Below are 72,089 nucleotides of genomic sequence, written 5' to 3' on the forward strand. Positions count from 1 at the left end.
AGGCCTCCAAGCTCACTTGTTAAGCTCCAAACCTCCAAGCTCCACCTCCACGCTATCATCGTAGAGTCGCTCACACCGTCACACAAGGCAATCACTCTCTCTCTCTCTCTCTCTCTCTCTCTCTCTCTCTTCCATACACAAGCATGAATCATGCAAGCATAGAAGAAGCACAAATGCTAGAACACTCTCTCTCAATCTCTCTCAAGACACAAGAAAGAGCTCTCAATAGCACAAAGGGGGATTGTGTCTTTTCATTATGAGAAAATTCCTTATACATTTGGCCCTTATTCACACTTGGGCACCCAAAACTTACTTAACTAGGCCTTGGGTGGTCAATATCTCATAATGTACAATTTTATAGTGCCTTTTCATGACACTTATTAATGTCCTCAATTGGAGGAGCATACTTGTTAATCCAAAATGGAATTAACATCCCCCCTACCTGATGCAGGTTCTATCCTTAGAACCTATTACCGAGGTCTAAAGACCTGGTCACCGAACTCTTGTAGGTAGAAGTTTTGGCGTGATTGAAGCTTTTTAAGGGTTTGTTTGAATGTGAGTGTGAGCGCCAGAACCCTGTGTCCACCATGTCTTCGAACGTGACGTGCATGTATGTCGGAAGACACCTAAAATGATGGTAATACAAAATCATACCCCTGTCAGATGAGCCTTGATTCATGTCTAATTGGAGTCGTTCAGCTTCATCCATCATAGGGCTCTTTGGGTTGATCAATCAGAACCACGAGCAATTTTAAAAATCAAACACTGGCCACGTGGGTCCGGGATGATACGGCGCTATGCCTGTATCCAAGTGAGCATTTGTTTCCTTTGCTCCCGTATGTCTATAAAGGTTGCTGGCATGAAGACTGGGAAATTGTAACAGACATGGGAGTCGCGCTGCTTGGCCTCCTGAAACTCCAGTGGAGTCCACTTCTCTTTATTGGAATGTATAATGGGTCAACTAGTTGAGTTGGTGGCATGCACATATAGACTTGGTTGTATTCTGAAATTGTTGATTATTCTTTCCTCCAGTCCGGCTGTATTCTAAAATCTTCTAATTTTGGATGTGCATCATCTATGATAATAGCTGCATAGCCACCTCTTGTGTGCACTGGGGGGTGAGCTTTTCTCTACCTGCGAAAGCAATAACTGATCATGAAAGCAATAACTGATCATGAAAGTGATGATTCTGATCTCTAGCAAGTCGACCAATTAGGGATTGGCTAATTTGGTGTGCCACGCTACATTAGCCCACAATGTACCCTTTCTAGCCAAGGGGAGTAGTTCTTCTAAATCTGGGCGAGGCGCTCGTAGAGGGTATGGTACATAAGGCTGCTTTGTTGGTGTGATCTCAAAGTAGGCTTCTGGTAGAATCCTTCAAGTTGGCTCAAATGGTGTTACTTGCATTAGTACCTTGAACATTAGCTTAGGCTTAGCTCGAATGAAGCCTTCATATTTTGCACCAGACAAATTCTCCAAAATTGTATCATCAGTAAAAGCTTCAATATTGTCTTGGGGAATAGTATAGCGTACCTCCTGAGGTTGCCGTTGTGGAGATGGGTGAGGTGCTAGTATCTCCTCGGGGACAAGAGGGTTAGTGGAAAAATCCATCTACTGAGGAGTGAGTAGAGAATATGCAGTCAGCTTGATATATGTTAGTAGGTGGGGCATTAGGATAGGGGTTAAGTAGTTTACTGGGTGGCGACATTAGAATATACGGGGTAAGTGGAGATGGAAGATGAAGATGATGCCTCTTCCTGACCATGACCTGTGCTAGGGGGTGGGTGGCTTGGTTTGTGAGATTTCATAAACTCTTGTGAAGGTTAGGGATATCCTCAGGATCTATGGTAGGATATTCAATATGGGTGGCATCAAAAGTGTAGAGTACATTAGTTAACATAAACTCTTGAAGGTCAGGGATATCCTCAGGATCTATGGTAGGATATTCAATATGGGTGGCATCAAAAGTGTAGAGTACATTAGTTAACATAGATTCTAAGTGTGTAGATATTAGAGTATAGTTTTAGAATTCCAAAAGGGTGATATAATGTAGACTCACATAAGTTTAGATGCTGGTGAGTATTGTAGACTTCGAGCCACCCATGGCTTATAATCCACTAATAGCTTTGTGCTACAACCTCATAGATGGCCGACATCTCGAGAATGTCATCCGAAATAAATAGGTCTAATTTTTTGACATTGTTGTCTAGAATTTTAGAGTTTTGTAGTACCCGACACGAACTACAAAGGTTTAACACAATAGGATGTAATGGATAAAAGAAGATATCTTGTGGATTAGTTAATACTATATCTCCCCCCGCGAAATTCCCATTATAATAGTGGGGTCAGCATCGTGGTCAGTATTTTGCTTAATGAGGGTTACTGGCAATTGACCTATCTCCGAGGCTCGCTCAAGGCATAGGCGCATTTTATCCTTGCCACTGACTTCGGTCCTGTATTGCCAATTGGCATTCCAACTCTTGTAGATGGGAGTCGTTGGTATTGAGGAGGTTTGATATTTCGCGGACCATCCTTGTAGCATCCAACTCCTCAAATCGCCGGGTTGATTCTTCTTGGGCATGAAAGATCCCGCACAATGAATTTAGGGGTGCTAGCAGTAGAAGTAGCACTTCTTGTGCGGGGCAGGGTCCCTCACTCGGGGCCTCTCCCATGGATATCCGAACAAGAGACTAATCCATCGGTTCTTCCAAAACCGAACTAGGAAAAACTTCCCTTGCCCTCAGAAAGCACGGGTGATTCCTCGAGGATAATCTTTCTTTAACGTAGTCAAAAGCCTTAACTAACTGAACTGATCTGACCGAACCCGTAAGTCCCATAGTCAGATCAGGGAAAAGATTGCACTTGGATCATAGAGACCAAGGCTTTTTTCCTTATTGAGAGGAGGCACAGTCGTTGATTATTTTCTATAGAATAATTTTTATCCGGGATTTACTTCATCTATCGTACCATAACACAATTGAGTCTCAATTTAGGGATCCATTAGTCCAGCCTAACCCCATCTAGTCCCATGGGTTAGCCAACCGCCCAACCACTATAGTGATGGGTTTACACGTTGTAGCGCCATGTTATTGCCACATGTATTTCTCATGGTCGAGGCAATACATGTGGCGTAATGATATTGATGCCACGTGTAATTCCCCAATGAGGTAATTACACGTCATTGGGGCATTACATGTGGTAAGCCACATGTTATGCCTGAACATGTGGCTTGTCACGTGTAATGCCTTGATGTGGAAATTCACATGGCAAGCCACGTGTAATGCTTGAACGCGGGCATTATATGTGGCACGCCGCCATGTCTACACATTGGACTATCCCCACATGACACATCCGAAACTAGCACACGTGGCTGGTAGACATATGTTAGCATTCTTTTAGAAATGATCGAGGTTGTTTTGCCGTGAAGGTCCTCATCTTGAAAACAATCCAAAGAAAGATTTATTGTCAAACAACTTTCCTTATTCATGCCATTGTCAAAAGGATAGTTAGAAAGCCAAAATTGTAACCTGACATAATGTAGTGTCAACACAACAAACAGAATATCCCAAGCTCAATTTTAGAGAGGTTGGAAAAGAGGTTGGAAAAGAGTTACCATCATCATGAGCATTCTGTTTGTAGTGTCAACACAACAAACAGAATATCCCAAGCTCAATTTTAGAGAGGTTGGAAAAGAGTTACCATCATCATGAGCATCCTGAAAATTAATGTCTATCTTTGCATCCAATAAGTCCACCCTTGGCTGCTCTTCCACAACTTTGTCTTTGTCTTACACATGCAAAATAAAGCAACGAGCAACTCAAGACAATGACCAATAGTTAGCATATGCCTACATTAACAAAGAACTCGACTTACCTCTCCTTTGTGTAGGTCTATTTTTCTCCATCTCCTCATCAACCACCTTCTCCACATCAAGAGGATGCCCAAGCTTGAAATGCTGGTGGAGATCTTTCTCCCACTCCAAAACATGACCTTTCTTAAGGTCAATCCACCAAGGGCACATCTCTAGCTGCCACTTAGACAACTTATGCATACTTTGGGGGTACATACACAATACCTCATTTTCTAGAGCCAACCATTTCTTTGCTCTTACAAGCATGACAACCAAATGACCCCTTTCTTTCAAACACACAAAATATCTGAAAACATTGAAAAGCAACACATGATTGAGAAAGCATCTTTGAGTTTAAAAGAATGTAGCATTTTCTTAAGAATATTTCCAACCCCACTTGCAAAAAAATCAACCTCTGGGTAGCCATCTGGACCATGTCAGACTTCTTTGTTGCCTTTTTAGCACTCTTTTTTTCCCTTCTGTCTTGGCCTGTCTCAAGAGGGAACAATTGCTTCCTCTTCTCAATCTTTATCTCCTCGTAATAATCATAGAGCAAGTAATCATTGGGCACTACCATGCCATTAGGCTCTTCCACAAAATCTTTAAGGATAGCATTTTCCCCTTTCAAAATCTTTTCAAGAGTGACCTCTTTTTGAAGCCAGCTACAAAGCAAAAAGAAATCACATCACAAAGGAAAGTATGCATATGATATAAGAGCATGCTTTGAAAATTGCAAACAACTAAACACAAATATCTATAGAAAACCATGACTTACTTTCTGTAGACATGATCTCCATGCACAAGGCCAAACATATTTTTGGTTGTCTTGCTTACCTCCAATAAACCCAACCAAAAGATTTTGGACTCTATTGGTACATCACACAACGCTAATAAATTCAGCTTCTCCAGTGTTGCAAAGCTATCCACATCCCACTTTAAGGACCTCACTTTAGGCCGCCATGCATCACCATGCTTTGGATCAATAATGTTAAGGATCTACAAAAATGTATATAATTCTCAATACACTATGTCCAAAATTAACATTGTCTTGAAACGCAAATAGAGTCGCTCTATATTAATCTCAATAGAAATGAAATTCACCGTTGCAAAACACATGACAAAATACCTTCCCTATGCGGTCACCATATCTTGTGGCCAATTCCTCTATCTCCTTGGCTTCAATTTTTTTCACCTCATCTTCTCCCATGGTTAAGAGCAATTGCTCAAGATTTTTATTCAAGGCTTGAGTAATTTGAACCTTCACATAACATTGAATCTCATCACATGACAATTTAAAGCAAAGAATGAGCATCAAACAAATCTTAAGCTATCAAATACTCACATTATAAAAACAAGCTTGCCAAAGTATCTACAAGTAAGAGGGTACCAAGGCTCTCGGCTCCCTTTGTATTCTTCTTTATAATCAAATTAATTAACTTCCTATCTCTCTCTGGCAAATCTTTCATGTAATCATCATGATTGGCAACACTAATGTTGGCAGAATTAACAATCTTGTCCTGCAAGGTTGTGGTCACCAAAGCATGAGTATTCAAGATTTAAAAAATGAAGACAAAAAAATTTACAATTTGCTCAAGAAAAGCACCACATGATCAAGATCTCAATCACAAATTTTTATGCAGCTTACTAACTCATCCTTTGAAGGCTTACCAAGAGAGCGATCTTGCTCACACGTGTAGGATCAATGATTATACACAACACACGGTGGTGCTTTGCTCTTGTTTGAGAAAATCTTTCTTTGATGGCTTGTGTCCAAGCCACTATACGATGGTTTCCCTCCCACACATAAAACATCCTACCCACAAGGATGTGCAACTCCGGTCTACTTCTTAACTTCTCCTCAAACTCCCTGTTGATGTCATGCCAAATAGCATCCCATCCCCACTAGTAATCTCCTCATTCACATAGGTAGTCTCTTTTTCACATGTTCAAATGGAAACTATAAATGCTCCCTTTTTTGGCACATATCCCTCTTTGCTAAATGCAATATTTGGACCAGAAACATCTTCCCTTAAACCCCTAACAAGAGCATAAGGAATAAGTCTGCACAAAGGTATCATAGGACATTGAAAACAACTAAACAATCTAGTTTTTTGCATGATATCCTCACCTTTGTCAATGTAAATCTTATTCTCATCTTTGTTATCCTCCAATGGAGGCACCTCCGATCTCATAACACAAGGCACAATCTGTAAAAAAGCTTCTTTGCCACTACCCTCATCCATAAGAGAGCCACCTGACATAGAGTCAGTCACTGTCTGACTGTCCACCTCCTCCCCAGCATCCTGAACACCCTCAATATTAGTCTCCACAACATGACTGATTTGATCCAAACTAACTGTTACCTGAGACTCCCCTTCTTTTTCAACTTCTTGTGCTTTTTCTCTCTTGGTACGCTTTCCCTTGCCAGTAATGTGCTTGTCATTTACTCAGGATCTCGAACGAGGGTTTCATTGACCCTCCAGGGTACACGGGGATACATCTCTCGCATGCACTCAGGATCTCTCTTGGACAGCTTAGAGTTTCATCCCATAGATTGGAGATTGAGGCAGGCAGGATGAGACAGACGAGGAGAGGCAGGAGAGTCAGCAGACAGGACCGGACATGCTCCATATGTGACATGGGCGAGGTTGAGATAGAGGAGCACTTATGCAAATGCCCAGCATACTATGAGATCCGGGGGAGGTTTCATTGTCTCTTTAGAGATGGCTTTGGCCCTATTTCCAGAGTCAGCAGACAGGACCGGACATGCTCCATATGTGACATGGGCGAGGTTGAGATAGAGGAGCACTTCTTATGCAAATGCCCAGCATACTATGAGATCCGGGGGAGGTTTCATTGTCTCTTTAGAGATGGCTTTGGCCCTATTTCCAGGGTCATTGACTATGAGGATCAGAGATGCCTAGCTCTATTCGTCAGAGAGGCTTTCACTTTCAGAGAGACAAGAGACTTAGACAGATGCAGGGCCACCAGACTCACGTTGCGCGAGAGACCCAGGAGCCAGACAGCCGACCAAACCACACTGAGACTCACAAGGAGGATCCACAGATTTCGGACCCGACATGGCTGCAGAGACCACTGTTGTACCCATGAGGATGCACATATGAGATGATTGAGCAGAGACGCATAGAGCACCTACATAGAGGCCACTACAGGAGACTGGTCTCACGACGCTAGAGGACATTACGGGCATTCAGACAAGGGGGGGACCCTCTATTGTCACCTATAGATCGCAGGCTCTCGAGGGACCAGATTATCCACTTGATCCAGGGAGGAGAGGTGGAGGGGCACAACTTCTACTATTATGGTGCACTTGACGAGGGGGCTCAGCCCTCATGAGTACCTATATGGCATGACATGCTTCTCATGATGATGTACACTTATAGCATGCTTCATAGCTTTTTGATTTTTCATTTCAGTTTCAGTTCTAGTTTCACACATTTCAATTTCATTATGCTTTCCGATGAGGCTCCCGAGCGCATTGACTTATATATTCATGTATGTTCGACATGTGTCTCATGGACCTGTTATGGTCCTTCGAAGACAATAATTTCATTTCATTTCATTTCTCTCTCTCTCTCTCTCTCTCTCTCTCTCTCTCTCTCTCTCTCTCTCTCTCTCTCTCTCTCTCTCTCTCTCTCTCTCTATTATCTAGTAACCTCTCCGAATTGCAAGAAAAAGGAGAAGAAAAATATAATCTCTTATTAACTCTAATCTAGCTACTACTAATAAGTAAAAAACTTTTCCTTGATCGTAGCCCTAGATGATTGTCATACCATGTTGGAAATTAAGAACTAGGGAGGATAAAAGGCAAGCATTAAGTCCATAATAGTATTGATCACAAAGATAGACTTTAATTAAGAACTAGGGAGGATAAAAGGCAAGCATTAAGTCCATAATAGTATTGATCACAAAGATAGACTTTAATTAATTAAGCCCATAATTAGTATTGATTACAAAGTTACTTACTGGACAAGATCAATCTTAAGTCATAATCGTAATTAAACTCCCTTTCATTATCCAAGTGATTAGTACATTTATATAGGAATAATTCTTGTTCAGAATGCTCAAGAAATACGAAAGGCTCAAAAAATTTTTATCAAGTCAACCATATAAAATCCATTCTCACCTCTTCGGAATGTTGCTTTGTGCCCACAGGTCATGGTTTGAAAGCATTATAATTTTGGGAGCACTTTCTTAAAAGATTTATAATAGACCTCAATGATTATTGAAAATCATTTTCTTAATGCTCCACCCTTGTGTTATTACTACGGGTGATGGATATGGTCAATGTTTTTGTGCGGCTACTATATAAGGAGTAGCTATTGTGGTGAGCACCTCACAGCTACTATATAAGGAGTAGTTATTGTGGTGGTGAGCACCCACACAACTTGCAAATCCTAGTTTAGATACTCCATGGTGGCCAAATGTGGCTAGATGGTTAGGAGATGGGCCATGAGTAGGATGCATGCTTATGGAGGCTATGTATGTAGTAACTTTTGTTAGCGTTGGACAACAAACTAAGGACATTTTTCTCACGTGTTCCAAGGGGGGTCCAAACAATATTAGATGGTCGTGGGAGTTGTACAACATACCTATGGGACTTCTTTGTGGTCTAATATAAATGATATGGTTGGTTGATCACTTGGACCAAGTCATGAGTTGGCCGACATAACCAGCCTACGTCAATGCCAACCCTAGGCACTATATATAGACTAGTTACGTAGCCTTTGTTTATTATTGATTATGTTCAAGCACTCTTGTAAGCAAGTTTGTAGAGAGTCTGTCTAGGTCACCATCAAAAGCCCTTTATCCAAAGCACATGGGTGGGTGGACATCCATCAATTTGTAATCAAAGTTTGTAAGTAGCAATATTATTTACTCTCTGCTTCTTTTGAAAATTCAATGCTTTGTATTGTGAAGATCTTTCTTTCAGCTACTTTGTTTTCTTACAATGATGTTGTTGACCCTACCTACACATAGCCTAACTCACTAGCATCCCATTCATCATCAATAACATATTTGAGTCCCTCACAAAATTTTGTTGTTGAAATGAGTCCATACTACCAAAATCCAGTGTGATGCATCACTTTTTAATCCTTTCAATGCAAAAATGTTGACCATAAGCCATGTCCATGCTACCTAAACAATTATTTAAGTTTTGGGTAAGGGCCAGTTGTATATAAGTCATTTTTCTCATAATTCAAAGGCAATCTCATTTTTTGCTAATTGAGCTCTTGTGTACTCCTTGATCTTTGCTCTTGTGATGTGTGAGAGATAGAGAGGGAGAGTCAAGAGGATTAACTTACTGTCCTTATTAGGACATGTGCCTCTATATACTTTGTGAGAAAGAATGCAGACAACAAGAGTCCTTGCAAGGTGATGCAGCCTTCTTGGTGGAGCTAGCAACAACGGAGTGCCTGAAGGCTATTGATATTGCAATCTCGGAAGCAAGGTAAGTATCCCGATGGTTTAGGGGGAAGAAATGAGTCATAACTTTTTTTAGTGCCTCTACAGGAGAGAACAATCTTGCTTCTTCCTTATTCTTTGAGAAGTTAGCTCTTTCCTTGCATGTTTACATTCATTGTTATCTATTTTTGGTGGTGGTGTGAAGAAAAGAGTGGATAAGGTTTCTCTTGTGAAAAGGAAAGTGGATAAGGTTTTTGTTGTGAGAAGGAAAGTGGGGTAAATGTGTTGTTTTTGGTAGTGTGATTAAGTTGTGAGTACTTGGGTAACTTGGAGGAACTAATCATTTTTCTTTTAATTTTTTTATTGCTAGCTTTTTCTGGTTTTCATAAAAACCATAAAAATTATATTTAAATAATAGTATAGTTCAACAAGGATCAAACTGCACATTTTGAGTTGAAAACCAAAATACAAGATTTGGAAGAGATGAAAAATAACCCTATCATTGATATTGATGTCAAAGTGCACCATGAAAAAATATTTATGGTTTCAATAGGGGGGACTATAGCTTAGTGTAGCTTAGATAAGATCTGGAGAACAATAATAATGGAGAATGCCAAATAAATTTATATTCTAGATTGAAAGGAAGTAGGTAAATCAACCCCACTACTAATTTATTGTTTTGGATTAAACATTTTGCTCATACATACATGCTGAAACATTTTGCTAATATACATGCATAAATGTGATGTGTTATTTCAAATAGGTATTAAAAAGATTAAAAAACATATACAATGCAAAACTTTACCAAAGTTCTATTAATTTTAAGGTATGTTAGATCTTTTATGTATTTTCTATTGAATGTAATCATGTATAAGACTTGCTCATCATTATGATAATATGTATATACAAATTACTACAAAAATGTATTTTTTATATTTTTATAGATGATGCAATAGCTCTGGTTTTGGCTTTGGCTACACATCTAATTATGGCTTAGGCTCTTGCTTTGGTTTTTGCTCTAGACTTGGATGTTGCTCCAACTTTGCTTGATGCTATGGCCCTATTTACTACTCTGGCTCAATTTGAGGCTTCGACGAGGCTTTGATTTAGGTTTTTATTGCTTGGGTAGTTGTTACACACTTTGACTTCTTATGCTTGGGTTCTCTTAGACACTCTCTTTGATTTCTTTTTGGCAACTACTTCCACCATATCTGATGGATCCCAAAAACCAAACTTGATGCATTTTCCAGTAATTCTGAGATAAGTTTAGAATGAAATAAATTTATTTGTTCAGCTGTAATCTCCTATAATGTAGAAATATGACTATTAATACAAATGGGGTACTTGTCATTTCCTTTTTTTCCTTATGGAAAAAAATTATAGAATTACATTGATGTGTGGTGCTAGAAGAGAAAAGTAGATGTTAAAAAGGTAGTTTGCATGAAAAATTATCCTCCATCCAAATGAAAACATATTTATTCGCTTTGCTAGCTGTTAAAATTGTTGTTATAGGTTAATTTTGTGCATGATATTCTAGGGCTAAAGGACTGTACCAAAAACTAGTCAACCTACCATTATTCTTGTAAATTATCATCTCTCATGCAAGTTTTCATTCTCCAAGTAAAGCTCTAGCATAGATATAATACTTTTACACTTGTATAAATTTTGTTGGACTAAATGTTATAAAGAATACATTTACTAAGATAATTGAACTAAAATCTATGCATAATTATCACAATATGATATCTAGATATGAATTTAATGCAAATTTGAGGTCCAAGACAGCGAAACTCCAATGGCTTATGTTAAGATAAAATCTTGGTTTAAAATATATATTTGTATACAAATAACAATACTAAAGTATTATTTAAGATAAAATATTGGTTAAAATATATATATTTGTATACAAATAACAATAAAGCATATACTAAATCAAGTTAAATGACACTTACGCTTAGTGGTAGGGAAAGAAAATAACTGAACTAACTTCAGAGTCAAAGTAAGTAAACCATGTCTTGAGCTCAGTATCTGTGTGTGTAGATAACCTAAGCAAAGGGAATATGAAAGGATTCAAAATATATTAACTTCTGAGTTGAAGTAAGTAAACCATGTCTTTAGCTCGCTATTTGTGTGTGCATATGACCTAAGCAAACTGAATATTAACTCTAGAGTCAAAGTAAGTAAACCATGTCTTCAGTTCAATATCTGTGTGTAGATGACCTAAGCAAAGACAATATTAAAGGATCCAAAATATATACACACATCTAGTCATCTTCCTTAAGCTTGGACTTCCACAAGCTACAAATATATCAAAAAAAAGGTCACATAATTTCCAAATCAAAGATAGTACACAACTAAAAGTGTCATTAGCAAGAGCTAGCTGGAGAACATACCTCAAAGATACCAAGATTATAGTGTCTGTAGCTTCTATGTGCACCATTTTTATTTCTTGAATTTCATCTCTTTTTATTCTAAAATTCAAAGTGCCTAAGACATCAACTACTTTGATATTGAAAGGAACACTAAGTCTCTGTAACTTGGTCCTTATATTGACCTGATTAGTAGCTACTTTTGGGCATTTTTCTTAATAGTAGTCTCCTTCTCTTGCTCCCTCTTTGCTTACCACCCCTTGTTCTTTTGTTATTCCCCACAACATGAGCATGAATCCTTGTATCTCTATCATGTGTGACCTCTATGACTTTGACTTCATCTCTAAGACTTCTTTTGCAGGAGGAATAGCTAGGATGTCCTTCATCTTCCTATCCATAATGTCAACATGGTGCATAAGCTTATCATATTTGTATCTAACTCTCTTGAGTGAGTTCATATCCTTGTCCATAATTGTAACCCTCTGACCATTTGTAGCAACAAAAGTTTCTTGGAACCACTCAACCATAAAGTCTTGTGTTGCCTCCTGTACACAGAAAATTGCACTTGTAAACCATTTGAAGTGTACTCTTTCGTCACACATCTCTCTAACCACCCTCTAAAATGGTGCCTTTGGGATGCCCAAACTAACAGCATTTTGTTGTTTCTTGATGTCCCTGAGTACACCCAAGTGATGCTTCACTCTTGTCTTCTTTCCTTTCTACACCTTATCCTTATCCTTCCCAACATTTTCCACTATAGTCATTTTTACTAGTAGCCTAGACCTTTTCCCTGGACACTAGTAGTTAACTTTGTCCTAGTCATGATAGCATGTGCCTATAAACAATGTCGGGGGTCAAATAAGGTAAACAAGACAGTAAGATGTACTACAATCGTAGAAGGAACCAAGTACCATCAAAAGTGATTTGGGCAATCCACTAGGAATTGATGGCCCAAATCTCTTTTGATGGTACTTGACTCCATTAATGGTTTTTCAACTTTTTGTAAAATTTAAGGGCTAAAGGATGCATCAATGTGGAGAATCATGTGGATAAATCCCAATTCCCATTTTGCAAGATTGTAAAAAGGGGACCATGGTGAACCTTTTTAAGATTTTGTCAAAACCTCCTCATGTTGCATATCATTAGAAAGAGATTAAAGAGTAGTCCTAAATACACATTCTCTAACAACTTTTGATTTTATATGCTTAAGGCACACAAAAAATAGATTTAGAAGAAAATTTCCAAAGTCTTGGGATTTTTCCAAATTGTGCAATATGGTCATTAAAATCTTACGCATACAATATGTGGCATCTTGAACATAAATGTGGAAAATTATGAAGGAAGGAACCAAGTACAATTGACTCCATTTTAGCTCTATTAAAATTTGAGGGCAAAGAGAAGGCAATAGGACATCACTTTAAAATTGTGGACATGTCTGAGTACTATTAAAAAAAGGTAGATAGAAATTTACAATTCTTATGAGGTCTGAGGGTAACAAAGGGAAAACCAAAGTGAGGGCCATACCTTGAAAATTCAATGACGTATGTGGTTGATATAAAGGGTATACCACATGATAGATGTGCTAATTTTATGTGCAAATAGATCTATGAATCTCTAAAATGCTGAGAAAAGGAGCCAAGTACCATCAAATGCGATTTGGTCATTCCACCAATAATGAAACTTTCGTATCGTGTTTGATGGTACTTAGCCTATTTTTAATTAATTTTCTTTTCTAGTGGTAAGAATCATAACTGGGAGTACACATGTAAATACAAGAACTGGGATAGTACACATTTAGACTAAACATATGCTATGGTGATGTAATGTGCAGAACAAATCAATTCAATAATACTGAGTATATGCTAGTGTGAGTATATAATATTTTAGGGTAGAACCATAAAGAGCACCATAAATGAACAAAACTTACCTAGTTTGTTCCACCAAGATGAGTTTGGGACTGTAGAAATGTCAATAAGTCAAGAGGAGAGCTTTGTGGTTTGTGGCCTGGCAGAGGTGGTAACTATTGTAATCCCATGTAATCCTTTCTTGTTTTTGGATTGCTATCCTTTTAGCTTCTTCAATATGTAACTTCTAGGGCCATAGTTCATTTACTTGTCAAAGTGGTTATATAGGAGTTTGTGTGTTTCAGTAGCAAGATACCATCAAAATTGATTTGGGCAATCCAACAATTAGTACTTGACCAGGTGTGTGTCAATAATGTCCTTTCTGACATTAGTCAACGTAGTTTAAAGCATTTAGGTATTTAGTATTTCAATGTTAAAAGGCTTATTCTGCATTTATGTACTTATTTTATAGAGTAAAGAGGCTTGAAGATAAGGTAGCATATCTCAAAATTGCTTGCTAAAGAACCTATCCCATCTCAAAGTATACTCATGTTTTATTGGTTCTAAATTAATTTGTGCATGCTTAATTCTTTCACTACTTAAGAAGGATTCATTTTTTCACAGAACAGCTTCTTCACTTGAATAAAAACTGTTTGATTTTCAGGTGGAAGCTGATGCCCATCACCATTTTCACAAGTTTCTGCCTATGTTCAACCCATGTTTCAAGTTTGAGGACATTTTAGAAAAGCATAAGGATTACTATGTAGAAGAGCTCAATGAGTTTGATAGGCTTGTTTTCACGGATAGCTTGATTCTAAGTGGAAAAACCTTTGTACATGTTTCAAATCTTTCAGGGAAATATAATAGCAAGAAAAGGATCAACAAGAAATATGCTAATTTTCCAAATGAAGTAAAAGCTGTGATGGAGATGTGGATCCCATACACCCAATACATGAGAATCTTTAAGTCTACTTGTGAAACTTGTAGACCCATTGACGATATTATAAAGATCCATTTATTTTTCCTAATGTTAGCACATCAATGTATAGGACTTTGAAATATGATGATCTGATTCAGTTGCTTTCACTCAGCTTAATAATGTTTCGTTTTATAAGAAGTGGTAATAGCGTAGTGGCATAACTTCACAACATCAAGTAGCAATAGCACGAATCAATGAGAGAATATATCTCTCAACTCAAGTATTTGAACTCTTGATGTAAACTTGGGGAGAGGTTGACTGATTAACTTGTTGATGTAAACTTGGGGAGGGATTGACTAATTAATTCATGATAAATCATTATTGTATTTTCGCAAGAGTACGAGATCTTTAAAATGTGTGATTATTTGCTTTTATCTAGGCTATATTTTCTGAGATCCGCAAGATGTTGTGCCAAAGTTATATGTTCTACTACTTATGCTTGTATTTTAGACCACAACCCAATGGAAGTCTAATGGAAGGGATGAGAGATGAATATAATAGTTCAAAGGCCCCCAATAAATGTTTCTATTGCCCAAGGACCTCATTAAATTGTGAAATGGTTGCTCAACATAACACGATAGGCTCAACAATAAGCAAAAAATAGCTCCATCACTCACATGTACTAAATGTAGGGTGGATTATTTAATCAAGGATTATATAAGTAAAGAAGTAACGAGTGTTATCAATCACATGATAAGCCTTTGCTTGATAAGTGTACAAGTGAGACACATTATTGCCCCATTAAATGTATTAACTTAAACCCAAACCCAATAACATCATAAATATAAGGTGATATTTGTAGCATTATATGGTAGTGATGTGTGTGAATACACTTAGGACCGCCAGGACTTTTTCCCTCACTAGGAGGTTTTTTTTCCCATACGTATGTACACCCTCTTATCTACTCATTTTAGGTTGTGTACTTATCTTTTGTATCTGGCACACATTTGTTAATTCTAATCTAGTAAGTTGGTGTGCTCTTAATCTATCTTGTGTGTGTGCATTGTTGTAACCCTAACCCTAATTCCAACAATTGGATCAGAGCTAGCTTCCTTGACACTTGATCTAGTAGTGTGCCTCCCTCCTCACAACCCTGTTTTTTCTATCTCCGATTGAGACCAGATATTGATATGTAGCACAAGAAAATTGGGCATGTGAATATTTAAAAGTTAAAAGCTATGAAAACTAAAGGCATTGTTATTGGTTTGCCAAGGTTCAAATATGATGGGATTTCACATGTATGTGATGCATGTCAGTTTGGAAAAAGCAAGCAAGTTTTTCATTTCCCAAGGAAGGTCAAATGAGTAGAAGACATTTGGAGATTATACATAGTGATATTTGAGGTCCTTCACAAACCCAATCCATTAACAGAAGCAGGTACTACATCACATTCATTGATGATGTTAGTAGCAAGATGATACAGATCTACTCCTTAAAGTGATAAAACAACTAGTTAATACCTCTAAATGGTTAGCATTATAAAGCTAAATGTAAAGATTAAACTAATGAATGTAAACAAGCCTAATGATCCAAATTAATGCTTAATTAAAAATAACGTTAACTTTTTACAGAGATTTAAAAACTTATTCGAAAGCTATAATCAAGCCTAATGCCTCCTAAATCTTTATCGAACCACAAGTCTAACCTTACTAACTCAAAAAACACACAAAAAAACCACTCCTAAATTTAAAAAATCAAAACAAAAAACAAAAAACCAACCATCAAAATCCATGGATGTATACACTCTTTTAAGACTTATCTCATTAGCCCATGTTACATAGTATTTTGCTATTGTAGGACACGGAGAAGGAGAAATGGAACTTGAAGCTTCAAAGAGCTATCAAGAGAGCTAGAAATGGAACTTGAAGCTTCAAAGAGCTATCAAGAGAGCTAAGGTGGACCATGCCTCCTCGACAACGATGCCACTATTAAGCTCAAATCTCAACCTTAAGGTCATAGTAGGATTATGTCCACTCACACAGTACCCAATCAATTGCTCAGCTAGCTCACTAAGACGACAAACATCAATTAAAAAGTGATGTGAAATAGATGATTCTTTACAATCACTCTTAATGGCTCTGACTTTGCAAGAACTTAAGTTTCACACATTTGGTCGACCATCTCTACATGCAAAATAGAATCTCAAGTCTAATCCAATTTGGACATCAATTTGGAAATATGAGATGGCTTGACCCTCTCAGGTGTTCTTGCTAGAGGGTTGCATCCCCCTCCCTATTTTCATCACTAACTAAGCACAACTCTTGTCATACATCTGACAGCAGCTTGTGCAAGGGCTGGTGTAGGAGGTTGAGGGTAAGGATACGGATACGGATACGGATACGGTCAACAGATGTCGGAACTAGTCTATGTCCCAACTTGTATATTGTAGTAGTGTGGGTATCCATGAATGGCAAGATCATAATGAGGATAGTAACCTCCCCTAGGGACAAATCCCACTCCGAAGCTCCGTGCTTCGAGCCCTAGTCCCAAGAGTGGAATCCTCTTGACCTTCCCACTCCAAAGATTGATGATCTGCAGCTTGATGGTCCATGCCTCCTTCCTTCTAAACTAAATCTCTAAAACTACCACCCCAAGACCTCCTAAACCAAAGCCAAATGATCCCAAGGGATGAAGCTTATTGACCCTTCCCCTAGGAAGCATGTTGACCCTCCCCCTAGACCATCGGTAAAACTATAAGAATCGAAAGCTCCTGAAGAATTGGTGGTCAAGGGATAAATTGATCCTGCCCCCAATGGATTTGCACTCATGCATCCTCATCTTGATGCATTGGGGTGCACTCCTCAGATAAGCGAAACTGTTGATGGTATACCCAACAAAGCCCAAATGTTAACTAACGTGGTTAACATTGAAATTAAAGGTTCCTTTAATTTCAATGTTAACCACGTTAGTTAACATTTGGGCTTTGTTGGGTATATATATATATATATATATACATATATATATATCTATATGTATGTATACATATAGATATATATATATATATATATACATATGGATATATATATATACATATGGATATATATATATACATATATATATATATATATATATATATATATATATATATATATGTCTGTATCTGTATCTATCTATATATATATACACAAATTGACTACTTTTGTCAAAAAGCACCCTAGTCAAAAAGTCACACTTAATTTACTCTTTTTGATTGCTTTCGTCAAAATGCAAAATCAAAAAGTCACACTCAATTTGAAAGAAGAAATAGTTAAATTGAGAAAGGTATGCAATATTTAAGGACCCAATTATGAATTTCTTCGATTAGAACGTTTTTTCCCGCACTAGATTATCTTATACTGCAATTGACAAATGTAAGAACAAGTTTGTGTACAAGTAGATTCAACCTTTTGTATACATAAGATTTTTACTCATGCAATACTTATGTAATAGCTGAGAAATTAGAATACACATGTAAATGTTTCCCCCATGCATATGTACTCTTAATTATGATGTATAGAAAAGTTGTATAATGCTAATGTACATATCTACTAATTATTTGTAAATAATTTTCCTCTGATGAATTGTGTTTTAAGTCATTAACAAATAAAAATTAAGCTCTTAGCAAATGCTAAGGTTTTTTAAAAAGAAAAGTGAATATTACCTTCTTTCCAAAGGCACTATTGCCTCTTTTGGGGGTTCATTTCCAACATTATAACACTTCTCAAAGCCAAGAGCAAGGAGTGCTTATGGAAAGAGGCATTCACACTCCATGTATACATCATTCCTAGATTGTTGAATCTTATTTAGAGCAATGCAAAACAATCATGGTTGGAATCTTTTTTTTTTTTTTGTCATTTAACTTTATGACTCTTGGGAGTGGCAAAACATGACAAGCCATATACCTGAGCTTTTTCAGCCATTCACTTGTCTACCTCTACATGGAAAGACTCGTCATTTTGGGACCCTCCCTTTGGGTGCTCATGCAGGTGAGCTTTTCTTGACTAAAATCAAGTCTATTTGAAAGCATCCTCTTAAGTTTTTGTTTCAAAAATCAAGCTCATGGAAGTGCCTATTGTTGACACTTCATTATCATTACCAGTTCAAACACTAGGATACAGGGGTCGTTCGATGAGTAGCTGCATTGCCCACCCCCAAAGCTGGAGGTCAATTCTAACAGATTAGCAAAGAGCAAAATGATGGTGCTTTAAACGCTTGAATGTGGAGAAATCCCATTAAACATTCATGCAAGGAACGTGGCGAGAGAGGGAGAGAGAGGGACAGAGGGAGGGAGGCAGGGGAGGGGGAGGGGGAGATGCCTTTGTATCCAATATAGTCCAAGTGGGGCCTTTTGTGGCTCAAGTGCTGTCTAGCTAGCGCTTTAGTGCTCCATATAGAACTGCCAATAGTCAAGAATGGCAGTTATGAAGGTGCCCAATGCTGTGGGAAGTGTGAGGGCCAGGAAGGCCCTGGCTGAACCCACCAGCCATGGAGGGGCTGTAAGACAGCCCCAGGGGCATGCTAGGGACAGTTGACATTACATGAAGCAATTATATGGCTGTAGGGCAGGTATGGGGCAACCCATATAGGCTGCCCAATCCCAAGGTACTTGCAAAATCAATGCCCAGCCTCTTGGAACTCAGGCGCATGATGCCCAGTCATCTAGGAAATGAGGCGCAGCTTTTTATGTGTTATTTTCAGCATTTAATGCTGATTTTACAATCGTGGGCAGAAAGTGAACTGGCCGCCTGGAATAATGCTGGCCGACTGCTCATCCTGGAGTAGTATAAATAGATGAGCCACAATCCAATTGTTTCATCTCATTTTTCACCAAGAGCCAAGGCAAACAAGGGCTAGACAAGCCAAGGAGTTGCTAAAGCAAAGGGGTGAAGGACTGTAGGTCAAGGGCAGAGTTTTCTCAGCCAAGAAAGGTCAAGATTTCTGTATTTTCTTTTCAGATTTACATCATTCTAATAAAGCAAATACACCATCCGTGGTGGGGGCCCTACAGAGGGTATTTGGGACCCAATATTGTGTCCTCTCCATTTCTCCCTCTCTCTATATTTTCTACACATCTTCATTCAGTTTTGTGTGTTAATTCCGTCGTGAAAAGTGTGCTGATTTTTGAGCATTGAAGTTACCGAAGCTTCCGCATGTTACAAGTAGCTGGCCCAATCAACCTATAGTTTGTGGTATATAAAGGTCAAGAGGACGGCGATGAGGGTTGCACAAGGCAGATTAGAAGGGGGGGAAGAGTTTGCAAGGTTGTAGGGGAGAGCAGGGCCATACCCTATGCTATACTAAGGTCAAATTGTATTGATTAATATGCACACTAAAAATGAAAATGGAAACTAAGTTTTTGCCATTATATCAAAGTATACATACCTATATCTCTACCACGACCCAAGAAAGAAAAAAAGTACTGTTTGAAGCGAGCAAGTGCAAAGCCAAGAACATTATTGTGGGTGGTTGTTTGACACAGTTAGCAAACCCCTCTCCTTGCAGACTGGTGTTAATTCATCGTTGGAGTTCGTCCTAGACACAATTCTTCCAACAAGGTGTGTGAAAACTTGCATGACGCCTCTAAGCAAGGATCTAACCCAACACAGGCCAAAGTCTTTGGCAGAGACTTGGCACAAACGTTGAAATGGAGCCGCAAGTTGAGGTGGTGGGTAATGCCGATTTTGAGGTTTTGTCCAATGCAAACGAGGATGTTCATGGTAATCCAAAGTAAATGCAGTCTCAAAGGGATTGGTGGAATCATGTAGGTGTTTTGGACAGATCTAAGCTCTAGGAGAAGATGCTTTGCCCTGATGAACACACGTGGATGAAAGCATTCCAAATGTCTCTACTGAGTAGAGAGCTGAAATCTGATGTAAATATAATCGAGAAGGCGTACTTGAACCAACATCAACTATTGGCTAGGTGTACAGAATGTGGTGCTGTATAGCAGAGTACACAAAGAATCTGCTTTCTTTTCCCGGGAATAAGTGTGTTCGGTTTTCTTCTTTGAACTACACCAAATCCTCACAAATAAAAGCAGACACCAAAAAGGGCAGTTAATTTGTGACCAAATTCCATCCAGGATTCAAACTTTCAAGATTATGGTCTCCAAATGATAAGTTTCCAAACAAAGTAGTCATCATTACCTGGCAATGTAACCAGTAAAGCCCTTGCAGAAAAGATTGGGCACATGTATAAATCATCTGGATTGCATCAATACCATTAATCTTGCCATGGTAAGTACAAATGATTTTCTGTACGTTTAAAAGTGATGCCAAAACACTTGGCTTATGATCGCTCTCAGAAAGAAACATAAGCACTAAAAAAAATGACAAGAATTCTACAAATACATGCAGCAAGAGGTACATCATCTTAAGATGTCAAACAAGCCTTGTTCGATCAGCCTTGCTTTCTAGCCTTGAGAACGAATTCCAAGTACAAATTCTTCACAGCTATCAAGAGAGTGATGATTAAAGGCCCCATGATTGCTCTCTGGACACACAGCACCCAAAATAGGGGTGTCATTAGCATGTATAAGAAATTATCATTTAGCAAACTATTAAGAAAGCCAGAGACATGCAGATTACCTGTAGTATGCATGAGGAAAAAATTTCATTGGAAATATCCCAGAAAGCAGAAAAAACAAAATCCATTTAGGAGAGACCTTTTTAGTTGCTTTACAAAGCAGCTTTAATGTTCAATCAAGTTTCCTTGTCTAGAAGACCGTTCTACCACATCAACTCACTCTAAACAATCTTTTATTCTTGAGTGAGGAGGTACCGTAAATACACAGTTGCATCTCATTCTGTGGACAGCCTTGCCTACTTGCAAATAGGTGTGACCTCCCAATGGTACCTTACAAACAAAGTCCCCCACCCATTAGATGGGTGGAGGCTTCGGCGTTGGAAATCTCCTGCATTGGGCACACAAACCCTACCATTCCTGAACAGCAATCATTTCAAATGGAATACTTAGTCAATATATTAACCTCTACATCACTCACCTGAGTATCCGGAACACAAATCTCATGAGGTGCTACCAACCGGAACCGATTGCCAAATTCTAGCGAAGTACAAATTGTCAAAACCCCATAGGATCTCCTCGTAGAACGCTCCTAGTACGAGACTCGAAATCTGCAAACAAACAAACAACAAGAAGGGGGTGCAGGCCTGACTCACCTCCCAACCATGACAAGCCCACAATCTTGGCTGTCCCCACCGAGCCACGAGCTGAGCTAACTAGGTTGACGTACCGACCAATCTCCTCCTCGGGACGTCCCATACCGCCACGAAACTACCCTCGCGGGCCTCGAGATTGCTGCCGGCCTCGGCTACGTAAAGCAGGTGCACGTCTGCACTAGATCCAGGATCCAGACCATAGAGCTCTCACAAATCTCGCAAGACTCTATATGACTAATGACTAACCTTGGCCACCCTTTTATAGGCTCTTGGCCGGTCATCGGACGTCCACACTTGGGCGCCCGCCGTCTATCCCTAACTCAGCTTGCCAATCAGCCTGCCTAGCTCCAAGCTTCCCAAACCTCAAAGCTAGTCTTGTGTGCATGTAGCACACGGTAGATAAACTGTGCACATGAATACTCCCCTTCCTCTAAGAGCTCACTCCTGAGCTCACTAAAAAGCCAAGGTGATCTCTCTGAAGAGTAGTCAATGTCTCCCATGTAGCGTCCTCCTCAACACGATCCTCTCACTTGATCTTGTATTCCGTGATAAGCGTATTACGCAATCTTCTGTCACGAAATCCAAGAATCTTTTCACGTTCGTGCGGAATAAATGTCATGTCCTCGACATCTATGATTTCTTGAGGAGTAACTAACTGGTCTGTTCCACCCACTACTTCCTTCAGTCTACTTACATGAAATACAGGATGAACTTTCACATGAGAAGGCAAATCCAATTCATATGCAACTGAACCAATCCTTCATGTAATACGAAATGTTCCACAGTATCTAGGGGACAATTTCGGAGATCGACCTGTCCGTAAAGTCTCGGAATCTTTCGGAACTCGCAAATACACCATCGTTCCTTCAGAGAACTCTCTGGGTGAACGATGTCTATTAGAATAAAATCTGTCTCGGTCTTGAGCACTTCTAATAGATTCCTTCGCAACTTGTAACATTTCTTGCATATCTTGCAAAAAATTACGTGCAGCATCATGCTGAAGTCCTGATAATCCTACTGTAACAAGTGATCTAGGTTGAAAACCATACATAAGCATGAAAGAACTAAAACCTGTACTCCTATGCTTAGTACTGTTATATGCAAATTCTAACATAGGAAGATAATCCTCCCATGATCTCTGTCTTTTGGATACATATGCTCGAAGCATATCTTCCAAAATCTGATTCACTCTTTCAGTCTGGCCATCAGATTGAGGATGATCTGAGGAACTCAAATTCAAAGTTGTTTCCAACTTCTCAAAAACAAGTTTCCAAAAATCACTCGTAAACTTAGAGTCCCTATCACTGACTATGTCCTAAGGTAACCCGTACAGTCTAAACAATTGCTCGATAAACTGTTGTGCTAATTGCGTAGCTGTAATAGTCTTCCAGGTCGGTAAAAATCTAGCCATTTTTGTCAAGCGATCTACCACAACCCAAATAGAATCATGGCCTTGATGTGTTCTTGGCAATCCGGTAATAAAATCCATGGAAATACTTTCCCATTTATTACCTGGGATTTGCAAAGGATGCAACAACCCAACCTGTCTAAAGCGTTCAGCTTTATTTGCTTGACAAATTTGACACTTGAGAACATAATCTTCTACATACCCTTTCATCTTTGGCCAATAAAAAGTGTGTTTCACTAATGATAGCGTCCTGTGTACCCCAGGGTGTCCAGCAGAAGGGACGTCGTGACACTCCTTAAGAATCTTGGACCTAATGTCCGGGATCTGTGGTACACAAATTTTGTCATTACGGAATAGTAAACCATTCCGAACCATCCACTAGCCTCCTGCAACCTGAATGGTAGGCTGTTCAGTCATCAAGTCTTGGTCAATCAATGAGCTCCCGTCCTGGATCTTCTACCAAAATGGACCAAAATAACTATCAGTCCTGCAAAGCCCTCTCAATGACTGAAATAGGTTAGTAGAAATCTCGATGAACGACAAAGTATTCACCTCTCTAATTCGACTAAGCGCATCTGCAACACTATTCATGGACCCTTTCCGATAACGGATCTCAAAATCAAAATCTTGCATTATATCAGCCCAACGAGCTTTCCTTCCTCTCAAATCATCCGCATCACACACATACTTGATTGACTGATGGTCAGTCAATACCACAAACTTGGAACCATATAAATAATGTCTCCAAACCTTGAGAGCATAAATCATAGCATAAAGCTCCTTCTCAAGGATTGGCCAACGAGATTGAGTGTCTTCTAACTTTTTACTTTCAAAAGCAACCGGTCTACCATCTTGAAATAGAGCAACCCCGATGGCATAGTCACTGGCATCAATTTCAAGAACATAAGGCCGACTAGGATCGGGTAATGCTAAGATAGGTGCTTCCTTGACTTTATCTTTCAAAAGTCTGAAGGCCATATCCAAATCGTTATTCCAAGTGATAGGCTGATTTGACTTACGTCCACGACCTTTCAATAAGTCGATCATTGGTAGTGTGAGCTGAGAGTACTCCCGCACAGATTTCCGAAGAAAAACAACAAAACCGAGAAAAGAACGAAGTTGTTTCACTGTTCGCGGTATAGGCCAATCCAGAACCTTCTGAACTCGATCATAGTCAATGCTCAATCCATCTCTAGTGATCTTGTGTCCCAAGTAAATGATGTCTGTCATAAAAAACTCACATTTACTTAACTTAGCATATAGTCGATTCTGTCTTAAAATAGATAAGACAATTGGGAGGTGTCTAACATGATCCTCAAGAGTATGACTATATATTAAAATATCATCCAGAAACACCACCACAAATTTTTCCAAATGTTCACGAGAAAAAGATCGTTCATCATTTGCTGGAAAGTGACTGGAGCATTGGTTAACCCAAAAGGTAATACGAGAAACTCGTAATGGCCATACCTAGTCCGAAAGGCGGTTCTTTCGATATGCCTTTCATAGCCAGTACGTAAATCTATCTTCGTGAAATATTTCGCTCCTGCTAACCGGTCAATCAGGTCATCTGATCTAGGGAGAGGATAACGGTTCTTAATTGTCAGCTTGTTCAATCTCTTGTAATCTATACACATTCTCCAGGTGTTGTCCTTCTTTCTCCTAAGCAAAACAGGTGCACCCCAAGGTGATTTACTTGGACGGATCTGGACCATCCTTAAATAATCTTCGAGTTGTTTAGCCAACTCATCTTCCTCAGCTTGGCTCATCCTGTAAGGTGGAATACTGACAGGATGAGCACCAGGGATCAAGTCAATACGATCTACTGCCCGTTCAAGTGATAAACCTGATGGCAGTTCCTTAAGAACTACATCTTAAAACGAATCAAGTATCTTCTATAATTCTTTGCTTTCAAACACACTTAATTCATTGACTTTCATGGAAGGGATGAGAAATGAAGAAAGTGGAATCAATACACAATGGAAAGCGGTATACAAAGAAGAATCCATTATATTTCCAAAATCAACTGTATTTACAAGAGGTCCCTGAGAGGGATGTATACAATCACCTAAAATACTATACTGGGTGTTCCTATGCTGAAAAGAAAAAATATGACCACGAGCTGAGCTAACTAGGTTGACATACCGACCAATCTCCTCCTCACGACATCCCATACCGCCACGAAGCTACCCTCGTGGGCCTCGAGATTGCTGCCGGCCTCGGCTGCGTAAAGCAGGTGCACGTCTGCACTAGATCCAGGCTCCTGACCACATAGAGCTCTCACAAATCTCGCGAGACTCTATATGACTAATGACTAACCTTGGCCACCCTTTTATAGGCTCTTGGCCGGTCATCGGACATCCACACTTGGGCGCCCGCCCGTTAGTCTATCCCTAACTCAGCTCGCCAATCAGCCTGCCTAGCTCCAAGCTTCCCCAAACCTCGAAGCTAGTCTTGCGTGCGTGTAGCACACGGTAGATACACACTATGCACATGACACAAATCATGTCGGCGACACCCCTTGAGAGAGAAAAGTTGGTCGATATCTCCATGAAAGAGAGAGCATTGACGGCAGGAATCCTATTAAAGGAATCTGCAACCGTAACTAGATTGGTTACCCCCTTTTGGTTATGGTTCTCAAAGTCCAACTCCTACATGAGTTCTACCAATCTGGCCTTTTAACCCCTCAGGTCGGCTTGATCACAAACATATTTCAGCAAGTGGTGATCCATCCACACTACGAATTTGGCACCATGTAGATAGTGTCTCCGGATCTTCACCGCATGGATATCTACCAGAAGTTTCTTTTCCTCGCTAGGATACCACATTTGTGTCTCCGAAACCTTCTTGTTTTGAAAGGCTATGGGTCTCCCATCCTAGAACATGGTTGCATCAACTGCAAAATTGTTGGCATCTATCTCAACCACATAATTTGCTTGGATCCACAATAAGCGACATAGGTGCTAAGGTGACTAGCTCTTTAAATGCTTTAAAACACTAATTTAATTCCTTGTTCCAAACCACCACAAAACACTTACCTTGCCTTTCTTGCTTCTCACCCCCTTTAGAAGCTGAGTCATCGGGGTGGCAAACTTGTCGTAAGCCTCGATGAACTTTTTGAAAAAGCTAGTGAAACCCAAGAAAGATTTCACTTGCCTAATATCCGTCGTATAGGCCACTCAAGAACCTTTTGTAGCGTATCGGGGTCTATACTTATTGTTACATGCACCTTATGTGGAAGCGTTTAATGATAGAGAATGATGTATAACACTTGCTGAATGCTGAGATAAGGATTGAGAGAAGTACATGAGAATGAAAAATTGGGTCCCAACTAACCCTCTGAAGAGCCCCCACCATTGTGGTCAGTGTATTTGCTTGATTGTATTGCCAAGATGATGAAGTACAAGAGACTTGCTGTCCACTGGACAAGACTGAGTGGACTCGACTTGGGGACTAATTTGGGCCGCCCTGTAGGTGTGTTTGCTGTCCCAGCACACTGCTCTATTGCAACAACTCTAGCTGCCCCCTCAGAGGTGTGTTTGGCTGTACAAAGGCTGCCTCTGCTGTGTGTTTACAGACAGCTGTATACCGGCTGCATTTATGCTCTTTTGGCCGCCTATGACCTGTGCGTTAACCTCTGGCTAACTTATTGGCATATATGATATGAGTAGTGCGGCGTGCCACATGTGAACATGGGCTAACCAAGGACACTTTTCTCCCTTTGGGTTTTTCCCCTTTGATATTAGGTGTGAGGACACCACATTTATTGTATTTTGGTATTGTGGAGTCAACCCCCGAGCTCCAGACATTCTATGCAATCATCTTTGTGTGAGCATCAATCACCATCTCTCTTGAAAGTTCTTGCTACTGTTCATTCTCTGTGTGCAGCCCTAACCCTAACAGTGGTATCAAAGCTAGATTCGCCTACCTTAATTCGACCATCCGTCTGCTGTTCCGTCACCTGTCGTGTGTTTGCATCTGACCAGCCCTGTTCCGTCACCGACTGTCGCCTGCAGAATTCCATTCCCAGCTGCTGCCCAGTCATGGCCGCCTGTACTCCGCCTCGCGTTTCACCACCCAATTCAGCCACCAGCTCGGTCGGCACTGGTGCCGAGTGCTCAGCCTTGTATTGGGGGCAAAACATTTGCGTAGGACCTTGTGGTCACTTGGCATTGCACTCCAATGCGTTTGGCATTTTGCCTGCAAGTGCTTTTTACAACATATTTGGTTGCACATGTTTGCATCTCTTAGTAAAGAGATTTCAACAAATGGATGGCAATACGAACGATACAGATAGTCGGGGTTTTGTCCCAAGAGGACAAATTGGATGGTAGTAATTACTTCCTCTGGAGTTTCATGGTCCAAAATCTTCTTGTTATGGGGTTATGTGTCAGGTGAAGATGTACGCCCTATTGACATAGCACCTAACACGCCTGGCTGTGGTGCTCAACAAGCTGCAGTACCCACTCCTCCCTCACAAGAGCAGAAGAGCTGGGATACTTGCGATGCCCAAGCGATGGCTTTGATTGCTACAATTCTTCTTATCCAGTTTAGGGTGTTGGTGAGGTGATCCTCACAACAGCAGATGGTACAGACTAATGTCTTCAAAATGTATTGTATGTGCCAAGGATTAAGAAGAACTTGTTGTCCGTCTCCTCTTTTGCTGAAAGAGGATATGCCGTGAACTTTGAGGACAGCACATGCACAGTGAAAGACCGTGAAGGTGGCTTTGCATTGGTCACTTCCAGCACATTGTACCATGGGTTATATCCGCTTGACAGATTTGACAGGAGAGAGAATGATGCTCATGTGGTTACCACTCTTACACCTGCCATGCACGAGGCAGAATTGTGGCATGCCAGGTTTGGGCATGTGAATTACGATAGTTCGATGCTACTGCAAAGACATAAAATGGTATACGATATGCCTTACGTAGAGATGCCACCAAAACATGTATGAAGGGTGCATATTGGGTAAGATGCACAAAAATGCATTCCCAAAAGATGGATCAACAAGGGCTGTCCGAAAATTACAGTTTGTGCACAGTGATGTGTGTGGTCCTATGCGGACACCATCTTTTGGAAAGCATCTATACTTTGTAACCTTTATTGATGACTACTCCAAATTTGCATGGGTGTATCCCTTGAAGGCCAAATCTAATGTATTTGCATGTTTTCAGCATTTTGTGGCACAAGTTGAAAAAACAAGTTGCAAAGTGCAGTATGGTCTCAAACAAGCTCCCCACGCTTGGTATGAGAAGATACATACTTATTTGACCACGCAAGGATTTCGCAGAGTCCAACGGAGAGCACCCTCTATGTGAAAGAGGATCATGGCACTTTGATTATGCTCATTCTTTATGTGGATGACATGTTGCTAACTGGGAATGATATAGATAAAATTTCAACATTCAAAGCTAAATTGCAAACGTCATTTGAGATAGCACTTTTGGGATTGTTGCATTATTATTTGGGCATACAATTTGTGCAAACAGATCTTGGAATTTATGTACACCAATCAAAGTACATTCAAAAGCTGTTGCACAAATTTGGGTTTCAAGATTGTAAGCCCATCTCTACTCTGATGGAGCCAGGGCTGAAATTGAGTATGTATGATGTTGGAGAGCCTTTTGATATGAGTGTTTACAGCCAAGCAGTGGACTGCCTCATATACTTATGCAACACACGCCCGGATATTCAGTTTGGGATTTCCCAGTGTAGAAAATTTATGCACAGTCCAGGTACAAAGCATTGGCAAGCAGTGAAGCGGATCTTTCGCTATCTTCAGAGCTCCTTGGATCTTGCATTGGTATATCCCAATGGGAGCAGTTACATACTTACAGTGATTCCAACTGGACTTGTGACTATGATACACGGCAATCCACCAGTGGGAATTGTTTCTTTTTGGGGCATTCATGCATATCATGGTAGACCACTGTTGCCACATCTACTTGTGAGGCTGAGTACAAGGCAACCTTTACAGCCACAGTAGATTGTGTATGGCTGAAGAGATTGATGACTAATCTTCATGAGTGTCAGCAGACACCCACCACCATACTCACTGACAGTCACCCGTGGCACAAAACCGAGTGTTTCATGCGGATACTAAGCACATATAGAGATTCATTATCATTGTGTCACGGAGAGGCTTCATGCAAAGGAGATCTCATTATCTTCCTGCTCTACACAGGACAATGTTGCAGATCTATTCATGAAGGTATTACCTCGAGAGAAGTTTGAAGCTTTCCACAAAGCTTTAGGCTTACTCTCCTACAAAGAGTGATCTGCTCTACAAACATTGCCACTATAGGGGGGATTTATCGGCATATATGCTATGAGTAGTGCCACATGTGAACATGGGCTAACCAAGGACACTTTTCTCCCTTTGGGTTTTTCCCCTTGGATATTAGGTGTGAAAAGACACCACATTTTTTGTATTTTGATATTGTGGAGTAAACCCCATTCTATGCAATCATCTTTGTGTGAGCATCAATCACCCTCTCTCTCTTGAGAGTTCTTGTTGCTGTTCATTCTCTGTGTCTCTGTCTATGTGCAACCCTAACCCTAACATAACTACCCTTTGATTGTTGGACCTGCTGGTCAACCTCGTATGCAATGTGTTAAGCTCTCCTCCTTGCCCTTTGGCTAAGAGTTTGGTGCTCCACACATACGCTATGACAAGATATCTCGTTGATCTTCATCAAGTACCTCCTCAAGAGTTCGTCATGAGTGAACGGAAAGGCCTCCCAAAAGCCGCCTCATAAAGTGTCTTGTCAATGAATGACGAATAGAACTACTTGAATCAATGGCAAAAAGATATCCCACTTCCTTGTTGATCGTTCACGTAGCAATTGAGAACGTCAAACGCCAATTAATTGTAAATCTCCATCTGACCATCCGTATGTGGGTGCACTAGCAAACTGTAGCTTAGTAACAAAATTGTCAAACAAAGCACACCAAAAATGCAAAGTAAATTAAGCATCTCTATCTGACACAATGGTCCTAGGCAAACCACAAATTGGGTGCCAATGCCTAACAAACAAACACGCAACATTTTCATTACACTGGCCCTACAAGAAATCAAAATAACAAACTTGCTAAAGCGGTCCACTATAGTCAAGCATGCCATGTTCCTATTGCCTGCACTAGGAGGAAGGTTCCCGACAAAATCCATAAATATGTTGGTGTCACGTGCATCCCGCACTTGGATGCCACGTAGACATTTCTGTACAGAAGGTGCAGGACCTGGGATGGTGAACTGGTCCCATGTGAGCCCAGTCCAGGACGAGTCAGCCAGGGATCCATCTCAGGTCGTCCGAGGTCAAATGTGCATTGCCCTGCACATGAGTCCAAGGTCAGGTGTGCACTGTCTTGCACATGAAACAGTGCCAGTCCGCGCTGTGGGTCTCCCTCTAGAATGATGTCAGTGGTTCTGTGTATCTGGTATGGTACTGAATGCCAGATCACTGAGTAGATAGTGGTTAGGACAAGGGGCCAGCCCATAGGGCTACCCCGGATCTGAGTATGGGCATGGGAATGGTGTAGAAGCACCCCCATGAGGGCCAGGAAGGCCCAAGCTGAAGCCACCAGCCATGGAGGGGCTGTAGGACAGCCCTAGGGCAAAGATAAGGCTATTTCCAGGAGCTTACAGCCTTTATATGGCTGTAGGGCAGCCCATACAGGCTGCCCAGCCCTGGGATTGTGGACAAAAGATGTGCCCAGACCTTCAGAAGCAGGCACCTGATGTTCAGCCAGCCAGGAAGAGATGCGCAGAATTTATGGAAAATTTTCTAGCATTTAATGCGATTTTTCAGCATTTAATGCTGAATTCTCAGTCGTGGGACAATTCTGGGCTGGCCGACTGCTTCTATGCTGGCCGACTGCTCCTGAGGAGAAGTATAAATAGTGGAGGCCATAATCCCAATGATGCATCGCATTATTCACCAAGTGCTCAAGCAAATCAAGGGCTAGACAAGCCAAGGGACTTGCTAAGCAAAGGGGTGGAGAACTGAAGGTCAAGGGCAGGATTTTCCAGCCAAGAAAAGGTCCAAGATTGTTGTATTTTCTTTCAGATTTCTCATCATTCTAATAAAGCAAATACACCATCCGTGGTGGGGGCCCTACAGAGGGTAATTGGGACCCAATACTGTGTCCTCTCCATCTCTCTCTCTCTCTCTCTATTTTCTGCACTTCTCCTTTCCAGTTTGTGCGTTAATTTCCATCGCGAAAAGAGTGCTGAATTCTGAGTTTTGAAGTTACCGATCTTTCTCCGAAGCCTTCCGCATATTACAGTGGTATCAGAGCCTACTTCAAGGACAAAGATTCAGCAAAGAAAACCAGAAAATTTTTCTCGCTCGTGTGGTTGGTTTTTAGACCCCGGTGGACTACCCCTTTCCGAGTGACTCCTGTCCCTCGAAGGACGGTTGGTTTTTAGCCTCCGGAAGTCTCCCACACAGATAATGGATGATCATATTGCGTTCAGAAAGAAATTGCATTTTCCTACCATGGCGAGCTTCAGCGACGAGAGAGACCCAGAACCATGGGACCAGAGTGCACCAGGCAGCCCACCTAGGGCACCCGGCTTGAGTGTCAGACATGTTCCAGCAGATGATGCGAGCACTCGTCGCAGAACGGACAGCCAAGTTGGATGAGCAGAAGGCGCGGATCTTGGCTCTGGAGGAGCGTACCCGCTCTCCAGCGTCGCGTTTTCCATCTCCTCCTCCCTTTCCTTCCGTATCCCAGATACTAGATCCTCATCACAGGAACCCTCTCGCAGGGTCACATCCGCAGCCAAGCTCCTTGCTTGAGTTGCAGATGCGTGCATTGGAGATCCGACAACGAGAAGACAATGCCATGCGACACGTGGAACACGAGCGTTACCTCAGAGCTTTGGATACCAGATTGACACTGGCGGCGCCCTCGAATCATTTTCCCGAGAAAATGAATTTCAGTAAGTATAATGGTAAACTCGATCCCACAACTCTTGATTCATGGTTACATCAATTTGAAGCTTACTTTGCCGCAGTGAGGAAAACAGATACTGACAGAGTGATCTTAGCCAGTTGTTGGTACTTGGAAGGTGAGGCCATTCCTTGGTGGACTCAGTGGGCTCATGCCCACACCAGAGCAGGTATGGCAGCTTATGTGTGGGACGAGTTCGTCCGCGACCTTAAGCAGCGATTTCTACCGCCCCACTAGCTTGAGCGACTCAAAGACGAGTTTAGGGGAGCGCATCAGAACGCGAAACCAATCCTTCATTTTGCCAATAAAATTTCGACCTTATGTCTGCAATTAGGCTTATTTGATACGGACAAGAAAGGGCAGTTTTTGTATGGCCTGGACACACAAATCCAATGGGAGGTGCGTATGTTTAGGCCAGCCACCTTTGAGGACGCACTCTTGCTTGCACAGAGTGCAGAAATGAAACACAATGGTGGCAAGCCCAAGACTTCCCAGCCGGCTTCTCCCAGGGCTAACACCTCGGGGGCAAAAGCCAGAACCAGACGGGGTCTTCCCCAGGACAGAGCCCGGGAGCCTCTGGCTCCAAGAACTCAAACAATGCGTCTAAGCTTACTCCAGACCAGAAAGCGGAGGCAGGCAAGACAGGTGGCAAGTTGAGTGCTGAGGAGCTTTCTCAGTACAAGGAGGGTAGATGTTTCTTTTGTCATATAAAAAGGACATACTTCTCGGGATTGTCCGAAGAAGCCTCCAAAGGCCGCCGCCACCTCCACAGCTTCCGTGGTGAGCTCGGCTCCCACATAGACCCCAGCGGCTAACCCTAGTTCTTCAAACCCCGGTGCTTCAGTTGGAGCAACTATTAGCCGGGAGCTCGAAGATAAGCAGAAAGGCGCCCATGACCAGGAGTATGAGCACAACGAATTGCTCAAGTCCTTTGGCTACATAGGTGGCCAGAGAGTCGTTGTCTTGTTTGATAGCGGCAGCACAGAGGATGTGGTCACGAAACAGGCCGCTAGGCGTGCCCGTTTCGAGCTGACTCCGGTGGACAAACAGGTTGAGGGTTTTAGCATAGGTATAACAACGAGCGTCAAGTACGAAGCTCTAGGTGCTAAGTTAGTGATTCAGGGCATAGAGTTTGTGCGTGACTTTATGGTTACCCCTCTTGTAGGAACAGACATAATTTTGGGTATCCAGTGGTTTCACAAGTTTCTTCCTAATGTCAAGTGGGACAAGCACACGTTCCAGAGCAATCGGAATGTGTCAAACACCCTGGTGACCATTAAGTGTGAGCCAGGTATTCCGAACTTTCCGCTCATAAGCCACTTGCAGGCTAAGTAGCTTACATGTCTCGTAAGTTACTGCCCGCCAAAAAGAACTACTCAGTCTATGATCGTGAACTCCTAGCAGTTATACAGGCCTTGAAACATTGGAAACATTTCCTATATGGCCGTGACTTCGAGGTTCGCACTGACCATCAGGCATTGCGCTGGATTCAGACGATGCCAAGTGCACAGTGGAGTGATCGACAACACCGCTGGAATCAGATATTCCAGCAGTTCGGTGGTATGATTGAGTACCTTCCAGGAAAGGCCAATCCAGTGGCCGATGCTTTGAGCACGAAGGGACAAGTGTCTACCATTCAGACCACTAGACTTGACCTTGTTGGTACACGACTAGAGGACATGAAGCACACGTACGGGGATTCCGAGAAATTCGGTACTCAGTGGGAACAGGCATTGGATGCCACAGGACCATGCCATTTTCTGATACGCGATGGTTGGCTTTTCTACAAAGGCCGACTATGTGTCATGAAGTCATTCCGGGCAGCTCTTCTCCATGATACCCATGACGCCATTACAGGTGGTCACAGGGGCATGAATTCGACTCTGGAGAAATTAGAATGGCAATACTATTGGCCAAAGATGAGGCATGATGTGTTTACATATGTACAACGTTGTGACATTTGTCACAAAAGGTGAAAGCTCCTCGTGGAAAGAAGATAGGGTTGTTACAGCCCTTGCCAATTCCTAAGGGTCCTTTCCAGGACATTTCGATGGACTTTGTCACAAACCTGCCTCCCAGTCCGAGTAAGCGTAATACGCAGTGCTTAACTATTGTTGATAGGTTTAGCAAATTTGTTATGCTTATTCCTTGCAGGGCCAATGTGACCGCCGAGGATATTGCCCAGTTATTCATTCGGCATTGGTACCCAACTGGCGAGATTCCTAGGACCATAGTGTCAGACCGAGATGCCAAGTTTACCAGTCATTTTTGGAGGACATTGTTTGATAATTTTGGTACTAAGTTGAATTTTTCCAGTGCATTCCACCCACAGACAGATGGCCAGACAGAGATATACAACCAGTTGGTCTTTGATGTGCTGAAATGTTATGTCCACGATCAACAAGGTAAGTGGGAATCGTTTTTGCCTTTAGTTCAAGCTGTTTTGAATGACTCTTTTTCTTCAGCTATTGGCAGGACTCCATATGAGACAGCGTTTGGAAGACCTTTCCAGTCGTTGTTAACCAGGACTTCGTCTTCACTACCGGAGGCGAACAGAGTGACGGAGTCTTACCGGGAGATTTTAGAGTCAGTAAAGGACAGATTGGCTAAAGCACAAGAGGCCTACACTTGACAGGCCAATAAAGACCGAAGAGATATGAAGTTTTCGGAAGGAGATTGGGTTTATCTTCGGATTATGAAGCAAAGACCGAAACATGTGGGCAAGCGATGCCCAAAGTTGTCTTTCAGGAGCTTCGGACCATTTCCCATCCGGAAAAAGATTAATGAGGTGTCTATGCAGTTAAAGCTACCTCCGAGTTGGACTATGCACGATGTATTTCATGTCAGTTGGTTAAAGCCATATGCAGGTCCACCCCTTCAGAGGTCAAAGACGAAGCGGAACCAGACATTGTGGATGAAGCAGAAGTAATGGTTCCAAAACAAATCCTTCTGCACCGTTTCAAGCATGGCTCAGGCCGAAGACTACGATAGTTCCTCACGAAGTTTCAGGACCGAGGAACTCATGAAGTCGTATGGCTCGACAAAGAGTTCTTTGAAGACTATCCGGCGTTATTGATGGATTATTTGAAGGCTATGCAGCTTCCGTCAAGTTAAGCAAAAGGGGATGTCACGTGCATCCCGTACTTGGATGCCACGTAGACATTTCTGTACAGAAGGTGCAGGACCTGGGATGGTGAACTGGTCCCATGTGAGCCCAGTCCGGGACGAGTCAGCCAGGGATCCATCTCAATCGTCCGAGGTCAGGTGTGCATTGTCCTGCACATGAGTCCAAGGTCAGGTGTGCACTGTCCTGCACATGAAACAGTGCCAGTCCACGCTGTGAGTCTCTCTCTAGAATGATGTCAGTGGTTCTGTGTATCTGGTATGGTACCGGATGCCAGATCACTGAGTAGATAGTGGTTAGGACAAGGGGCCAGCCCATAGGGCTACCCCGGATCTGAGTGTGGGCATGGGAATGGTGTAGAACCACCCCCATGAGGGCCAGGAAGGCCCAGGCTGAAGCCACCAGCCATGGAGGGGCTGTAGGACAGCCCTAGGGCAAAGATAAGGCTATTTCCAGGAGCTTACAGCCTTTATATGGCTGTAGGGCAAGTATGGGGCAGCCCATACAGGCTGCCCAGCCCTGGGATTGTGGACAAAAGATGTGCCCAGACCTTCAGAAGCAGGCGCCTGATGTTCAGCCAACCAGGAAGAGATGCGCAAAATTTATGGGAATTTTTCCAGCATTTAATGGGACTTTTCAGCATTTAATGCTGAATTCCCAGTCGTGGGACAATTCTGGGCTGGCCGACTGCTTCTATGCTGGCCGACTGCTCCTGAGGAGAAGTATAAATAGTGGAGGCCATAATCCCAATGATGCATCTCATTATTCACCAAGTGCTCAAGCAAATCAAGGGCTAGACAAAGTCAATTCAATCTTCGGCTCGCTGAAGCTCCCCGCCTCACCCTGCTCTGCGCACCCTCGCTCCCCCCCCCCCTCCTCGCGCCTGTTTTCCTTCCGCCCCCCGCTTGCTTCCCTCTGCTCGCCGCTGCGCCCCCCCTCTCCTTCCTCGCTGCTGCGCCGCCCCCCCCTCCTTCCTCGCCGCTGCGCCCCCCTCTTCGCCATTTCGCCGCCTGTTCGCCATCTCCCCCCCGCTGCCGCCTGTTCCCCCCCGCTGCCGCCTGTTCGCCATCCCCCCCCCGCTGCCGCCTGGTCGCCCCCCCGCCTCTTCGCCTGCTCTCGCCGCCTCCATTCAGCAGCGCCCCGCCTCCCTCCTTCTCGCGTTGTCGCCGCCCCCCCCCCCTCTGGGCCTCTCCTCTTTTCGCCGCCCCCCCCTTCCCTCCTTTGTCGTGCTGCTTTTCACCCCTTGGGGGTTTTTGTTTTTTTTCCCTCTTCGTCTTCCGTCCTTCCGCCTCTTGGTGTGCAGCCCGCTTCTTGCAGGTTTTCCACTTTCGCCTCGCCTTCGCTTGCGCTTCAGACTCTGATGGAGACTCCTCCCGCCTCGTCTCAGAGGGACTCTTCCGCAGCCCCCTCGCCCGCCACCGAGGTCCTCCCCATCAGGCTTTCTCTTTCGCCGGAAGAGGAAGCGAGCCTCACCGCAGAGGTGGAACGCCTTCAGGCTCACTCCACCATCTGCCGTATAGTCGGCACTCGCCCCAGCAGAGGGGAGATCAGGGATCTACTTCAGGCTCGCCTTCTTGCAGATGTGGGCAAGATCCTTGATGTACAGCTCTTGGGCCGGGGACATTATCAGATCGAGTTCGAGGCCGCCCAGAGCGTTGCCAAGGTCCTTGCCATGAGTCCTCTGGATATCAGGGGTGCTCGGGCTTTCTTCAGGCCTTGGCAGCATGGATTTGACCCAGCTGCGGCGGAGCTGGGAGAGCGCCTCTTCCATATTACAGTTTGTTTCCCTGGTCTCCGCCGGGAGTATCTTCCGCTCCTCTCCAGGCTCGGAGCACTGGTGGGCTCGGTTCTTGAGACGGGCCCCTCAGCAGCTTCAGTGGTGGCCAGAGCAGCTGGGCTACCTTCGGTCAGAGTGTTAGTATCTGACATCTCCTCCCTTCCTAAGGTCATTCAGCTACCTAGGATAGGGGGGGGGGGGGAATGATCAGAGAGTGGAGTTCTCGGGGCTCCCGAACCAGTGCTTCATTTGCAGGCAGGTCGGTCATTTGGCCAAGGCCTGCCCTCGCAGGAGACCTCGGCCCTCACCACAGCAGCAGGCCACGGATGGCCCGCCCACAGATTCGGCTCGGCAGGCTGCCTCAGGGACACCTGCTCAGGCCACAGAGACCTCGGAGTGGCAGCCTGGACAGGGGCGCCGTCGAGGGAGACAGCCACAGCAGCACGCCCAGGTACCGCTGCAGCAGCAGCCACAGTCTCAGCCTCACTGGGTTCCCGTGAGGAACAGATTTGCTCCCCTTCAGGAGGAGACCCCTGCAGCGACCGAGGACCAGGAGATGCCAGCTCCCCCTCCTTCACCTCCCCCACACCCATCCCCTCCCACCGCCTCGCTTCCACCATCGCCTCCTTCCGCCCCCGCTCCGGTCTCGGCAGCGGCTCCCTCTCCTCCTCCCTCGCCTCCCCCTCCTCCCCCTCCGCCCGCCTCGCCTTCCCGGGAGGTCCTGGCAGCTCCCTGGCGCTCACCTGCAATCCGGAGGGCGCTGAGCACTGACCTCGCTCGAGCATCTCAGAGGAGACCTATGCCGATTAGGGCCTCACGGATTTCATCTATTCGTAGTCGGCTGAGTCGCCTCGGCATTCGACAACGCTCGGCGGCGTTTGATTATACCTTCACACGGCTTTTTGGAGCAGAGGGCCCCCATGAGCCAGCACCCATCCGAGTGCATGTAGTGATACCTCCGGCCCGCGGGGAGGAGGCACTAGACTCAGCAGTGGCCTTCTCGTTCCCTCTATGTGGACCTTGTGACCGGGAGTGGACTCTAGAGCTCGCTCTCAGCACGTTGAAGACTCAGGCAGTTGAGTTTTCTCATCACATGAGCGATTTGGAGGTTACAGATGTGCTAGGCCGACTTTGGGAGTTGGCTCATTTTGTCTTGGATCCCGGGGGTGTGGATACATCCGGGATTCGGCATTTGGTCGTGCGCATAGTTGCAGATTTGGCGCGTGACCCAGGATATGTGAGCATTCACGAGGTTACTATGTCAGAGCAGGAGGCAGTCGCCATGGGTCACAGCCACTGGCGCCTGATCCGGGATTCTTGCAGTACACCGGGTGGGCAGACTCGCAGCCGTTCGGATGGGGACTATTCTCCATCCAAGCCGCTTGCGAAGGCCCGCCGTACGGCTGAGACAGCATCCACCTCAGTAGGACATCCATGAGGATCATCTCATGGAATGTACAGGGCCTTGGCGGAGCACACTTTATACGCTATCGAGGCTGCTTGAGGCAGGAGCTACAGAGATGTCTGGTTGGTGGCAGCATTGACATTCTGATGATGCAGGAGCACCACTTGGGTGAGAGCAGGATCCGGAGATATGGTTCGGTGATGCCTGGTAGATGGGACACTTTCTGGTCTGCAGGGTTTGGTCCGTTGGGTGGACAGGGAGGAGTATGCATGGTTATTGCAGATGCATGGCGGCAGGCCATTGTGGACCGAGGGATCATTGTGCCTGGTAGAGCACAGTATGTCATTCTGAGGATGCATGATGAGCTATTGGGTGTGCTCAACATCTATGCGCCCAATCATGCTAGTGCCAGAGCAGAGTTCTGGACTCAGGTTACAGATGCATTGCCAGAGGCCGCACATTGGTGTGTTGGGGGAGACTTCAACATGCTTGAGGACCCGGCAGATAGGGTGGGAGGCAGTCATGTTACAGTGCACGGCACGGAGCTTGCAGCTTGGGACCGGTTTTGTATGACACTGAGGATCACTGATGCATGGCAGCATGGGGCTTTCTCCCGGTCTCAGGACAGTCTTAGTTTCTCTCGGTCGGATCGCCGGCAGGGAGGGACTAATCTATCTCGGATTGATCGCTTTTATGTGGGCGATTGGTTGGGGGAGCGAGGGGGCTCCGTCGGCATTCTTGCTGGCACCTCATTTTCAGATCATGCGCCAGTTATACTGACTTTGGAGGAGGGGACACGGGAGCCCAGCTTGCAGTTGAGGATCCCAGAGAGGGTACTTGCAGACCCCAGTCTCGCTGAGGACATTGAGAGGATCTGGCATGATAGTCAGTGCTCTGACCAGGATGCAGCGGGCCAGTGTGCCCAGGGACTCATTGATCTTAGCTCTTTTCTACACGCTGCAGCTTTGACACGACTGGGAGAGATTCGCGAGCGGGAGCAACGGCTGAGACGCAGCCTTGCTTCGCTACAGCGCCTTCAGGAGCAGCAGCCTGCATGTGAGTGGGTGGCGTCCCAGCTGAGCCAGGCACGCCAGGAGGTTAGAGAGGCAGAGGAGCAGAGACATGAGTTTTACTATCGTCGTCAGGCCTCTCAGTGGACGCAGCTTGGTGATAGAGTGACTGGGGAGTTTTTTGAGATCACTGGACCCCGTCATGCGCGAGCAGGGGTTCGCCAGCTTGCTAGACCGGATGGATCGATAGCTACTGAGCTCGGGGAGATCAGAGCCATTGCCACTGCCTTTTATCGTGACTTGCTTTCAGCGGAGCCAGCCACTGAGGATCGAGATGTATGCAGACAGACTGTTTGGGCCCATGTGCAGAGGAGGGTCACAGACCATATGCGCACAGTTCTAGGTGCGCCTCTGTCAGAGATTGAGCTTGCCGAGGCCTTGAGGGTCCTGCCGCGACATAGTTGCCCAGGGGAGGACGGATTGACGCCGGCCTTTTTTATGCGCTATTGGGACCTTTTGGGGCCAGGCCTCCGCAGGGGCTTTCAGCATGTTTTGGACACTGGGGTGATGCCGCAGAGCTTTTCAGAGGGTTTGATCTATCTTATCCCCAAGGGGGAGGGAGTATCGGATGACATTCGGCATTGGAGGCCTATTACGATCCTCAATACTGTATACAAGGTCTTGGCAAAGGCCTTGAGTTTGAGGATCCAGCCCTTCCTGGGGGAGTTGATTCATGCTACTCAGACAGGATTTGTCAAGGAGCGCAGTATCCTTGACAACATCTTTACTTTCTGGGAGGCGACGGCCCGAGCTAGGTTTCTTGGCGAGGACTTGGTCGTGATGCTTCTCGATTTTGAGAAGGCATACGATAGAGTTGATTGGGGATTCTTAGAGGGCACTATGCTACGCCTGGGCTTTGAGCCAGGATGGATCAGAGGGGTGGCAGCTTTGTATTCCACAGCTTGCAGCCAGGTGCTGATTGCAGGAGTATTTTTTGGAGCACTACTGATCCAAAAGGCCACTGTCTTGCGCCAATTGATCCAAAATCCAGCAAGACAGTGGCCTTTTGGATCAGTAGTGCTCCCACTCCGACATGGAGTCCGGACCCCGGTTTTAGATGGATTCCTCCCGGCACAGCAGTGCGGTATTTGGGATGCCAGATTGGCCTCGATTTGTCACCTGAGCAGCAGATTGCCCCGCTTCTTCTGAGCATTCGGAAGAAGCTATTGTATTGGAGTACAGCTCGACTATCCTTGGCTGGGAGGGTGGTGGTGGCAAATCAGGGGCTGTTAGCGACTATGTGGTACATTACGTCTTGCTGGATTTTTTCGAGCTCTTGCATCAGCCAGGTACAGAGGCTGATCAGGAACTTTCTGTGGTCTGGGCGGGACGGTCAGCCAGCTCGGGCAAAGGTTGCATGGGCAGTTATTACACTCCGCTGGCTCAGGGCGGTTTGGGCATTATAGATCCAGTCGATCAGAGTAGAGCCTTATTGGGGAAGCTTATTGTTCGGGGGTTGCTTCCAGGCGCTGAGCCTTGGAAAGAGCTCCTCTTGCAGCGATTGCAGGCCCGGGCGCCTCCTGCAGGGGGTACTTGGGCACCAGAGATTCGCTGGATATTCATAGAGATGAGGAGGACAGGCCTCAGTAGAGGATGGGAGGACAGATTTGCTTTGAGTATCCTGAGAGCTTGGGAGCTGCTGAGACCGGGGCTCTCTCAGCGGCCTCCGTCTTGTGTTGAGGAGCGGGCCAGGCAGCCGCTCATCTGGAGCCCAGCGGTTCGTACAGAGCAGGGTCATATGCTGGGTTCTTGGCCTCGTCTAGCCTGGGGACCTTTAGCGGCAGGCCCAGCTCGTAGTTTTGGAGACTGGCAGGCTTTCTGCAGTCTACCAGAGGAGACCCAGGTGGAGAGGCTGAGTCACTTCAGAGGGGGGTTGATTATGAGGGATGATATTCAGGAGGCACTTTCAGAGGAGTGGTTCACACCTCTCGAGCCAGTGGCCCCACGGTGGATGGGTGCCTTCACACAGTTGGAGATCCTGATTGCTGTCAGAGCTAGCACTGAGGATGGCAGATGCCTCTATTATGAGATTCAGGATGAGGGCCGACTCCAGAGAGTGGAGGTGGAGTCGCCTTTGGTTGCAGAGTGCACCTTTCAGAGGATTCGGGTAGTGGCTGCCGCTTCTCGGAAGTGGCATATTGACCCCGACCCTGCTGACGTGCTCCCGGATTGGCGTATATGGGCATATGCAGCGCGCCCCTTGGCCCGGCTACAGTGGGACCCCGGAGAGTACGAGTGGCATGATCCTTATGCATCCCTTGAGGCCACAGAGATCACATTTTTCCAGTATACTGTTCGGCTGGGACGGCATATTTTGACGGCGAGGAGGACGGTTTCTCCAGCGGCAGCGGGGCATTGGCGATTGCAGGGACTATCACAGGAGTTCCTGGAGGATTTCTGGGCTCGACTCTGGGCTAGTCGACAGGCCCGCAGGATCTCGGCTTTTCAGTGGCTGGTCGCCCACAGGGGCTCAGCAGTTGGCACTTGGCTTGTTTATAGCGGTCTTCCGGCGGCCTGCGTCCGATGCGGCCACCCTATGGAGACACAGAGACATTGCCTTTGGGACTGCCCTCAGGCACAGCAGATTTGGCTGCGGATGCTGCGTATTCTAGCCCCCCTCTCTCCAGAGGGTATGTTTACGTGGGGTGCCGCTGCTTGGTCGACTTCGTCAGGGCCTGCTATGGGCTATGAGATGGAGCAGGGCAGTCAGGCCATCAGATTTATTAGGGGCCAGCCTCGCCTGGTTCCGGCACCGGATTTCTCGTCCGACAGCTGGACACAGGAGAGGGATTTACGATGGGAGCTCCTCAGCAGCCTCACCATCTGGTTCACCTGGAGGGCCCGGTGCTTCACGGCCTTTGAGGGGAAATTAGAGCCACCAGCAGAGACTGTTCGGGGGATTTGGCAGGAGTTGATCCACACCCTGCGAGGACAGTACGACCGCATCCGGGGAGACTCGGATGAGGCGATTTTACGGCGCCAGGCCTTTCATACCACTTGGCGCTGCGGCCCGTTCTACACCCTACACACGGGATCCCCCCGTTGGCACTACAGGCCACCTGTTTGGCTCTTCCCCCCCCCCATTGTATGATTTAGCCGCTCAGTCCTTTAGACTGATGCTTGTATTTTGCAGCACCTAGGGAGAGTCTCCCGGGCTGCCATGATGTATTCACTGCTCTTCTCTCTGTTAGGAGCAGGAGAGATCTCTTTTGTAGCCCTACGGGCGTTTTTTTTACATAACTAATGAAAGGATCTTTTCTCGGAAAAAAAAAAAAATCAAGGGCTAGACAAGCCAAGGGACTTGCTAAGCAAAGGGGTGGAGAACTGAAGGTCAAGGGCAGGATTTTCCAGCCAAGAAACGGTCCAAGATTGCTGTATTTTCTTTCAGATTTCTCATCATTCTAATAAAGCAAATACACCATCCGTGGTGGGGGCCCTACAGAGGGTAATTGGGACCCAATACTATGTCCTCTCCATCTCTCTCTCTCTCTTTTTTTTCCGAGAAAAGATCCTTTCATTAGTTATATAAAAACGCCCGTAGGGCTACAAAAGATCTCTCTTGCTCATAAGAGAAACAGAGCAGTGAACACAGCAAGGCAGCCCGGGAGACTCTCCCTAGGTGCTGCTGCAAAATACAAGCATCAGTACAAAGGACTGAGGGGCTAAATCATACAATAGGGGGGGGGGGGGAGCCAAACAAGTGGCCTGTAATGCCAACGGCGGGATCCCGTGTGTAAGGTATAGAAGGGGCCGCTGCGCCAGGTGGTGTGAAAGGCCTGGCGCCGCAAGATCGCCTCATCCGAGTCACCCCAGATGCGGTCGTACTGTCCTCGCAAGGTGTGGATCAACTCCTGCCAAATCCCCCGTACAGTCTCTGCTAGTGGCTCCAGTCTCCCCTCAAAGGCCGTGAAACACCGGGCCCTCCAGGTGAACCAGATGGTGAGGCTGCTGAGGAGCTCCCATCGTAAATCCCTCTCCTGTGTCCAGCTGGCGGACGAGAAATCCGGTGCCGGAACCAGACGAGGCTGGCCCCTAATGAATCTGATGGCCTGACTGTCCTGCTCCATCTCATAGCCCATAGCAGGCCCTGACGAAGTCTACCAAGCAGCAGCACCCCACGTAAACATACCCTCTGGAGAGAGGGGGGCCAGAATACGCAGCATCCGCAGCCAAATCTGCTGCGCCTGAGGGCAATCCCAAAGGCAATGTCTCTGTGTCTCCATAGGGTGGCCGCATCGGACGCAGGCCGCCGAAAGACCGCTATAAACAAGCCAGGTGCCAACTGCTGAGCCCCTGTGGGCGACCAGCCACCCACTGGAAAGTCCAGATCCTACGGGCCTGTCGACTAGCCCAGAGCCGAGCCCAAAAATCCTCTGGGAACTCCTGTGAGAGTCCCTGTAGCCGCCAATGCCCCGCTGCAGCTGGAGAGACCATCCTCCTCGCCATCAAAATATGCTGCCCCAGCCGAACTGTATACTGGAAAAAGGTGATCTATGTGGCCTCAAGGGATGCATAAGGATCATGCCACTTGTACTCCCCACGGTCCCACTGTAGCCGGGCCAAGGGGCGCACTGCATATGCCCATATGCGCCAATCCGGGAGCACATCTGGAAGGTCGGGGTCAATATGCCGCTTCTCGGGTCAATATGCCACTTCCGAGAAGCGGCGGCCACTACCCGTATCCTCTGAAAGGTGCACTCTGCAACCAAAGGCGACTCCACCTCCACTCTCTAAAGTCTGCCCTCATCCTGAATCTCAAAGGTAGAGGCATCTGCCATCCTCAGTGCAAGCTCTGACAGCAATCAGGATCTCCAACTGTGTAAAGGCTCCCATCCACCGTGGGGCCACTGGCTCGAAAGGCGTGAACCACTCCTCTGTGAGTGCCTCCTGAATATCATCCCTCATAATCAACCCCTCTCTGAAGTGACTCAGCCTCTCCACCTGGATCTTCTCTGGGAGACTGCAGAAGGCCTGCCAGTCTCCAAAGCTATGTGCTGGGCCTGCCGCTAAAGGTCCCCAAGCTAGACGAGGCCGAGAACCTAGCATATGACCCTGCTCTGTGCGAACCACTGGGCGCTTGATGAGCGGCTGTCTGGCCCGCTCCTCAACACAAGAAGGAGGTCGCTGAGAGAGCCCCGTTCTCAGCAGCTCCCAAGCTCTCAGGATGCTCAAAGCAAATCTGTCCTCCCATCCTCTACTGAGGCCTGTCCTCCTCATCTCTATGAAGATCCAGCGAATCTCTGGTGCCCAAGTGCCCCCTGCTAGGGGAGCCCGAGCCTGCAGCCGCTGCAAAAGAAGCTCTTTCCAAGGCTCAGCGCCTGGAAGCAGCCCCCGAACAATAAGCTTCCCCAATAGGGCTCTACTCTGGTCGACTGGATCTATAATGCCCAAGCCTCCCTGAGCCAGTGGAAGTGTAATAACTGCCCATGCAACCTTTGCCCGGGCTGGCTGACCGTCCCGCCCAGACCAAAGAAAGTTCCTGATCAACCTCTGTACCTGGCTGATGCAAGAGCTCGAGAATATCCAGCAAGACGTAATGTACCACATGGTTGCTAACAGCACCTGATTTGCCACCACCACCCTCCCAGCCAAGGATAGTCGAGCTGTACTCCAATAAAAAGCTTCTTCCGAATGCTCAGAAGAAGCGGGGCAATCTGCTGCTCAGGTGACAAATCTAGTCCAATCTGGCATCCCAAATACCGCACTGCTGTGCCAGGAGGAATCCATCGAAAACCGGGGTCCAGGCTCCATGCCGGAGTGGGAGCACTACTGATCCAAAAGGCCACTGTCTTGCGTCAATTGATCAATGCTCCCAAAGCTGCACTAAAAACCTGGAGCGACTGCTCTGCCCGAAGAAGATTGGCCTCTCGGCCATGCAAAAATAAGCCCGTGTCGTCTACAAACTCAGCATCGAGCAGGTCCTCCCCCCGGACTGGGAGCTGCAGTCCTCTCAAACCAACCTCCTCTGCCGTCAAATACATGCTCATAGCCTCCGCAAAGAAGAGAAAAAGAAAAGGAGCGAGGGGACACCCCTGACGGACTGATCTGGTCAGCTCAAAACTCAGCCCTCGTCCTCCTGCAATCAACACCTGGCTACGAGCTGTGGAATACAGAGCCGCCACCCCTCCGATCCATCCTGGCTCAAAGCCCAGGCGAAGCATAGTGCCCTCTAAGAAACCCCAATCAACTCTATCGTATGCCTTCTCAAAATCGAGCAGCATCACGACCAAGTCCTCGCCGTGAAATCTAGCTCGGGCCGTCGCCTCCCAGAAAGTAAAGATGTTGTCAAGGATACTGCGCTCCTTGACGAATCCTGTCTGGGTAGCATGAATCAACTCCCCCAGGAAGGGCTGGATCCTCAAACTCAAGGCCTTTGCTAAGACCTTGTAGACAGTATTTAGGATCGTAATAGGCCTCCAATGCCGAATATCATCTGATACTCCCTCCCCCTTGGGGATAAGAAAGATCAAGCCCTCTGAAAAGCTTTGTGCAATCACCCCAGTGTCCAAAACATACTGAAAGCCCCTGCGGAGGCCTAGCCCCAAAAGATCCCAATAGCGCATAAAAAAGGCCGGCGTCAGTCCGTCCTCCCCTGGGCAACTACGTCGCGGCAGGACCCTCAAGGCCTTGGCAAGCTCAATCTCTGAAAGAGGCACACCAAGAACTGTACGCATACGATCTGTGACCCTCCTCTGCACATGGGCCCACACAGTCTGTCTGCAAGCATCTCGATCCTCAGTGGCTGGCTCCGCTGAAAGCAGGTCTCTATAGAATGCAGTGGCAATGGCTCTAATCTCCCCGGGCTCAGTAGCTACCGATCCATCCGGTCTACCAAGCTGACGGACTCCTGCTCGAGCATGGCGGAGTCCAGTGATCTCAAAAAACTCCCCAGTCACTCTATCACCAAGCTGCGTCCACTGAGAGGCCTGACGACGATAGTAAAACTCATGTCTCTGCTCCTCTGCCTGCCTGGCTCAGCTGTGACGCCACCCACTCACATGCAGGCTGCTGCTCCTGAAGGCGCTGTAGCGAAGCAAGGCTGCGTCTCAGCCGATGCTCCCGCTCGCGAATCTCTCCCAGCCGTGTCAAAGCTGCAGCGTGCAAAAAAGAGCTAAGCTCGATGAGTCCCTGGGCACACTGGCCTGCTGCATCCTGGTCAGAGCACTGACTATCATGCCAGATCCTCTCAATGTCCTCAGCGAGACTAGGATCTATAAGTACCCTCTCTGGGATCCTCAACTGCAAGCTGGGCTCCCGTGTCCTCTCGTCCAATGTCAAGATAACTGGCGAATGATCTGAAAATGAGGTGCCAGCGAGAATGCCGACGGAGCCCCCTCGCTCCCCTAACCAGTCGCCCACATAAAAGCGATCAGTCCGTGATAGATTAGTCCTTCCCTGCCAGCGATCTGACCGAGAGAAACTAAGACTGTCCTGAGAGCGGGAGAAGGCCCCATGCTGCCATGCATCAGTGATCCTCAGTGACATGCAAAACCGGTCCCAAGTTGCAAGCTCCGTGCCGTGCGCTGTAACATGACTGCCTCCCACCCTATCAGCCGGGTCCTCAAGCATATTGAAGTCTCCCCCGACACACCAATGTGCGGCCTCTGGCAATGCATCCGAAACCTGGGTCCAGAACTCTGCTCTGGCACTAGCATGGTTGGGCGCATAGACGTTGAGCACGCCCAATAGCTCATCATGCATCCTCAGAATGACATACTGTGCTCTACCAGGCACAATGATCCCTCGATCCACAATGGCCTGTCGCCATACATCTGCAATGACCATGCATACTCCTCCCTGTCCACCCAAAGGACCAAACCCTGCAGACCAAAAGGTGTCCCATCTACCACGCATCACCGAACCGTATCTCCGGATCCTGCTCTCACCCAAGTGGTGCTCCTGCATCATCAAAATATCAACGCTGCCACCAACCAGGCATCTCTGAAGCTCCTGTCTCAAGCAACCACGATAGCGTATAAAATGTGCTCCGCCAAGGCCCTGTACATTCCATGAGATGATCCTCATGGATGACCTGTTGAGGTGGATGCTGTCTCAGCCGTACGACGGGCCTTCGCAAGCGGCTTGGATGGAGAGTAGTCCCCATCCGAGCGACTGCGAATCTGCCCACCCGGTGTACTGCAAGAATCACGGATCAGGCGCCAGTGGTTGGCTGTGGCCCATGGCGACTGCCTCCCGCTCTGACAGAGCAACCTCGTGTATACATACATATCCAGGGTCGCGTGCTAAGTCTGCCACTATGCGAACGACCAAATGACGAATCCCTGAGGCATCCACACTCCCGAGATCCAAGAAAAAATGAGCCAACTCCCATAGTCGGCCTATCACATCTGTCACCTCCAGATCGCTCACATGATGAGAAAACTCAACTGCCTGAGTCTTCAAAGTGCTAAGAGCGAGCTCTAGAGTCCACTCCCGGTCGCAAGGGCCACATAGAGGGAACGAGAAGGCCACCGCTGAATCAAGTGCCTCCTCCCCGCGGGCCGGAGGTATCACTACATGAACTCGGATGGGTGCTGGCTCATGGGGGCCCTCTGCTCCAAAAAGCCGTGTGAAGGCGTAATCAAAAGCCTCCGAGCGCTGTCTAATGCCGAGGCGACTCAGCCGACTGCGGATAGATGATATCCGTTAAGCCCGAATCGGCATGGTAGGTCTCCTCTGTGGTGCTCGAGCGAGGTCGGTGCTCAGCGCCCTCCGGACTGCAGGTGAACGCCAGGGGACTGCCTGGGCCTCCCGGGAAGGTGAGGCGGGCGGGGGGGGAGGAGGGGGGGGGCGAGGGGGGTGGAGAGGGAGCCGCTGCTGAAACCGGAGCGGGGACGGGAGGAGGCGAAGGTGGAAGTGAGGCGGTGGGAGGGGACGGGGGTGGGGGGGGTGAAGGAGGGGGTGCTGGCATCTCCTGGTCCTCAGTCGTCGCCGTAGGGGTCTCTCCTCATGGAGGGGAGCAAAGCTGTTCCTCACGGGAACCCAGTGAAGCTGAGACTGTGGCTGCTACTGCAGCGGTCTCTGAGCGTGCTGCTGCGGCTGTCTCCCTCGGCGGCGCCCCTGTCCACGCTGCCACTCCGAGGTCTCTGTGGCCTGAGCAGGTGTCCCGGAGGTAGCCTGCCGAGCCGCATCTGTGGGCGGGCCATCAGGGGCTTGCTGCTGTGGTGAGGGTCGGGGTCTCCTGCGAGGGCAGGCCTTGGCCAGATGACCGAGCTGCCTGCAAATGAAGCACTGGTTCGGGAGCCCCGATAACTCCACTCTCTGATCAATCCATCCCCCCCCTATCCTAGGTAGGTGAATGACCTTAGGAAGGGAGGAGATGTCAGACACCAAAACTCTGACCGAAGGTAGGCCAGCTGCTCTGGCCACCACTGAAGCTGCTATGGGGCCAGTCTCTAGTACCGAGCCCACCAATGCTCCTAGCCTAGAGAGGAGCGGAAGATACTCCCGGCGGAGTCCAGGGAAGCAAACTGTAACATGAAAAAGGCGCTTTCCCTGCTCAGCCGCTGCTGGGTCAAAGCCATGCTGCCAAGGTCTGAAGAAAGCCCGAGCACCCCTGATGTCAAGGGGACTCATGGCAAGGACCTTGGCCACACTCTGGGCGGTCTCGAACTCGACCTGGTAATGTCCACGGCCCAGTAGCTGTACGTCCAGGATCTTGCCCACATCTGCAAGAAGGCGGGCCTGGAGATCCCGGATCTCCCCTCTGCTGGGGCGAGTGCCGACTATACGGCAGATGGTGGAATGAGCCTGGAGCCGTTCCACCTCTGCGGTGAGGCTCGCTTCCTCTTCTGGCGAAAGAGAAAGCCTGATGGGGGTGTCCTCAGGGGCGGGCGAAGGGGCTGCGGATGAGTCCCTCTGAGGCAGGGCGGGAGGAGCCTCCATCAGAGTCTGAAGCTATGGCGAAGGCGAGGCGAAAGCGGAGATCCTGCAAGAACCGAGCTGCACACAGAGAGGCGGAAGACAAAGGCCGGAGAAAAAGGAAAAAACCCCCCTAGGGGCGGAAGTCAGCAAGAAAAAGGAAGGGGGGAGTGAAGCGGCGAAGGAGAAAACCTAGGGGGGGGGGGCGGGAGCTGCGCGCAAGAGGGGAGGGGTGGAGAAAGAGCTGGCGGAGGAGGGGGGGCATGGGGCGCTGCAGAGTGGAGGTGGGCGCGAAAGAGGGGGGGGGGCGCGAAGGCGAGGAGGGGCGGCGGGCAATGCAGCGAGGGAGGGGGGCGTAGAAGCGAAGGCAGGCGGGGGGGGGGGGCAATAGGAGGGGCGGCGGGCAGTGCAGCGAGGGAGGGGGGCGCAATAGCGAAGGCAAGCGGGGGGGACAAGGGGAGGCGCGAGGAATGAGGGGGGCACGAGGAAAGAGCAGGCAGGAAGGCGGGGGGCACAGGTGTGCAGGTAGCGCGAGAAAGGAGGGGGGCGGGAGCTTCAGCGAGCACGATTGGAGATTCTTTTCCCGTCTAGGTTCTCTCTCTCTCTCTCTCTATTTTCTGCACTTCTCCTTTCAAGTTTGTGCGTTAATTTCCGTCGCGAAAAGAGTGCTGAATTCTGAGTTTTGAAGTTACCGATCTTTCTCTGAAGCCTTCCGCATATTACAGTTGTGGAACGGTCCGTTCGAAATAGGCAGAAGTAGTAACAAACCTGCATGTTTGCCAAGAGATGCCTTGACTTTTTGGCAAACTGGATAGTGTGCCACATAAGTGAACACATCCTTGAACATCCTCCGCCAATAGAAATGCCGCTCAAACTTCACTAGCATGGTATTCATGCCCCGATGAGCTTAAAGTTGCATAGTCTCGTGGCTTCTAAAGCCTACATTCATTGAGTACCATTGAAATTGTGTGGTGAGCCAAACAAAAAACTTAATGCACCTTGCTTTCCTTGTGTGTGTGTGTGTGTGTGTGTGTGTGTGTGTGTGTGTGCGTGCGTGCATGCACGCGCATGCTTTAAGGAAAACATGTGCCTTATCATTTAAAAATGTGTTAAAGAAAGCATCAGTACAGGAAAAGGAGAAAGGAAGGGGGGGGGGGGGGGTGCGGGGGAATGGCGCTTTTTTTGTTCATGCATATATAACAGCCCAATTCCACTTCCCCATCAATGATTGGTCTTCTCCAATCTAACAAGTCTTCGTCATCTGTTGAACATGCTTTTCCCTTCCGCAAACTCGTGGGGTCTTGCAAGGATAGAACTTTCGCCCATTGGAGAGAACTACTTCTGCTCGTGCTGATTGTTTGAGACATTTGTTAACCCCCAAGAAAAAATCAGCACTTTTAAGCCATAGGGAGGAGTGAAATCTCGACAATGATACAGAGACCAGAAGCGGGTATGACGATACAAAGAATTGTCTTCCTTTTTCATCCCAAAGTCGACAAGCTATTTTCATGAAATCAAGGGCCAATATCAATTTGGAATTTGTGAAGCCACCTGGATGAGAGTCCACCCTACCCTCCACCTACTATTTTGCAGGACACTGATTGGGAAAGCCTGGTCCAAAACCCCATGGGGTTGGACATGGTAGATTCCGAAGCTAAGGAACCGGTACAAGTAGATGACTTTGAAAAAGTATCAGGTCCTCACTATTTCGAGTTCAATGAAGGATCCACATATTATTGCTCAAGTCGAATAGCTTGACAAGGTCGATTTCCTGTAAAGGTGACCTCAGTTCCGATTTCATGTAAAGGTGACCTCAGTTGTCACATTCCACATTATCTGGCAACTCTCATTGAGAACTAGTTTTGATACTTAAGATTCTTTGTGTATTTCCCCCCTATGTAATACAATTATTTCGTGAGGTCTTAAAAACTGCCAATTGTGGATGTGAATTTTCATTTTGCTACCTTGTTTGCTTTCTAGATGCCTCTCCTTCATGTCTTGGAGTCTCTCCATCGAGGTGAGGTTCTTGTCAAGGGAGTATCGGAAAGAATACATTTCCTACCTAGATTAGAGAAAGAATCCATTTCCTACCTAGATTAGACCTAGGCTAAGACTTTTGCAAGTCATAATTTACATGCAAAAACGGCCTGAAACCCTAAGAATTGCAAACCCTAATTCAGTTTTTCAACTTTGCACATTGACTATAGGGCTAAAAACACTACTGCAAGGGCTGAAGTAATGCAAAACAAGAAAACCTTAATTATGGCTTGCAAACCCTAATTCAACATGCAAAAACCTATAGCTAAGGATTTCCCTAGCTCTGATACCATTGTGACATGCATTGCAGAAGCATGAACTTGATTGACACTAAGAAAGTGGATTAATGATGTTTAGCAAACACACTGAGGTGAGGACAGGAGGTGTAACCCTAATGTAGTGTATATACCAATCCAGTTCATGCATGCTAACCTAATGTGCATACAAAAGAGTCTTACTGATTCCACATGCTTGTGTTTGTGCCTAGAGCTGCCTCGGGCTGCCTCTGTGTGGGCGGTTCTTGCCAACACCTGAGAGATGCTTGAGATATATGTCCTACAATAACTGCCAACACCTGAGAGATGCTTGAGATATATGTCCTACAATAACCTTTTTACCTCCTTTATGTAGGGATAGAATGGCAAGTCGTTTTCAGGTCAGCTATCCATTTTCATGTCCCAAAACATCATCAAAAATCCCCCCAAAAAATTTGTTCGTATTGTGCCCAACTTGTGTTCCAAGTTCCAACCAATTGGGCCATGACTTGGGCACCTTTCGGCGCCTATTGGGCTGCCAAAACTACCCAAATTGGACCATATTCTGCCCCTTACCTTGCCTAAGAGATGGCTGATGCTGAGATCCATGTCCATGTGGAACTCGCAGATGTGATGCACACACATGACAGTACACATCCTCATATAGTTAAGAGGACAGTAAGCTAGACACCTAGCAATCTTGGTGCTATGCAGAGCACTTCGCACCAGGTTTGGACTGATTGCTAAGCTAAATTGATACTTAGCCAATGAATTTGTTTTGAACTTTAAGATCTGCCTTAGCAAATCCTTGGTGAATGAGAAGGGTCTTACGCAATCTCAAGTATGGATAAAAAGGGTTTCAATCAGATGTTGCATCCTTTGGGACTGTGAACCGGTTGATAGAATCTCTCTAATACTAGGGCTTGAGTTCTAATAACTTGTTTTGTCTTGGGTATCTCCATGTGATGTTGGAATACCAATAACCCGTGACACAAGGAAGCTTATTTTGATCTTTGTCTCAGGGTGAAAAGCTTACCTCGAGGAAAAACCCAATTTGGTGGTGTGGAAGTAGCTTAAACCAGTTTGAGCATTGGGATAGGGCATCTTCAGGGGAGGTCTACATGTGACAAGAGGCAATAGGCTAATTATAGCTCTTGGTTAGGCTATATAAGTTAGTTAATAGGGCCAGTTCAGGGGATTGATCATTCCAATCCTAGACTAGTGGCCTAGCAAGGACGACTCCATGCAACGACACCTGAGGGATGTGCCTTAGTGGTTTAGGACGCCAAGGATTACTGTGCATGTGAGCTATGTCTCTACATGCCTCTAGCATCCAGCTTGGGGGTGAGCCTCAGGGGCTCTAAACTTGGGCAATGATTCTAATCCTGGATTCCTTGTGTTCCTCTATTCCAAGCCTGGCAGTCTTATAGGACATGGTTCTTACAGGCTTACACTCTACTTTGGACAGCCTCATCTGCAGACTTTATGCTCTCTATTAAAAAGCAACTGTAAGACAATGAGATGCAAAATATCAAAGTGTACAGATATAAACATAGCACTGAGTATCTGAGAACTTACCTCTGGTGAATGCCAGAAGATCACCACCCCCACAGCAAGGCTGAGCCCTGTGAAGTGGTGAGGACTGCCCCTGTGGATTTTTGATACTGCATAATGAACCACCCCCATGTGCACAACCATGAGAAGAACTGACTGTACATATCTTCCTTCTACTACCAGTTGAACCCCCCCAAGAAGGGAAGATACTTGGAACCAGCATGGTAGTGACAATAGGGCACTGAGAAGGGCTAGAAGGGTTGACATGTACAAGAAGTGGATGTTGAAGAACCGAAATAAAAGCCAAGTGAAAGAAGCCTGAAAAAGTGCTGCCTTGGCTGTAGACAGAAGGACATTACTTACAGTATCCTCAAGAACAGTGGCACATCGACTCCTTGTCGATTCAGAAAGTGGCACAATGCACAGCACCTGATTCATAACCCCACCTGTCTCTGATATAATGAGGTAATAAAGAACAGAGAAGAAAACTAAAGCCTGCATCAAGAAATGAACAACTCCAGCTGCTCCAGATGCAATTGAAAATCCAATAGAAACCAACAAGTATATGCTACCCACTAGCACGGTTGAACTGCTTGCCGCCACCTGCTTTCCAATGTCCAGCCACCTTTTTCCCAACTGCTTACTTTTATCTATGAGATCCTCTTTTGAGATGTGCAAGTGCTCCAATAGGACCAGTCCTGCTTGCTCAAGCTCATAATAAACACCCTTGAAATCATAATCACTAAACTTGGACCTTACATTCTGCAATTTCTCCAGGAGCAAAGGGGGAGGCCCTACTTGAAAAGAGAGCTCGGAGACATTCTCGCCAGTCTCTTGCCGCCTTGCGAGCCTATGTATATACTTCTTCCCTGCCTTGACCAAGTCAGTCAAGTTGTACTGTGCAGCAAAGCCATCTATCTGATCTGATACGGTGTCGTAAGCTCTGCCTGCATATGTTTCTATGACATCTGGAACCTTATTTTCCTCAATCCACTGCTTCAAACCAACACGCTCTGCATAGTTACTTCTTTGAATATGAGCTTTGAGGGCAACCACTGCATCCTTTCCTTCCACTCCAACCTTGTAGGAGAAAAGAATCAGGCCAGCTACAGACCCAACGATCATCATCGAGATAAGCAACACAGCTATGACAAAGTGCAAGCTTCCAAGAAAACTACTGGTGAGTCGGGTGTTGACAAGCTCAAAGAATCGTGCAATGGGGCGGAAGGTCCTCATTCTAGATCCTTCTCCCAGCTTACTGTGTTTGGCAGATAGCATAGCCCATGTCACTTGCACATCAAGGTGCTCAGAATGGGGTGCAATAACACCAAGGCTGGTGCCTGCTGCATATACAAGCATGCCCACAAAGGCTGTAGTAACAAGGAAAGCAGGCCCCAAGAACTCATAACCTAGAGTGAAGAAGGCAAAGGAGACAAGCCATTGCATGAGAGTTGAAAATCCTACTTTTCTTCTCTGCTTGACAGGGCTGCGCCCTTGTAGATAATTGAGGCTGATCCTTGCATCCATCATGGTCCCGATCAAAGCTTTGAACAGCGCAGTAGGTATCGCCCACATGGTCTGCAGTATCCCTTGCTTGAGGGGCTTCTCCCAAAACTCCAGCAAAACCCTCTGAATCTCTCTCAATGGCATGGAACATAGAATTGCCCATTGGATCGGCTTCCGGTAGTCATCTAAAAGCATCCACACACCATACAGGAGTAAAATGAGGGCACAGAGGATACCATGAGCCATAGCCACGTACATAGCTAGCTGAAAGTTCCCCGGATCCAATGTCCAGGTGCCCTTATCCTCATCAGGATCCTCCACTGTAGAAGATTGGGCATCACTATACTTGTTGGCCTTGTTTGGCCGAGGATAAGATTTTTCTTCTGATTTGGATTTACCTTTATGGCTTTTTGGAAGAGAGACAGTAGTGGCAGCTACTGCATTTTTATCTGATCTGGATGGAGGGTCTCTGAGATAGGAGAAAGAGCGGGATTTGGGTGCTTCTTCTTCACTGTGGTAGGTGACATGCTGCAATCTGTGCAGAGAAAACGAGTGGTCGGGCGGGAAGAAATGGTCCTGGCTGAGAGATCTTGTCCTGCGGTGAGGGGGGTGTTGAGGTATAGAAGCTGCACTCCTGTACATCTCCCGCCATGGTATGTGATTGGAATCCCTACTGCCCATATTTGATCGCCCAACAAAGCCTTGCACTGGGGTTATTGCAGAAAACTCATCACCTTTGATCACCACCCAACAAACTGCGCTTACTGCTGCTAATAAAGAGAACCCATCATTTTCTAGATCAAAATAAGGTACCTATCACATCAAAACTGAGATCTGGTGATAGGACTGATCGCCCACCAAGCTTAGCAAGATGGGTTAAGAAAAACCCCATATCCAGGAATGACTTCGATCGTCCAACAAAGGAGTTATTGCAGCTTATGAAGAAAACCCATCACCTTAGCTCATCAGAACGGGATCTGGTGATGGAATCTCTTGCAAGCTTACTTCTGAAGAAAACCCATCAATTTTAACAGAACTGTTGCCATCAGATTACGGCTCGTGATAGCTTGTTGAGGTAAAAAAGACTCGAATAACCCATCATGCTAACAAACAGTACAATATACAGAACTGGGCTGCGCAATTAGCACGAAGAAGAAATTTCTACAAGGTAGGGTTTTTATGGGATGTTGCAGCTTGCAAAGAAAGCTCTTGACCCATCATCCTAGCAAAGCAAAGCCAAGCTCATCCGAATTGAGCTCTATGGAGTTGTGATATACTAAAAACAGCTAATAACAGCGCTAGCTCATGCAGCAGGAGGTTGATAGGCTATAGCTCAATCACAAACAAGCTTTGCACTTGTGAAGCTGTGATGAAGCATAAGGACAACTGTGCCACAGCATGACAATCTGGTATCCTGTTGTTTTCGAAATTTGGGATTTCAGAAGCAAGAGGGGGTGTGACATGCGCAAAAAGACAAGATGTGTATTAAACACCCCATGCAGTCAATCACGTGCACGCATGAAACGAAGCACAATTTGCAGCAGAATTTGGGCGCCCAATAAACTTGGATAAGGACTCAGGAGTGGGCGCCCGCCGGATTCATATTGACTGTTCTTTTCACTTTTTTCTATATAATGGAATTATGGAAGGTGTTGCACTCTCTTAAAAACCCGATGAGCGTGTACTCGAGTTGGTAGAATGGTCAAGTCTCATTATGGGGGCTCGGGTTCGATGCTACACGCCTAGGGCAGCTTGTGTGAGCCGATGGATTATTCCACCTTCTAAAGGGGTATTAAATTATTCTTAAACCAATCCAGACTATCCAATGCTATATATATATATATATATATATAACTCCCGAGAAATATATATATATATATATGTCTCCATTGTACAAACCTATCATCTTCACTAGTTAGTAGTGACTACACTATCTAGGTAGGCCCTTCCTACCTAGGCTATCATGGCCCATAGGGATTCCAATATCCTACATTACGGCCCTTCCACAAATGGCTCACAAGGCAAAGCAGAACAAGAGACTTTATTGGTTGAAATAGCTTGTTCGTAGATGCTTGTCTTCACACGATCCATGGATGCTCGACTTTTAGACTCACCACCGATGGAAAATTTGGAGAAATCTCGTTCATCATGGAAGGGTTGGTCACTAGGCGAACACATCACAAAAAGAAAAGGCCATGGGGCCACTAGGATTCAAACCCAAGACTTCCCTCCAAAAGCTCTGACCACTACTCCAATAGCAATTCTGAAATGATACGCCCACTTCAAAATTATAACCAAAAAGTGTTTGGATCTTGTGAAAGGTCCCTCGACAACAAGGAGTTCATGAGACCGCCGCAGCACGTAAGTGAGAATTTAGGAGGGCTTGTCCGCGTACATGTCTAAACTCCCCTTACATAGTTGGATGAATTGGGCTAAATGGACACACCATAAAAATACACTATTGGTGGGTGATGAAGAATTTTATAATTTAATAATCAATGAAAATCTTAATTTTTAGTGTTTATGGTCCTTTACTTCCTCATACTAAGAAATATTTGTCCTGGTCACATGAAGAAGCTTTACATACACAATTCAAAATTCAAGTAAGTATTATGAACACTATTGTTGGAATGAAAAAAGCTTTGCCAACATCATGAAGTACAAACGATCAAGATTCAAGGGAAAGCGTTTGAAATTTTTAAAAAAGAAGATTTGAAAAGACACAATTCAAGATTCAAGTATGTACTATGAGAGTGATGTTGAAAAAAAAAACTTTACCGACATCCTAAAGTACAAAGAGAGTGTTGTTGGAAATTCCATGAAAATAACTTTGCCAACATCCTAAAGTACAAATGATGCCATCACCCTTCAATATTTCATTTGAGATTAGAGAAAGATATTTGAAAGGACTAAATGTTCCCCAAGTGGAAATTCCATGAAAAAACATTTGCCAACATCCTAAAGTACAAATGACTACATCAAGGGTGCATTTAAAAATAAAGAAAAAGATTTTCTAGTGAGAGTAGCCAAAAGAACTTGATCAAAGATAATACACAAGCTTTCACCACTTTTGTTCATAACAATAGTACATTTCCTCACACACACACACACACACATGGACATGAATAAGTGTCACCAAGTATACTTATAATCCATAATCTATATCTATGTCAAACAGAGCCATGTCTCATTTCCATGTTCATTCTATTGGGCCATGTTTTGCATGCTATGTCAAATCTCATGAGATCGTTATTTTTAGGTGATGTGCCAAGAACTCGATGATAAAAGGAAGAGTAGTGGATTGAGGCCTTAGAAGGTGTGGTGTGTTTGTGTGTGTTTGTTGGTAGCTTCATTAAAGATATCAGAGTTATAACCTTATTATACATTTGTTAAATTGCATATAAGATTAGAGCTTAAATTGTGTTAGTGGAATTCTAAAAAGGGATGGTCTTCCTCAAAAGGTGTTATTGGCATTCTAAAAAGCAAAGTGGTCTTCCTCAAAAAGTTATAACCTTATTATACCCTTTATTAAATTACATGTAAGATTAGAGTTTGACTATGTTATTGGCATTCTAAAAAGGGATGATCTTCCTCAAAAAGTGACCTCCCTTCCTCATTATCTATTTTTGGGCTTTACTTCCTACTTTAGTTCTTATCATACCTTAATTAAATTGCATATAAGAGTAGAGTTCAGACTTCAACCTTAACATTAAAGATAAAGCATATGTCCACATGTATTAGGGCCACTTTTAAGAAATGAAGTAGTAAGCTTAAAAGTGTTATTGGCATTCTAAAAAAGGGGTGGTCTTACTTAAAAACTAGATCTCCTTAAAAGTGTTATTGGCATTCGAAAAAAGGGGTGGTCTTCCTTAAAAAGTAGATCTCCTTCATCATTACCTTTTTTTTGGGGGCTTTTTGTCCTTGGTACTCCCTATTAGGTTAGTGCCTTTAGCATGCTCCCACTAAAATGTGATGTGTTTGAGACCCTATGTTTCTTAAGGTGCAAGAAAAGCTCATTCACACATTTCAAACTACCTAGGAAATGGCTTCTCCAACACACTCTAGGGAAGGCAATGTTGGAGGTTTGTGGCTTTGACCACTAGTAGGGATCATGCTTATGCTCCATGAAGTCCATGCGATCCCATGGTTGGTGGGAACTCAAATGCAATATCACCATTATATTGCCTAGGAATGTCCAAGACCTTGATAACCTCTTTGACATTCAACAAAATCTTTCTGAATGTGTTTACCTTCTTCATGCTCCAAAGGTATTCCAAGATGCTCTTACGTTCTCCTCTTGCAACTATGGATGAGGTTGATGCATCAGTTTTATTGTTATGTTGTAAGGGGCTATATAAATCTATCACATTTGATTGAGTTGGAAGTCCTCTCGGTGGGCTATCTAAGATGGCTATTGGCTATGGGTTTGAGGTTAACGAAGCATCAACTATTGTGGAGTAAGAGAGTCTTCGAGTATATAGAATTCCTCCCCCTAATGATTAGAGGTAGGCTCTAGAGGGACACACAACTCTTGGGACCCATTATATATTTACTATTGCTTGCCATCCATAGAATGACATGGGGGCTACTTGTTCTTGTAAGAACTTTGTAGTCACCAGAACTGTATCATTGGTGAAACATAGATTCATCTTAGAAGATGGGAAGGAGATCATGCAGCTCATTGTAAAGAGACACAAAAAGAAGTACAGAAGAACAAAAAAGAATGTCACAATAGGTACAAAAGTACACACCAAATGACTGGTGACTATCACCTTTACATAATGTGGCCATTTTTTACTTGATCGTTTAATGTAATTAATATTTTTAAAAGAATATTAATTTTAAAAAAAATAAAATTAATGGATATATATATATATATATATTGTACACAAATATATATTTGCACACACATATATTTACACACACACACACACACACGCTCCACTATGATGATGACATTTCATCCTCCATAGCTCCATGTGTGATCCAAAGGATACCAACAGCCCTATCAATCTAGTGACAATGTAAATGGCCTGAGCATCTACTGAATCAAACAACACCATCAAAACAACCAGAACTGCTTGTCACGTACTCAACCCATGAGTGACCATCATGCCTCCGTTCCATACCATACATTACAGAAGCACTCCCACATGGCGGTAGCTCCTAAGCAACATATCCATCATATGATAGGGGTAACTTATCCACTCTATGTATATTGATGGCACTATGTAATGCAACATGCAAATTGCTATTGAGAGAAAGAGCCCTAATAGTATCTCACACACTAAAAAGATTTACTTTTGGAGTATTATTTTTATCCTTGTTAACAAAAAGCTTATAAAATTGAAACTTGTCTGCATCAAGCTCAAAACCCATTTCACCTATATTCAGCCGAACGGGGTCTAGTTTTAAACACTCGCAGCTTAGAGAAAGGGGCTTCAGTGCAATCGAAAGTCCAACCAGATCAAAATAATCACAGACTGTAGATAATTTAAGCTAAAAAAATCTCTCATTAGAGGCCAGGCATAGTTTTTGTTTTGGACTGAGCCATACACAGTAATATTCTTTCTCATTATATTGTTCACAGTCACCAACAAATAGTGGGAGAAAAATGGCACAGAACAGACTCAACGAAGCTCTACCTAGATTTTTGAACTAGGTTGATCCTCTCCTTGTAGTACCACTAATAGCAATTAACAATTTTTATTAAAATATCCATTCTATTTACAAACAATTGATTACAAAAAATCTCTAAATATTCTTTAATTTATGAACACGTAGTGGTGCCATCAAAGCAGTTACCACCGGTAATGATCATGACGGCTCTGAAGATACTTTATATTTGTTTACTGGGAATGTTTATTTCTCATTAAACACTGAAGGAAGTAGAGTGAGTAGCTACCAATTGGCCACCTAACACATTTTTAACCTTCCCATGAAGAATTGAATGTTTAACCTTACACATTTTTAAACCTATAACTTTAAAAACAGACCACCACATACGCGGACGCTTTGAGCAACACGCAGGAAGAAAGGAGCGACCCACATTAGGAGTGTGGAGTTATTCTGGGAGATAATCAAGGAAAAGAGAAGAGGTGGAGAGAATCAGACAAAAGGTGGAGATATTCTGGGAGTGAATCATGGAGAAATTAATGGGATTTGATGCTTGATGTAAACTCTATAAATTGAGGCATAGCCCTAATGAGAATTTGCTGGTTTTTGAGTATCCATGCCTACATTAATCTATTTGCTAATTATTCACTAATTACGTCTTAATCATTTCTTAATCACTTTGTTAATCATGTTGATTCTAGTGTATGATCCACCGTAGCTCATCATTATGGTCAAATTTCAACATGGTATCAGAGCCATGCCTAGAATCAATTAGATTTATGAGCCCATTAGTTAATTAATTAGGATTAGTAGGTAATTAGCAAAAAAAATCAATTTTTAGTGAGTTTTTCATCTTCCCCTTCACCCCTAGTTAGTGGAGGACTCCATTCTCTTTGCACACATAACATTAGGCTAAGCCCTTTTAGGCACTTATAGTAGACTCATAGGGCTACACTCAACTCGATTCTTGTGGGCCAATTCAGCGCAGAAATGCAGATTTTCGCAGAATGAAGGGCGCCGTTTTTCTGAGGGATTTTTGCCATTGCTACTTGCTCAAATCAAACTGCTTCAATTCCTCCTAGCCCAAGGGGTAATCAAGCATGCTCTACAAGCTGGTGAAGACAGAATTGAGTTTCATCAAGTCTACAGTGAGATCCAAGCTCTTCATCAAATCTGCAGGTGACTTTGGTAAAACAGAGATTAAGCTTTCATTATTTGGTCAAATCTTGTGTTTCTTGGCTTAATCCTCTACTAGACTCATTGCTATTGATGCCTTTGAAAGCATTTGAGCTCATTTGAAGTGGAAGGCACTAGATCTGGGCTCCCTGCATACTCTGTTTTCTGCACACAAAACAGAGCATTAATTTGCTAATTAGTGATTAATCAGTGTTAATCACTGTATTTTGGTGCAATTGAGGGTTCAAATTAACCATTAGGTATCTGATACAGATCCCTATAACTTCAGATTGCAAATCGGAGTTGGTTTGATACTCCAACCATCCCGTACAAATTGGTTACCCTTGATTTAATGTAATTTTTGGGAAAATTGTGCTGATAAAATTGTGAAAATCATCATTTTACATTTAACCCTTGGTTAATGCCTGTAAATCTCACTCAAATTCAAGATTATTCATAGCCAGAGTTGCATTTGGAATGTGCATGAGAATGAATGCTATACGCATTATGTATTGGGCACATTGCATCAGTGTAAAAATGGGAACAGACACTGCCCTTGTCCAGAATAAGGCAAGAGGTAAGACCTCCCGCATAAATTTGGGTTTGCATTGCATAATGATACAAAATAAATATAAAAAGCCCAAAGGAACTATCAGCAAAACATTGAAACATGTTGCTCACATGGAGCAAAATGACCTGACGGACGAGCTCATGGCCCCAGCCATGAAAGAAGAAGAATATCTCTTCCCAAGAAGAGGATCCACACCAAGAAGATGTAAAGGAAGACATGGACACGAGAAGAGAAGCTGCCACAAGAAGAGAAGCTGCCACGAGAAGAGAAGCTGCCCCAAGAAGACTGAAAGAAGAGACGGACGCGTGGAGAGATGCTGCCACGAGAAGAAGACTGAAGACAAGAGAAGATGTGAGGCTCCAAAGAGTGAGGAGCCATGTGAAAATCTCTGAGAGAGAGAGAGAGAGAGAACCCACAACCCAATGTAACCTGCCCCAATAAAGTAAAACCACCTCTGAGCCACCGATGATGTAGGCCAAGTGGTAGATGTATGTGTGAGCACTTTAGTCAAGGTCGCGGGCACTTATAGTAGCCTTGGACACATTGAGAGAGAGAGTGTCAAGGACTATGGAGTTTAGGGACTTGAGGCACTGGTTGCGGGCTATCAAGTAAGAGGGAAACTTGATACAGGGTCCAGGTGTGCTAGGATTATTCACTTGAGGGGAGGTGTTGAAATATATAAGTGAATAGGGTGTGTGTGGGAACAAGCTCTTGGATAGAGGTTGTAAAAGAGGAGATGTAATTGCGAAAGAACCTGTGAAAAGGTGAGAAGAATCTACTGGGAGAGAATAATGGGTAGCATGAGAGAATTTAGGAGTGTGGAGTTATTCTGGGAGATAATCAGGGAAAAGAGAAGAGGTGGAGAGAATCAGGCAAAAGGTGGAGATATTCTGGGAGTGAATCATGGAGAAATCAATGGGATTTGATGCTTGATGTAAACTCTATAAATTGAGGCATAGCCCTAATGAGAATTTGCTAGTTTTTGAGTATCCATGCCTACATTAATCTATTTGCTAATTATTCACTAATTACGTCTTAATCATTTCTTAATCACTTTGTTAATCATGTTGATTCTAGTGTATGATCCACCGTAGCTCATCATTATGCTCAAATTTCAACACATCTTCCCTTCCTCCCATGACTTCCTTCAAAGGCCGCTTGTCGAGCAGAGCACTCCCCTACCCTTCTTTTTTTCAATATAATTACCCTTCTTTCTTTATCCCCATAGCTTCCATAGCTATCTCATTTGAGCTTTTATTATTATTTTTTAGCCTTCCATCACTGTCTCATTTGAGCTTTCCTTCAAGCTCTTAACAGTGCTACAAGCTACGTTTTTTTCATGTTTTACTGCTTTGAATGCTTGGCCGAAAGGGGGACTTATGAAGCCCATTGGGATATTCCAAAAGGAAAAAAAGAACCCAAAAACAGGCCATGCCAGTGCGGCCTGTTTCTGGGGTTTTTTTGTTTGAAAATATGCCCTAGTTATCTTCTTAGGACTGGCAACCTTAGTAATTTTTGAGGTCATTTTTCTATCTACCAAGCCGGCTTTTGTTTTTTAATGGTTTAGTGCTTCGAAGGACCAAGTTATGCTTGGCCAAGAGAAAACAAAAACCCCATAACTTTTTTTGGGGTTTTTTTAAATGTTTGTTCAAGCTAGAGCTTCTTCGAGCATAATCTTAGAGCATGCTCTTGATGATTATTATTTGGTTGCTACATAATTTTAAGGTGGATATATATGGTCATTTTAAAAAGGGCAGTCTAAAAGAATCCAAAAAGTGTGGATGAAGTCAGAGAGATGGGGCACTTTTAAGGCCACATGGATGGTTGGTCTTTAGCAACGTATTTATGTGGTGATATGGAGCTTTCTTGGGCTATAAAGATGTAGTTCATACTAGGCACCATGAATTTTAACTTTATTGACATTGTTGTGGTTTTTTTTAAAACCATTTTTCCTTCTTCTGTAGAAAAGCAAGCTTGTATTTGGGAGGTTTTGAAGATGTGTGGACCCATCAAAAGATACCTTTAAATAAATGATAATGCATTCATATAGATTTTGTATACTCATGATGTGTGCACTTATTTATGTAGTGGATGAGGATGGAATGCCACATTCATGATTTGGTTTTTGGTGATGGGAGGACACTTTCAATCTTGGATTTTAAGGGCTCGACTCATGTTTTTGTTCTTAGTATGCTAGCATTGGTTTTTGGTGATGGGAAGATATTATTAACCTTGGATTTTAAGGGCTCAGCTCATGTTTTTATTCTTAATATGCTAGCATTGAGAACTATTGTTATGCTCTCCAAAACTTTGTAAAGATTTTTTATGCTTTTGTTTCAACACAAATTTTTGTTTACAAATGTAAAATATCTTTACACACTTGGGCTTACACCTTTAATGTGTAAGCATCCCTCTTGCCTTGACGTATACTTTATTGCACATTTGATTTGCTATGAGGTGTTGAATGACTTTTTTTTTTGTGAATACCTTATCATTAGGGAAATGGATTGGAAATGGAATACAATGTGAATATGAATTCACTTTAGCTTTATGAGTAAAGTGCAATAGACAAAAAAAATAGCATCGAGAAATAAAATCAACTCTACTTTAAAAAACTTACAAACTTGCTCTAAATAAACTTGCTATATACTAATACTCAAAAACATTAAGTGAGCATTAAGGATGCATGGGGGGTTTGAGATGAAGTTGAAGGTTTATGGAGGTGATGTTTAAGACATAGACAAAGTTCAAGGTGATGCATAGTTGAATGGTCAAGTTTTTTGGTGATGTATAGGTGAATGGTTTTGTTTTTGAAGGATAAATGACTTTGTTTGGAACGATTAATGGTTGTGTTTTGATGTGGTATATGCTGCCATCTTCATAGGCAAACGTGTGGGGGAGGATCCATGTAGGGAATGTGTAGAGCTGAAGCAGGTCTGCACGAATGACCTGACTGATCTGGTGTCGTGATAAGTATAATTGAGGAGTGTAGAGACTGTATCTGAATGGCGGAAGCCTGTCTAGGTCTAGGCCAAGCGAGTGAAACCATGTACGGAGTCTATGGAACCAGCATCCCTCTACTGTGTCTCCAAACCTGAGGATCCGCTGGAGGTATATGATAGTCTGGAAGGCTGCATCGAGGACCGATGGTGAAGCTCCAAACTCTGCCAATAAAATCTGGTGGGGTACCGAAGGCTTGGCTCTGATGAGCCTGGAAAACAGTATAACATGTACCCTCTCGATCGCTCTCCAGTCGTCCAATCCGAGGTCGCAGGCCCAAAAAGGACTCCCATACATGGTGGCAGGTCGCACTAATGTGCCGAACAAGAGGGACTTCGTGTTCGGGTGCTGGAAATGAAACTGATGACACTGTCTCTCGAGATGCGCGAGTGAAGCATATCCTCTCCGCATCCTGTCTCGAGCCGCTGCTATCATAGTGAAGGAAGGCCCTGTGAAGACCACCCCCAGGTACGTGTAACATCTGACGACCAGCTCCACCTGCTCTCCTCCAAACACGAATCCCTCATGTCTCTGGAATGCTGAATAAGAGGTGTTGAAGATCATTACCTTGGTCTTCCCAAGGTTCACATTCAACTCCCTCTCCTGGCAGAACCTATGAAGAGCATCCAGGTGCATCTGAAGTCCCTGTGTAGTGGACGAGATCAAGACCACATCATCGGCATAAAGAAGAATCGGAATAAGAGCTCCTGCTAAAAATGATCTCTCCCCCCCCCCAAGGTCTGCATGAAAGTCTCTAGCTCGTCGATGTATAACCCGAATAGTGTAGGTGAAAGAGGACAGCCCTGTTTCACCCCTATCATGCTATGGATCTCATCGGAGAGCCTAGTCCTGGTCCTGACTCTGCCTGTGACATGCTCATATAGTGCTACTATAGCCCACTGAATCTGCGTGCTGTATCCCAACTGCTAGATCCGGTGCAAGAGATGGTGTTTGGGAACAACATCAATGCTCTCTTGAAGTCTACGAAGCAACAGTAGAGCCGTTGGCTCCGTGATCTCGCCTCCTCCACCATGGCCCTCTAAGAGTAAAAATGTGATCCAGTGTGCAGTAGTCCCTGCGAAATCCTGCCTGTCCCCGTGTTCTAAGTCTTGTCTCTTCTGCCTGCTCATTGATCTGGATCTCTAGAACGGATGCAAAAATCTTGGCCATGATGTGGCCAATCATAATGGTCCTGTAGTTTGTTGCATCTCCATGGGGTCCCCCGACTTGTGTATGGGTACTATAGTGTTAGTGAGCCATGTGGATGGGAGGCCTGTAGTACAGACTGACTCGTTAAAGAGGCGGCGGGGCTAAGGCATCAATCCCATGGGTTACAAACTCCGCTTGTAACCCATCATGGTCCTTAGCACTCCCGCTCTTTAACCGAGAGACAGCGTACCTAATATTGACGACAAAAAATAGGTCAGAAGATATGGGTTTGGAGTCCTGGGGTGGGTCCATAGTGGGCTGGTTAGGGATGTCATAGAGTGCAGAGGTGTAGGCAGACCAAACCCGGGGATTTGTGAGCGAAGAGTGGTACTTGAGGCGAAGGAACCTTTTCCAGAAGTCCTTGGAGTCACGGCTAAAGAGTAAACTCCTTAGCTCCTCCTCATTCCAGATCAGGAACTGACGTTTCTTGCGTCTCGTCAATCGCTTGTAGTCCTGCTTGGTATGTGCTAGGCAAGGTGCAAAGGTCTTCTCCTCGAAACGTAGGTGCTGACGCATGGCCCTACATTCGTCGTCGTACCAACCGTTGCATCTATAGGCGGGGGACGGGAAGAGTGGGTGGTGACTGGGAAGGAATCGTGGGCTGCTGTGAGCATGGACTCGTGGAAGAAATCCCATCTCTCCTGTGTGGAGTGTAGGGAATCGAGGTGGTAGGTGGTGATGAGCTGAGATAAATGGAGGCTGTAAAGATCGTCTAGAGAATGGTCAAAGTGAATCTCGAGGTATGGCTGTGGATCTGGATGTCTGGGTGGAGGCTCGTGTGTCATACGTGTGGGTGAACGTGATGTGTGAGTGGTCTGTAGATGGGAGTGGGTGTGAAACTCTAAGGCTATAAATGTCGGGGATGAGAGCCAGAGGACCCATGACGTAGTCAATGACGCTGCACGTGGCTCTATGCGAAAGAGGCCATCTGTGCAAACCATTATAGATAACTCGACTATGAGCAGAACGAAGATCCTATAAACATCGTCCGTACACTTGGTAACCTCCGCGTGAGCATCGTCAGAATGTCGGTCTAGGTCATGTGCCTACACTGTATGTACGATGATGGGGTCCTCAACAATGAAGTCTAGGATCTCTGCCTGTCTGTCCTGCATCCTCGCGTCGTTGAAGTCTCCAACTAGGAGGACTTCCCCGCGGCTGGAAAACTCTAACACATCTGCCGATAGATCCTCAAATGGGGAGACTTCGGGTCCCATGGTAGCTCTAGCATTTGCTGAATCACTAGGTGGGAAGTAGCACACTGCGACAAACAAATCTTTGAGAGGGGGTCTCTTGATGCGAACCCATAAGTATCTGGCATGTGCATCGCGTCTCTCAACCAAGATATGTCGTCTGAGATGCTCTTTGAATAGAACCGCTACCCCACCTGATCCCCTGACACCGCCTGTCAAGTGTGTCTGGTCCCTGAAGGCGGACTCCCAAATGTAGCCTATCACAAGCGGTACTCCTCGCTCTGGTGTGTCTCTGTTAGGAACACTATATCTCTACATGAGATGACCTCCTGGAAGTTCCCCGGAGAGGAAGTCAAGGAACCACAGTTCCAGGCTGCAACCCGGAGTGTGTCCTGTGGTCTGTGTGTCTCATGGGCCCCGTCCCGTCATGCAGTCGGAGCGGGGGTGGGGGCCGTGAGTGGCCTTCTAAGGGGTCCTGATATAAGACGTCCATCTCGTACCACCGCCCACTTGCCCTCCTTGCGGAGGGTATCTCTTTGTGTCAGGAACGCCTTGCGCTCGGTGACCTGTAACAGCATTAGGTCCTCGTCCATGAAAACCTGTGGGTGATCCCTGAGTCTGGCCTCTCATCCGTAGAGCCGCCAGTCATGCCTGCGCATCCCTGAATTGGATGACTAGGGGCTGGTGCCTGGTGGGATCCCTGTCGGTTCTGTATGCGTCAAGCACCCCGTGGTCCTGTACCCCCAGAGTCTGGGATACAAATGTCACTGCCTGGGCCACTGTTGTCACTGTTGTTGCAGGGAGTGGCTGAATGCCATGGATCCTGATATTGAGGGCCTTAACGGCCCTCTGCTGCGTCTTTGCCATTGTGGCTGAGATAGTGGGGTGCTGGGTGGGGGGGGTGAACGTCCACCCACTGTGTGGTCCGTTGGACCTTGGACTGGAGGGTGGTGATCTGCTCCTGTACCGCGGCAACTGCTGCTACCGGGGTAGAATCCAGGTGCTGGATCCTGGTTTGTACGGCCTGCATCTGATCTGTCTGGCCATGAAGCTCGGTTGACAGAGTCCTGTGTGACGCCTGCAGGATCTACATGTCGGTGCGGAGGGTCCCAATCGTGTCTATAAGGGCTCTAATCTGGAGGTCCCTGTGCGTCGCCTCCTCTGTCTCAGTACCCTAATTGGCATATCTCTCTGTGAGGACTCTGGCCTGGAAGAGGCTAACTGAGCCCCAAGAGAGGCTATAATCGTCTCCTGCACCTGGGATCGGTCCAAGAGGGCTCTGAGCTGCAAGTCGAATCTCGTGAAGTCTGTCATCTATAGATAGGTGGGGGAGGGAGTAGAACTGTGAGGTGGGGTCAATGATGAGGATGAGCCTGTTGGTGAGGACGTGAGGATCTGGGTGGGCTGTGAGGGGTAGAGGGTCGGGGTCGACTGAGAGAGGAAGAAAGGGGGGGAGACAGTCTGTGAGGGAGTGAAGGAATGGGTAGCGAGGAGAGAGGCATGTGTAGAGTAAGGAGTCGGGTATGGAAAGGGGGAGGGAATGGGTGAAAAATATGAGGCAGGGGTGGGTAATGTTGAGGTAAGAAGAGGAGTAGGGGAGGTTGTGGGGGAAGAGAGGGGTGATGAGGCAGGAAGAGGAGTGGGGGAAGAGATAACTATGTAGGGGGAGGGGGAAGATGAGATCAATGGAAATCCTGTGGAGGGCATCAAGATCGGTATCGATAGAGAAACCATCGGTACCGACAGTGCGGATACCGTCTGTGTCGGGGGGCCTGTGTGGAGAACTGTTTGGAGCCCGCTTGTGGAGCTCCGTGGTGTATCCAACACCTCCTTTCGGGAGCGTGTGGTGTGGTATCTGATAGTGTCATCCTCCGCGTGTGTCCCCGCTTTGCTTGTTGCTCGTATCCCGTTTGCTGATGTTTTCTGTGTTTTCTTTCCCCTTTTCTTTATTTTTCCTTGCCATTGTTGATGGGCTGGTTGGGGAGTAGACATAAGGATGAAGAGGCTGTGGGTGAGAGAGGGAGAGAGAGCCAGGGCATGGTCAGGCAGGTGGGGAGAGAGAGAGAGAGAGAGAGAGAGAGAGAGAGAGAGAGAGAGAGAATATTATGTATACAAGTAACCCAAAGTGAAGGTCTCTTCCATAAGCATACATGTAGTAGTAGTTCACACAATATCCACTTTTGGGATCTCCTCTCCTTCCTTACATGATTAAGGCATACATAGGCCAATTGTTGCCCCCTCTCTACAAGTAAAATTAAGCAGCTTATCTCCTCAAGATTTGCTAAGTAAAGAAGTATTTTAGTAGCTCCACCACAATGACAAAGATATTCATCCTCACTATTTGCACCCTAGTCTCCATTCACTACTACTGTTTTATATATTTTTGCAACCCCAACCCTACATGATGTATACACCCCTCTCCATAGCAATCTCACTCTATAGTAGTCTCACTCTTTTATATTTTTTCCAACCCTATATGTTGTATGCATCCCTCTATAGCAACCTCACTCTTCTCAATAAATTTCGTGGATATAGTAGCTTTCAAATACGCTCAATATAAAGAAGTTTAAACATTGTTGGTAGCTTGTAGCACACAAAAATAGCTTACAAAAAAGCCTCATCACCATTCTCTATGCAAACATCATTGCTTCAATTTAAGAGATAGTAGCCTAATACTTGTAGTCAACCTACATAGATCCACTCATTTTTTTTTGGCTAAGGATAAATCTTAACTCTTAAGGATCCATGTCATTTTGCTTTTAAAAAAAAGGGGATCAATCTCATGGGATTTTTCTTATGTAAAAATGGCAAAAACAATGTGTCCAATTTAAATAAGTATCCAAGTTGTTGCACAAAATTTAAATCACATAGATATGTAGAGCTTGAAGAGAGTTTCACGTCGATAGAAAACGAACAAGGGAGTCAAAAGTTATGTCTATTTTACTAAAGGAGTAAAAATGGCTAAAACAATATGTCCAATCTAAATCAGTATCCAAGTTGCTACATAAGATTTAAATCACATAGATGTGTAGAGCTGGAAGAGAGTTTCATGTCCGTAGAAAATGAACAAGGGAGTCAAAAGTTGTCTATTTTACTAAAGAAGTAACAATGGCAAAAAAAATAAGTATCCAAGTTGTTGCACAAAATTTAAATCACATAGATGTGTAGAGCTTGAAGAGAGTTTCACGTTCATAAAAAACAAAAAAGGGAGTCAAAAGTTGTCTATTTTACCAAAGGAGTAAAAACTGTTAAAAACACCTTGAAAATAATAATAATAGAGAATTACACAATTTTACTCTTATGGCTTCACAAACACTGATTTATATCAGTGGATAGGTCTTGAAGAGAGCTACATGACTATAAAATTTTGAGATTGGACACTAAAGCGAGAAGTTATAGGTGGATAGATCTTGAAGAGAGCTGGGACAAAAAGTTAAAGCCGTTTTAGTAAGAGGATAAAAACTGTCAAAATTGCACTCCTCTCTTGCATTTGTACATACTCTTGTCTTGTGGCTTCTCAATGATTCAAAATAGAGAATAAGGGTATGCCAATGCCCCTAATCCGAGATCTTTCCACATGCTCACTATTGCTAAAACTATTGATATCTCCAAAGAAAGGCGGTAATAAAACAAGGGTTACCTCAAGAGGTGCCTTTAAGATCACTAGTCTTTTAAAGATCAACTTCTAAATATCTCTTACTTTTATTATTGAAATGAGAATAGATAAGGCATAGAGGTCGAGTAGTAAAGACACACGAATGCATAAATAAAGAGGTTTTCTTATTCATTCCTTAATTTTTAAGGAAGGAAGAGCTCTATGTATAGATAGAGAATCACATCTTATTCTTGGCTACTATTAATATATATATCCTTAAGTTATTTAATCAAAGAATCCTTGAAATAAGGAATAATATGTAACCCCACTTTGAGCCCACATAAAAGTCTCTCAGGTACACACATTGAAAGTCACATCTTATTCTTGGCTACTATTAATATATATCTCCTTAAGTTATTTAATCAAAGAATCCTAGAAATAAGGAATAATATGTAACCCCACTTTGAGCCCACATAAAAGTCTCTTAGGTACACACATTGAAAGTCTTCTTAGTCCACATAGGACTTCTAGAAATATTCTTCTCTATTATATATTCTTTCTCACTCCTTCATATACTCTCTAGATGTCATCCACAAGCTTTACTGTATTTGTTATCCTATTTCAATAGGGTTGCTACTACGACATGTAACACTTTGATTTCCACATCACTAGACTATACAACCATACCAAAGTATTTATAGAGTATACTTATAGTATTTACAATGTGTACATTGCTAGATGAAATAGAACCTTAGAAAATATAAAACAAAAGGCAAAAAGTCATTGTTGGGTGTCATCACACTGTCAATCCAAAGTGGGTTTCACAATCTTCTTGAACAAGGTTTCACTTTATTGAAAACCACCCAAATATATACAAAAGTTAAAAATGAAAGACATTAATTTTCCATGTCACAGTATTACTGGTGGTGATCGTGGTTATGTTGTAGTAGCAGTGCAATGGCAATGGCAATGTCAAAGTGGTAGCAATAGCAATGGAAGTGATAGTGCTAGTAGTGGTAGCTTGGTAGTTGTGGTTATAGTAAGAAAGTGGTGGTGGTGATGTGGGCAAGCGTTTATGGTCATATTCGGGATGAAGACAAGGCATCCATTGGAGTAATGTCTTCAAGGTTTAACCACCATCCATCTC

At 44.8% G+C, this 72,089-nt stretch overlaps 1 protein-coding gene across 1 annotated transcript; it reads right to left on the reverse strand.

The window, feature by feature from the left end:
- Nucleotides 1-20,517: 20,517 nt before the first annotated feature.
- LOC147629709 (uncharacterized) lies at nucleotides 20,518-55,901 on the reverse strand. The gene is made up of 2 exons (XM_086811254.1): nucleotides 53,101-55,901; nucleotides 20,518-20,940 (listed from the first exon to the last, which is right to left on the reverse strand). The coding sequence occupies exons 1-2, from the start codon at nucleotides 55,261-55,263 to the stop codon at nucleotides 20,848-20,850; spliced, it is 2,256 nt and encodes a 751-aa protein (XP_086667380.1). The 5' UTR covers nucleotides 55,264-55,901; the 3' UTR covers nucleotides 20,518-20,847.
- Between the last annotated feature and the right edge of the window lie 16,188 nt (nucleotides 55,902-72,089).

Source organism: Cibotium barometz, chromosome 17, assembly GCF_041138505.1.
Source record: "Cibotium barometz isolate CiBa-2024 chromosome 17, ASM4113850v1, whole genome shotgun sequence".
Lineage (NCBI taxonomy): Eukaryota > Viridiplantae > Streptophyta > Polypodiopsida > Cyatheales > Cibotiaceae > Cibotium > Cibotium barometz.

What these genes read in the sequence shown, in the direction of transcription:
- LOC147629709 (XM_086811254.1), bottom strand. Translation starts at nt 55,263, where the DNA reads ATGGGCAGTAGGGATTCCAATCACATACCATGGCGGGAGATGTACAGG. An exon ending in TCTTCTGGCATTCACCAGAG is followed by an intron (nt 20,941 to 53,100) that starts GTAAGTTCTCAG and finishes CTGTGTGTCCAG; the next exon opens with AGAGCAATCATGGGGCCTTT.